The 60,948-nt window shown below is 36.7% G+C and overlaps 4 protein-coding genes across 5 annotated transcripts; 2 read left to right on the plus strand and 2 right to left on the minus strand.

Annotated features, from left to right (window-relative positions):
- Nucleotides 1-4,142: 4,142 nt before the first annotated feature.
- Nucleotides 4,143-6,000, plus strand: LOC115981556 (probable pectate lyase 5). Its single transcript, XM_031103774.1, has 4 exons — nucleotides 4,143-4,306; nucleotides 4,424-5,164; nucleotides 5,287-5,425; nucleotides 5,552-6,000. Exons 1-4 carry the CDS (start codon nucleotides 4,200-4,202, stop codon nucleotides 5,771-5,773), a joined length of 1,209 nt encoding a protein of 402 aa, XP_030959634.1. The 5' UTR covers nucleotides 4,143-4,199; the 3' UTR covers nucleotides 5,774-6,000.
- Nucleotides 6,001-19,317: 13,317 nt separating this feature from the next.
- Nucleotides 19,318-25,370, minus strand: LOC115982363 (T-complex protein 1 subunit epsilon). Its single transcript, XM_031104938.1, has 9 exons — nucleotides 25,038-25,370; nucleotides 23,535-23,853; nucleotides 22,207-22,555; nucleotides 21,730-21,862; nucleotides 21,539-21,591; nucleotides 20,632-20,734; nucleotides 20,048-20,214; nucleotides 19,859-19,972; nucleotides 19,318-19,710 (listed from the first exon to the last, which is right to left on the minus strand). Exons 1-9 carry the CDS (start codon nucleotides 25,234-25,236, stop codon nucleotides 19,540-19,542), a joined length of 1,608 nt encoding a protein of 535 aa, XP_030960798.1. The 5' UTR covers nucleotides 25,237-25,370; the 3' UTR covers nucleotides 19,318-19,539.
- Nucleotides 25,371-45,894: 20,524 nt separating this feature from the next.
- On the minus strand, nucleotides 45,895-48,724 carry LOC115982270. Of its 2 annotated transcripts, none has more exons than XM_031104821.1 (2): nucleotides 46,852-48,724; nucleotides 45,895-46,783 (listed from the first exon to the last, which is right to left on the minus strand). In XM_031104821.1, the coding sequence occupies exons 1-2, from the start codon at nucleotides 47,245-47,247 to the stop codon at nucleotides 46,208-46,210; spliced, it is 972 nt and encodes a 323-aa protein (XP_030960681.1). In that variant the 5' UTR covers nucleotides 47,248-48,724; the 3' UTR covers nucleotides 45,895-46,207. Both variants share the same exon structure in this region; 1 of them encodes a protein (XP_030960681.1).
- Nucleotides 48,725-50,598: 1,874 nt separating this feature from the next.
- LOC115979461 (probable pectate lyase 4) lies at nucleotides 50,599-52,249 on the plus strand. Its single transcript, XM_031101510.1, has 4 exons — nucleotides 50,599-51,060; nucleotides 51,329-51,684; nucleotides 51,809-51,944; nucleotides 52,037-52,249. The coding sequence occupies exons 1-4, from the start codon at nucleotides 50,599-50,601 to the stop codon at nucleotides 52,247-52,249; spliced, it is 1,167 nt and encodes a 388-aa protein (XP_030957370.1).
- The last annotated feature ends 8,699 nt before the right edge of the window (nucleotides 52,250-60,948 follow it).

The raw sequence follows: 60,948 nt of genomic DNA on the forward strand, positions 1-60,948 counted from the left end.
TAATAATATGGAATTTGAAATTTTCTGATTTACATCATATTTTTCAAATCTATCACTCTAGTATCTCCAAATAAACAAAACATTTTTTTTTTATATAAAAAAATGAATTGGCTTCATATCAATTATTAAGTCTTTTACTTCATATCAATTATAAAGTTTATTTCTTAAAGCATGAGTGGATTTGATGGGGACCACCAACGAAAAGAAGGGAATATTTTTCCATAAAACATGCAGCATATTTAGAATAAGCTAAAGCAAGTTCAAAGCACAAATAATTACCTTGCGTAGTAATCTTATCCACCTCTACTACACACTTAATAATGCACGAAAGTGGGTGTATGGTGTATATTACATCATGGGTTCCATGCCCATGTACTCTCCAAAAACCAATGGCTGAAAATCATCTTATATGGCATAACTTAACACCATAGGCATCAAACACGTCTTTTGTTTTTTTAAGGCTAATAAATGTTCTTTTCCAAAATTTCAAATATATATATATACTAAAAAGTTCCGACCAAACTTATTTAGTTATGTAACGCTTTTTTGAAATTCAAATTTAATTCCAAGCGAAACTTGAGTTTATTAATCTCAAATTCCAAATATTATGGTAAAAAAAGGTTATGTAACTAAAAAAAAAATTCAAAATAAACCAAATTCATATTTAATAAATTCAAATTTCAAAAAAGTTCTACATAACTAAATAAATTTAGACAAAAGCTTTTCAATAAAAATATAAAAAATTGCATTAGCAAAATACAACTATTTGGCCAAAAAAAAGCAATCAAACACTTTTGATCTTAGCCAAAAAGGTCGAGAAAGGAATGACATCAAACACACAATGATTAGTGGATGAGTCATTGGTAATTCCAATCACCTATCCTTTCTCTTCTTATCAGGCCCCACAGAACGACCCCACCACACAGTTGGATAAGTTGATCAACTAAGTATATCACTAACTAACGGCTCCAGATCCCCAGGTAAATGAACCTAAGGGTGTAGATTTAAAATCAAATTCTTGGGCCCCAGTGAGGAATATAATCAAGGGGAACAAAACTCACATGGGAGAACGTGACTCACTAGAAAAAGATTACCATGTCAGCAATTCTTCACTGTTCACGGATAGTACGGACGTCCATGTGTACTCTCCCTTTTTTTCTGTTTGCTCCCATGTGTACTCTTATCATTATCAATAAGCTCGTATTAAAAAAATTACACAAATTTTGCCATAATTGTAACTTTTAGAGTTATAGATAGTGGAAATGTAGATTCACGGAGATTCAATGTGGGTTTAGGATGAGCTAAGTTTTTAACTTATCTTCACTTTTAGTTTATTTTTACTATTATTTATAAGTCTTACTCTTATTGTATTTTTTTGTACTATTTAACAGTTCCACTGTATTATTCAATTAACTTTTACTTTTAATTAGTACTTTCAGTAAAATGTTTTCAGTTTCAACTAAATAAGTTATTTCCAAAAGAATGTCTTATTACTCACAACTAGTCATGTGTCAAGTTACAGTAAAAATTGTGTAAATTTTTTTTTAGTTCTAACTTTTTTTTTTCGAAAGGAAAAAGTTAAGAGAAAAATTACAAAAAAAAAAAAAAAAAAAAAAAAAAAAAAAGAGAGAGAGAAACAAACAAACAAAGAAACAAAAGAAAGAAAAAGAAATGGATACGAGCTTGACAAGTGGAAGCTAAAAGAAAGTAAAGAAATCAGCAAGATCCACGTCAGTGTATTTGTTTGCCGGCTTCAAATTCCCGTGCAGTGTTATCGATTGTAGCATGTGTTTTCTGCATGGCATTCATTCTTTATGAATTAATATATTATTGCGAATAATGTAAGAATCTGATTGTTTTTTAGTATGAAAAATGAATTCCAAACATAGAAAAGAGGTAGGATTTGGATCTTAAGAGATTAGCAATTTATTTTAATAAATTTGCACTTTGCCTCGTCAATAATATTATTGATCTTTTAAAGGCTATAAAAAATTTTATTGATCTAAAATCTGAAATAAATTTAACAAGCTTAACAATAAAATTTACCAATAACAAATTTAAGCCCAAACAACACCTTAAAACAAACCCACACAAGACACAAACAAAAAATAAAATAAAATAAAAAATTCCTAAGTCGATTCTAACTAGTCTAAGTGAACACCCACACACATCTGATAATACGCAAAACACCACAAAAAAAAAAAAAAAAAACTTAACTTTCTAAATGAGTACTTATTTGGAGTTTCAAAAAAAAAAAAAAAAAGTTGCTTATACTTTTGCCCCCTTACTCCAATTCCTAGCTCCATCTCTGAAAACAACCATCATGGACAAACATCGTTTTGATCTTGCAATTAAAACTAAATTGATGAAACAAGTTTATTAGTCTAATCAATTTGAAACATTACTAGAATATGGTGTAATTATACAATGTTATTGACTACCCATCTATAGTGGATTAGGGTTTGGCCCATTAACTCATGGGTCAGGTTTTTTGTCAAAATGATACAAAGTTTCACTTTGACAAATTCAACCTAAATCCAACAACTTTTATTATACAATATTATAAGAATACAATAATATTATATTCCCTTCTCTCATAGAAATGTAGGTTTTACCATTGAATTTTTTATGAAACTAATTATATTTATGTGAAGGAGAAAGTTTGTCATTATAATACTCAAAATATTTTATAGCATTTTTTAGAATACATAATTGGAATTTCATTTTGAAGTTGATTTTGTAATAATGTATTTTTTATGATTATAGTCAATTTAGTATTGTGAATGGGGCAATTTTTTTTATTTTTTGGTGCTAACAGTGAATGGGACAAATTTGTGTTTCTTAAATACTTACTACTTTTTGGAATGATCCAGAAAACAACTCAATGAACTTGTTTAAACAACATCTATGTGTATCTGTAATGATATTTGATGGTCCAACAAATCACATCAAGTAGTTCGTGATTCTTATTTATAACTAAAAAAAAAATTAAAAGATCAAAGTAATAAAAGATGGGATAATTGCTCATTATCAATGGTTAACTAGGGTTGGTGTTTCTATCCTTCACATGATATGAAAAGGATTGAAACATGGGGCAGAGAGCATGAACATTGAAGATATTCAAATAAATTAATCAGCTCCCCGATATAGATAAGAATCTATGGAAAATTTGATCCACCCCCCCCCCAAAAAAATCCCAATTTTAATTGAAAGCAAGATGAGATTTCTGCCACATTCAGAGGTATAGCTAGGCTGTGTGAAAACAATAACTCTGAAGGTATAAAACCTTATCACAAATACACCTCATTATTACAAGCTTTGAAAATTGAAAGAAGGGCAACAAACATAAATGAACAATTTTCAATGAATACATAACAAATTAAACCTTAGAACAAAATTGTGATTAAGGAGTATTTTTAGTTGCTTTCAATGTCCCCTCATTATGAGGGAAACTGCAACGGTTGAAAGTTGAAACCTTAGATTTGTCAATGAGAAGGAAAGATGGTTTAAATGTAGAAATAAATCTAAGGGAAAATGAAAGATGAAGCCAATACTTAACGAGTAACGACCATAACTAGATGCAACAAAAGCTTTGTGTGATGGAGAAAGAAATAGGGATTGTCAACATTTTCAGCTCAACACCGACACTAAAAATTCATCAACGAAGTGTCGGTGTGTATAGTTAAAATAGCTCAAAGAGTAAATAATGTCACAAATGAAATGTAAGTGCCTGTCTATGTCATCCTAAGACACTATAGTTAGCTCAATAGTAGTTTTTACCTATAGTACATATATAATAGTCCACTAATGACACTAGATTCCAGTAAATTTCAGGCAAGAAAAGCATAAAAGCTAGAAAGAAATTCTCAATTAGAGTTTGATTGAAGGCCAAACCTTTGGATTGGACACCCTTAAAAGTTAAAAACCATGAATCATGGAATTGGAATGGTGGCCCCAAACCTTTTGTTTAATCAGGCTGTGACAACCTCTTTATTTATTGTCTTTTGGGGTAAATGAAAATTTTATAAAGAATCACAAAAAGAAAAATAGATATAGTATTTTTAAAAAAAATTTTAAAAAAATATATTCACCCTCTTTATTCCCTATATAAGATTACAACTCTCTCAACTTCGTCACAACGGTTTGCTCTCTGCCCACTTTCTTCTCTTTGTGTATCTTTATTAAAATACACAATAGTAATGGGAATTCCACTCATTCTTTTGGTACTTTTGGCTCTTCTAGCTCCAACCTGCATATCCTCTTCAATAATCCAAAACCCTGAACTAGTAGTACAAGCAGTACACAAGTAGGACAATTAAACCTTTGATTAGTTAGTTGTACATAATAATGTATCATATAATATAATGTAATGTACTAATGTGTGACATTTTTTTTTTCTTTTTCTGGGTTGTTTTGGTTGCAGGAGCATCAATGCCTCTAGGAGGGATTTAGGCTATTTCTCTTGTGGTTCTGGGAATCCAATTGATGATTGCTGGAGGTGTGATCCGAATTGGGAAAAGAACCGGCAACGCCTAGCCGATTGTGCAATTGGGTTTGGTAAGCATGCCACTGGAGGCAGAGATGGTAAAATATATGTGGTCACAGACCCTAGTGATGATAATCCAGTGAACCCCAAGATAGGCACTCTTAGACATGCTGTGATTCAAAATGAACCACTATGGATCATTTTCAAACATGACATGGTGATCAAGCTAAAGGAAGAGCTTCTCATGAATTCATATAAGACAATTGATGGTCGTGGTGCAAATGTGCACATTGCTGGCGGTCCATGCATTACTATACAATATGCATCCAACATTATTATCCACGGCCTAAATATACATGACTGCAAGCAAGGTGGGAATGCTTATGTGAGGGACTCGCCTGATCATTATGGGTGGAGGACTATATCGGATGGTGATGGGGTTTCAATTTTTGGAGGAAGTCACATTTGGGTGGATCATTGTTCTTTAGCTAATTGTCATGATGGGCTGATTGATGCCATTCATGGATCCACAGCCATCACCATCTCTAACAATTACATGACCCACCATAACAAAGTCATGCTCTTGGGTCATAGTGACTCGTACACACAAGACAAATTCATGCAAGTCACTATAGCTTTCAATCATTTTGGAGAAGGGCTTGTGCAGAGGATGCCAAGGTATGATTAAAGTTCTCAAAATGAGCTTATTTTTTATTTTCTGATCAGGTCATTGAAATCTACAATAGGGCCATGGTTTTGATTCATATTGAATTTGCTCTCTGTTTAACCCATAATTGCAGATGTAGACATGGCTATTTCCATGTGGTGAACAATGACTACTCTCATTGGGAAATGTATGCAATTGGTGGCAGTGCAGCTCCTACTATTAATAGCCAAGGGAATAGATTCCTTGCTCCCAATGACAATTATAACAAGGAGGTAATGACTTTTTTTTCCAACCATACTGATGTAATGGTTTTTCCATTGTATTGTAGCTTACTTAATCATGCACCATTAGCTATGATATGAGTTTGTAGCACTCATACAAGAATGTGACATGACCAGATTACTAAACATGAAGATGCACCACAAAGCGAGTGGAAGAAATGGAATTGGAGGTCCGAAGGAGATTTGATGGTGAATGGTGCTTTCTTCACGCCTTCTGGGGCCGGAGTGTCTTCTAGCTACGCCAAGGCATCTAGCTTGAGTGCAAGACCATCTTCTCTTGTGAGTACTATCACAGCCGGAGCTGGTATACTTAAGTGCAAGAAGGACTCGCGTTGTTGATGAATGTCTCTTAATTGAGTTGAAGAGACTAAAGTTGGCTAGTAATAAAAGATGAAATGCTCAATGAGGGTAAAATGGTTAGATATGGAGGGAAAAGAACAATGCCAATGGTAATTACAAGGATTAAGATTCAAGATTGTGTATATTGACTTTTATATATATATATAGTACATTAAATTTGGAGGATTGCAATTAATCTAAGCCTCTTTTTATTTTCATGGATTGAATCTAAGCTTTTCCAATGAGACCCACTATTTGGTGATTCAAAGGAGTTTTGATGGGGGACATTGGGGTTGAAAAAACGAGAACTAAAGTGCAATGTAATGATGGTTCAATTAAATGAGTCCCTATACATAAAAAAAAACTCTCCCTCTCTCTCTCTATCTCTCCTTGGTCCCACATAGGCTTTCCCTCACATGGGATGACCAGTAGGATTAGGTTCAGCTACCGATGGATGTTTATTGGTGCTCAATTAATGGACATTTCTTTTGGGACTAGCTTAGCAGCTCTGCAAGAGCACCCACGCCTAAGTTTAGGTATACAATATTTTTCACAATGATGAATATGTTATTGTGAATGGTGTATTAAAATGCACAACTCTCTAAATATAAAGGTATTTTCTTACTGAAATCAAAATGAAAATGAGAGAGTGTGCCAAATAAATATCTGCTCTGGTGTTTATATACTATAACAGAGCAATTACAAAACCAAAGAAAGAAACTAACAATACAGACTAACTAACTCCACTAACAATATTTTAAGACTTGTCTAATAGGAAACTGACAGCTGTCCTTCTTTATAACCGATTTTGGTTTACAACTTCGCACGTGTTGGTTCCGTGTCTTCATTAAACAAAATGCAGCCGTTTCTTTTACTTCATCATTTTTTTTTTTGCAAAGTAATCCGGTGTCGTTTTCATCTGCTTGTTACTACCTTCATTAAAGTGAATGACATCATGATCGTTTGGGGTGGGCGTCTGCATTTTTTCAGTTTGCGTTTTTAGATTTTTTTTTTTTTCCCCTGCACATGAACAGTAACATCACATGGGTTCACTGTGCAGGGGACAAAAATCACTGTTCACACACTATTCATCACTGTAGCAGTACTATTCATATATTAAAAAATATTAAAAATGGGTCCCACGGCACTATTCACATATTTAAAAATTATTTTGCAACAGTATTTTCAGTTTTCAGTTTTCAGTTTCAACAACAATAAGTTCAATTCAAACAGACCCATCGACACCATTTGGTGTTTTAGCTTTCTTCTTACAAAACGATCCTGTTTCAGCTAATTGCTTTGCTTTCTTTTCTGATGCAGCTTCAACACTCTTCCTCAAGTCCTGAACCTCAGGTTTTGGGATTTGAACTAATGAACAAGTCTTTGAATGGAATGAAGATATCTATCAAGCCCAATTTTCTAGAAAGTCTAGTTAAAAGCCGAACTTCCAGCTCTTTCATGGAAAATAGGGTTGGCTGCAATATTTAATGCAGACTAGTTATCACAAAACAATGTAGCATGTTTGGGATATTGTATCTTCAAATCTTTGAGCAGCTGCAACACCCAAGTAATTTCACAAACCACACTACCCATGACCTTATATTAAACTTCAGCTGATGACCTAGAGACCAAGGTTTAACCTTGAAACCCGAACCAAATCATACGATCCGATCGGGAAAACCTCGAACCGCTCATTTTTGCGATTCTTTTAGCCTCAAGAACCTTTTTATGTGAAAAAAGCAGGGACTCATGTGAACTGCGGTCAGACCTCACGGTTCTGAGAACTGTGATCAGACCATTTCTCATGATTCCCTACTTCCCTTTGAATCTGAACCTAAAAATAAATAAAAATTAAAAAAAAATTAAAAAAAAATTTTAAATTCTGGAACCGTGATTAGATCGCTTGGCCGACATGCATTGGACTTTTTTCAGATCTGGAACCAAAAGATTTGTGAGGGAAAAAACAAACAAACAAACAAACTAAGAAGAAGAAGATGACAAAGTAGGGGTTGTGCGAAGTTGAAGCAGCAAGTTAGCAACCCAGAACAAATCGCCAGTCACAACCTTTGTCTTCTACTTCTATTTCTTCTTCTTTCTCCTTTTTCTCCTTCTTCTCTTTCTTCTTTCCATCTCCACTACTGTGGTTTATCACCTTCTCTCTGTTTGGGTTTGTTTTGAATTCTTTTTTATGTTTCCAAAGCCCCTTCATGTGACTTGGCATTGGTTCACGTGACTTGGCATTGGGAAAAAATCTAGACCCCCAACGTGTGACTAGGCATTGGGAAAGTAGAAAACTTTTGATTTTTGAAATTGGCAAAATATTTCAGCCATTAGATTTGTAGCTTTGAGCCCGTGATGTGACTATTAATGGATTGATAAGTAACAAATAAAATATTATAAGTACTTTTAGTTAATATTTACAATTTTTTTTTAAATGAAAAAATATAGTCTTACAAAATACTTCACAACTTTTTTGTCACAATTATAATTTAGCAAAGTTTGAATGGTAGAGAAAAAAAGTGAATCAACGGATACAATTAAGTATATAGTAATTATTTAATAATTATTTTAATTTAAAATTACTAGGTGTCCTTCTAATTCCTATATTATTACAATATTACTATCACGAGTTTAACTAATCAACATATAAATAAATAAATAAATATTATATCTATGTATGCTTAGGATATGATATTTCTTATATGTCCTATGAAAGTTATGATATAAAAAAAATATGTTTGAAAGATAGATTTCTATATTTAATTGGGTCATTTAATTTAATTTTTCTATTTATACTAATTTAATATATTTATTTATATTTAAATAATTATGAAATTAATTATGATGTCATCACGGTTCGACCTTGGTTCGACCTTAAAAACCTTGAACCTCTCCCTTTTACGGTTCAATGAACGGTCCGGGTCTGAAAACCTTGCTAGAGACAACACCTTGCTTCTCTGATCTTTAAGAAACCAAAGTTTCTCCCAAAAATACACCATAACCTATTAAAAACCTCCTAATGTCTAGACAACTAACACAGTCAGCATCATAGAAGAGCTTTATATGCAAATCTAAATTACTAGGAAAGAAAATTCCTTTTTTCTAGGTGAAACATTGATATAGTGAAGGACCCTATTAACAGCTAACATGTGAGGCTCTCTTGGTTTTGATTGGAATTGGCTAAGCCTATGTACTGCATATGTAATATCTGGTCTAGTCAACGTTAGATTCAAAAGCTGGGATGCATGAACATGGCAAAATGGCCGCTGCACTCGCGTCCAACGTGGCACGATGCGACAACACGCGAGCGACACCGCTGCTTGCGCATCAGTGCCGCGTCCAGTTTTTTTTTTTTTTTTTTTTTTTTTTTTTTCGTTTCCTGATACATGCCGACTCTGGCCGATTCTCACTAACTCGGCCAAATCGGTCCGTATCGAGCGAAACCGCCGAAACACACTAATTCAGGCCATACCAACGCCGACCGGCCGATTCAGGCCGAAATTCCAAAAAAAAAAAAAAAAAGGTGTAAAACTCACCGTTTGAACTTAATAACAAAACCCTAAATTATCTCAGTTCTCAAAACGCACCTTTCTTCAATCTTCTGCTCTCTCTCACTCTTTGTGCTTCGTCTCCCCTCTTGGCTCTCTACTCTTCGTGTCCCCTCTCTCACAGACGCATTCAATCACTCCCTAAGACACATTCTCACTCTCCTATTCTTTGCATGACTCTCGGTCTCAAGTTCACCTCACCTCACCAACCACTCTTAACTCAGGTATCAAACTAATTAAAGTTTTCAATCTCAAGCTCATTATACTCTCACATGCTCTGACTATTACTCATTCTGAATCTGTGATATGATTTTTTTAATATTTTTTTAAAATTTTTTATATAAGCTATAATGTTGTGACTTAGATTTGATTTTTTATTTAGTTAATAGTTATTATTTGTAGGTTAAATTGAATCTATTGAATTTGCAATGGATGAAGTTACTAGCACAGAAACTTCACCTTCATCTAATGAAGAAGTGCCAAATGATGAATATCCTCTTTGACAGTATGTGACTAAAGTAGAAAAACCACCTGGTTCTACTATTAAATCAGGTGGAAACACACACTTTAAGTGCAACTATTGTGGTGGAGTTTTTTGGGATCTTATTGTAGGGTTAAGGCTCATTTATTAAAAATTCCTAATAAAGGTATTAGAGCATGCCCTAAGGTGACACCGAGCCATAGGCTGGAAATGCAGCGAATGCATGATTAGATTGAGAATGATAAGTTAGAGAGAGAACAGAGAAGTCAAATTCCCTTCCTCCACCTCCCCCAAGCCATAGGCCTATACCTATTCCCTCATTTTGGAGATAGGAAGGGAGTGATAGTACAAATTCGGTTGATGGTAATAGGAGGAAGGTGACTGTGAATTTTCCTTTGGAGAGAGCATTCTAGAATAATGCTGGACATAAATTGGATAGTAGAATTGTTAGGATGTTTTACACCGGTGGGCTTCCATTTAACTTTGCAAGGAACCCATATTATCGTAGTTCCTAATCATATGCTGCTACCCATAGCATTCAGGGTTATGTTCCTCCTAGATACAATGCCTTGAGAACAACACTTTTGCAAAGAAAAAGAGCTCATGTTGAAAGACTTTTGAAACCAATTAAGGACTTTTGGCTTGAAAATGGTGTAAGTATAGTTTCTGATGGATGGTCAAATCCACAAAGGAGGCCTCTTATTAATATTATGGCTGTATCAGATGGGGGTCCAGTGTTTAGAAAGGCAATTGATGGGTCAGGTGAGTTCAAAGACAAACATTATATTGCTGGGGTGTTGAAGGATGCTATAAAAGATATTGGACATGAAAAAGTTGTCCAACTCATCACTGATAATGCTAGTGTGATGAAGTCTATAGGAGCTCTTATTGAAGGTAAGTATCCTAAAATATTTTGGACACCCTGTGTTGTCCACACTCTCAATCTAGTTTTGAAGAATATTTGTGCAGCAAAAAACACCAAAAAGAATGAAGTTACATATAAGGAATGTAGTTGGATTACATATATTTTTGATGATGCATCCTTCATACGTGTTTTTATCATGAACCATTCAATGAGGTTGGCAATGTTTAATGAATTTTTTCCATTAAAACTGCTCCAAATTGCTAATACTAAATTTGCTTCGGTTGTTGTAATACTAAAAGGTTGAAGTTGATAAAAAGATGCCTTCAAGCCATGGTTATTAGTGACCAATAGGCTTCTTATAGGGAGGATGATGTTGGAAAAGCTCAAAAGGTGAAAGATATGATTCTAAGTGATCATTGGTGGGATATTGTTGATTATATCATTGAATTCACAGCACTTATTTATGATATGCTATGAGTAGTCGACACAGATAAGCTTTGTCTTTATCTTGTGTATGAGATGTAGGATTCAATGATAGAGAATGTGAAGGCAAAAATATATCGGCACGAAAGCTTGTAAGATGATGAGTATAGCTCATTTCTGGGTGTGGTGTATGATATACTCATTAATTGATGGACTAAAAATTGTACACCACTATATTGCTTGGCTCATTCCTTAAATCCTAAGTAAGTACATTTATTTTTTATTTTCCTTTATTCCCCCTTCTAGTAAAACACATGTTTCATCTATATATTTTTTTTTAATCTTTAACTAGGTATTACTCCATTGAATGGCTTTCGGAGAATCCAAAACGCATCTCTCCACATTGAGATCATGAAATTTCTATGGAAAGGAGCAAGTGTTTGGATCGATACTTTGAAGATGAAAATGACTTAAGGGTGGTGAAAGTTGAGTTTGTTGCATTTTCAGAAGGAAGGTTTCCTTCACCAAATGCCTTGACAGATAGGTGGCCTTACAACCTTTGGTTTGGTGGCAATACCATGGCTTCTCATTTCCAACTTTTCAAACCCTTGCCCTTAAACTTCTTGGACAACCTTGTTCATCCTTATGTGCTGAGAGGAATTGGAGCACATACAAATTCGTTCATTCTTTAAAAAGAAACAAAATGGCTCCTACACGTGCTAAGGATTTGGTATATGTGCATTCTAATCTTCGACTCTTGTCAAGGCGCAATAAGGAGTACGTAAATATAGCAACAAAGGTGTGGGATATTGCAGGAGATTCTTGGAATGAGAGCGACATACATGGAGGAGCTGTAATTCTTGAGAATGCTGCCCTTACAATTGATGAGTTAGAGTTGGAGGTCATGGTTATTGGGAATGTTAGCACTAGTGTTACTACTAGTGAAAGTGAAGTTATTAATCTTGAAGATAATGATGGTTGTATTTGATTGTCTTGTTGATTATCTTTTATTTTGTTTTAGTTTCAAACTTGTGAGTTGTATTCTAATTTTCGAACATCATGGAATGTTTTAGTTTCAAACTTATGGGTTGTATTTAATTTATGAACATCATGTTTTAGTTATTATCTACTATTGCTCTTAAATTTGTATATGTTTATATAATGTGAAAAAGTGTGCTTAGCAATATATTAAAAATATTTTTTGAAATTTTTTAATCACCACACCCACACCCACACCCACACCCTACTTTTTCAAAAATTGCTGAGTCCCGCACCCAACTTCGAAAACGCACCCGTGCTTCATGGTTCAAAAGTCTCTCAATCAACCTTTTGTATTGAGTAAGATCAGCAAGAAGTTTTCCCTCATGCTACGACAACCTCAAGTTTTGCTCCATGGAAATCTTGACAAGCTTGGATCCTAGAAATCATGTATCATTTAAAATTTCCAAGGCATACTTCCATTGATTTAAACTGGTGTCTTCATCATTCTTTGCCACTTTAAGACCTAAGAAGTAGATCCAAGGTCCTTCAAACCAAACCTTTTATAAGCTTCTTCATATTGTTAACACAAGCAACATTGTTTCAAGTCAACAAGATATCATCCACATATACCAAGAGAATAGTGATTGAAGATCCTTGTGTGTGAGTAAAGTGTGAATAATCAGATTTCTATTGTATAGAACCCATCTCCAAATGGTTGTGGAAAACTTTTCAAACCATTTCCTAGATGCTTGTTTTAGAACATAAAAGCTTTTGTTCAATTTGCATACCAAGTTCTCCCCCTTCTTGTGAAAGCTAGGTGGTAAACACATATAAACTTCCTCATCCAAATCTCCATGTAAAAAGGCATTATTTACATCCATTCAATGCAAAAACCCCTTTCACAACAACTAGAGCCAAGACTATTCTAACTGAAACAAATTTGGCCACTTCCTTTTGTGTATAAACTTTGGCTATAAGTCTAGCCTTATAACTCTCTATTGTCCCATCTGAATTATACTTAATTCGATATACCCATTTGCAACCTATGAGAAATTTATTAGGAGGTAAAGATGTGAGTGTCCAACTGTTGTTTAACTCCAAAGTAACTATCTCTTTATCCATGGTTGCCCTCCAATCAGAAGATTTAACTGCTTGGTGAAAGAAACTAGGTTCTAGTGGAGTAGCAGTGACAACTATAACAAAGAAATGGAAAGCAATCCCTAGATGAGAATAGCTCAAACCATCTGATATGTCATATGGGAGACCAGAAGCAGATTTGAAACTAACTTAATTATAAGAATATTTTTTAAGATAGGCTGGAGGGTGATGAGGTCTAGAAGATTTTCTCCAGACAAGAAGAGTAAAAGGAAGAGGTGGTGAAGAAATAGGAATGGCTAGAGAAGGAATAAAGATAATAGAAGAGCTAGTTTCTACAATACAATCTAATTCTGCGTAGAATCTAATTATGCAATGGAAGTGGAAATTATAGGACCTGGTGAAAAAGAATCAGGTGAGCGAATGGTCGGTGAATCAAAGGTAGGAAAAGAATCAGGTATGTCAAAAACACAATGTGGGAAAACAAAAGTGTCAAAAGATATAGAGGGAGAAATATCAAGAACATAGGGATGATAAGATTTACCAAAAGGAAAGATATGCTCATAAAAGATTATATCTCTAGATACATGAATAGAGTTGGATTCAAGGTCTGAAACCTTATAATCTTTGATTCCATAGGGATAGCCTAGAAACACACATTTCTTGGCCCTTGGTTCAAACTTGTGTCTATTATGTGATAAGGTTAAAATGAAACACAAACAACCAAAACACCTTAAATGTGAATAAGATGGTGAATGATTGAAAATAAGTTCATATGAACTCTTATTACCTAAAGACTTAGAGGGAGTCCTATTGATGAGATACACAGTAGTGAGGATACAATCACCCCATAAGGATAATGGTACTTGAGATACAAATTTCAAAGCCATGGGGATATTGAGGTTGTGTTGATGCTTTCTCTCAACAATAGGATTTTGTTGAGGAGTATCAACACATGACAACTGATGTAAAATACCCATAACTTTAAAAATATCTTTTAAGAAAAATTATGTACCATTATCACTTCTTAGGCATTTAACTTTCATGTTAAATTGGGTTTCAAACATACGAGTAAATTGTGGAATCAAATCCTGAGTTTCAAATTTATGTTTAAGCAAGTATACCCAAGTACACTTAGAGTACTCATCCACAAGAATTAGAAAATATTTGAAACCTTCAATAGTAACAATTGAAAAGGGACCCCAGAGGTCACAATATACAAGTTCAAAAGGAGTCTTAGAAACATGAGTACTAGAAGAAAAAGAAAGTCTCTTCTATTATGAAAAATGACATACATCATAGCAATGTGGTTTACTTGAAAAAGCATAAGGTACAATTTTATTGAGTAAAACTAACTTGGAATAAGAAGGGTGTCCTAAACGACAATGCCACAATTCTGAAGATGATGAGTGATCAGAATGAGCAGCTAAAGCAGTGGGAGAAGATGAATCTTGCAATAGGTAAAGACCTATGCATTATTTACCCAGACCAATCGTGCTTCAATGAGCAGGGAATATGAGGCAACAAAAATAAGACTTGGTAAGTATACTAACAGAGATGAGGTTAAAGCTAAAAGACGGAACACATAAAACACTAGTCAAGGTTAAACTTGAAGATATTTGAACAATGCCTATGCATATCACTACAGCTTGTTCCCCATTTGGCAAATATACACAAGAATGAACAACAAAAGTGATGGTTATGAGTTGAGTCATAGAATGAATCATATGATTAGTGGCCTTAGTGTCAATGATTCAATCCTCAGATTAATAAGCATGCCTATAAACATGTGCAGAAAAAATTGAATGAGACAAATTTGGTGTAATCCAATAAGGATTACCTAAAACATTAGTAGGGAATTGAGATGGAATAGCTGAATTGGATGTCGGTTGAAGGGAAGAAGTAGAAATCATCACAAAAGCAGCTTAATGAGTAGGTTGTGTATCAGTACCTGAACCTAAAATCTCCTTAAAAGAAGGGAGGAATCAAAGCGATTGCTCACATTGAACTTGTAAGATGGGACATTGGGGCATAGCAACCTATGGTAATAAAGGAAAGGAATTCTATGGTGAAAAGGTCATCGCTTCAGATTGAGAACCACCATTTGAGAAAGAAGTCAGATTCTCAATAGCAAAGTCCAAATTTCTCAAATTTAATGATGGTAGGCCAGATGAGACTTGATTAGTTGTAGGCCTAATTCCTCCTCTTGGCATGTAACCTGGGGGATATTGATGTAATTTATAGCATTTATCTACTATATGGCCAGTGATCCACAGTAAGTGCAAATTGGCCTCTCCTTTTTAGAGTTTCCACCTTTCCCACGATGGTAACCTTGACCTTGACCTTGATCTTGATGGCCCTATCCTTGACCTTGATATCCCTTAGCATTGTAGCCAATGATAGCATACATAGCAGTAGCTTCAATTGGATAGACCACATTTACCCCATGATCTATACTTCTTCTCTTTTCTTCTTACAAAACCAAAGAACAAACCTTGTTGATAGGAGGAAGTGGCTTAGTCAACAAGATCTGACTAGTCACATTTCCATAGCTATTATTCAATCCCATAAGAAAGCGAAATACATGCTATTTTTGTTGAGCTTCCATTTGAGATTGCTCAACACCACAAGTACAAGTATTAAAAGGCTGATAGTTGGTACATTCATCCCAAAGAGTCTTGAATTTAGTGAAATAAGAACTCACCAAAAGTGATCCTTGTGAAAGACGAGAAATTTCTTTTTGAAGTTACAATCTTGGAAAATGTCCTTGAGAAAACCTATCTCAAAGATCAATCCACGAATCCCTAGTAATGTTGATGTACATCACACTTGCACCAATTTCTTTGTTGAGAGAATCGACCAACCATGATAGAACCATGGTATTGCATCTACACCAAGAATTAAACATAGGTAAAGATAGGTCTGGTATAGGAATCAAACCATTCACAAACCCAAATTTGTTCCTAGCACTTAAGGCTAAGAACACAAATCTAGCCCAACTTGGGTAATTTTCTGTACCAATTAATGGTTGTGACGCAAGTATAATCCTTGGATTTTTAGCTACAGGAAGAAAATAGGGATTGTTTGCGGACTTATCCGCAATTGATGTACTAAAAGAATGTACTATTTGTGAAGGAGTAATGGAAGCATAGTGAATGGATTGGTTGTATTAGTTGCAGAATCAGAAGCCATGATTAAGTTAGTGAAGCTCTGATACATATTAAAATGTAAAACTCTCTAAATAGAAAGATATTTTCTTATTGAATCAAAATTAAAATGAGCGAACATGACAAGTAAATATTTGCTTTGGTGTTTATATACTACAACAAAGCAGCTACAAAACCAAAGAAAGAAACTAACAAAACAGATTAACTAACTCCACCAATAATCCTAAGTAACTCCACTAATTAAATGTTTTAAGACTTGTCTAATAGGAAACTGACAACTGTCCTTTATAACAGATTTTATTTCATAACTTCACACGTGTTGGTTTTGTGTCTTCATTAAACAAAACGCAGCCATTTCTTTTGGCAACGCAATTCGGTGTCATTTTCATCTGCTTGTTACTGTCTTCGTTAAATTGAACCACACCGTTTGATGTTTTACACCGTTTTGAAAATTATTGTTTTTTAGCTTTCTTTTTACAAAACAATCATGTTTCAACCACTTGCTTTGCTTTCTTTTCTAATGTAGCTTTAACAGTACATAATAAAAGTGATGTTAGTTCAATAACAACGTACCACATCAACAATTATGAAAAAGTTATTAAAAAAATGTTATATCCATAACCATAACATTAGTTTTTGATAAGAATGTCCTCCAACTCATTATGTGGCCGTTAATAAAAGAGAAATACTATGAACCTATTAATAAAAAAGAAATGTTATGTTCACAGTATTTTCACAACAAATTCTAAGTAGCAGATTATTATTGGCCATTACTGATTGACCAAAAAGTAATTTCAATGGTAGGTTCAAATTATAACCAGTAACAACTTATCACATATAATTTGTTGTGAAAATATTGTAGACATAGCAGTTATCCTAATAAAACCATATGTTTATATTAAATCACATAACTTATTAAATTATTTAAACAAATTACATGACTGATTAAAGAGTCTATGACTAAAAGTGCATATGAATGATTTTTTTTTAAATCACCACATAATGAGTCCCTTCAAACTGATTTGAAAGTAAATTTATCACACTCAAATGAATATCCACTTATATTTTTAGTCACTATAACCTACTTAATAGTTAATTGTAGTGTGACATTTTTAAATGATCTAATAAATCAGAGTATGATTTTTGAATGGTTAAGTGGCATTAGCGTGAGAGTGTGAGACTATAGCAACCTTCCCATGATATAAAAGGATACAAACATGTGAAAAGGCAGAGTATATAAATATTGAACATTCAATCCCACTATTCCAGTATGATTTTTTTTTTTTTTTTTTTTTTGGGTAGATTCCAATACCAGTATATGATTTGATACCCATGGATATATAGGAAAAAAGAAAAATACACCTAAATTGTCTTATTTACCGTCAGAAATGGGAGGAAAACTTTGTCCATTTGGCTTTATATTCAACTATCACATAGCAAATGCACCTAACATTTAAGAGCTTGTCTCCGACAACTACAGTCGCCATAAATGATACCGCAAATCATCATAAACGCCAATGCCCCAACAGTACACCACTCCGTCCATAAATAGCAAATCTGAAATCTAGGGTCGGCAGGAAAAAGGACGAAGGAAAATACAATGACAGGAACGTTCTCATGGTACTGTCAGTCTGGCACTACTCACGAGCTCTCCATATTTTTAATCAATCTTGCATTTATCTTTGGAGGATTTTACTAATGTGTGTTTTAAGGGCACACTCTCATATTTTTATTATCAATCTTGCATTTATCTTTGAAATTTGTAACACTATAAAGAAATCATATACAAATATTTATATATTTACGACCATTGTAATCCTATGACATCTGTTCTATCGTAGTATCATGATTGAACTTTACCAATTAAATAAACCAAAACACAAAATTTATCATCCTTGATTAGTATGTATGGGTTGTGGTGTGTTTTGGACATCTTGGTGTAAAGTGTATATGCTTTTAAAACACACTTGTAGCATATTCACTTTCAAAAGATATCCCTTCTAGGGAGAGTCTATGTAATGATTTTCTCACATTAGGATATGTCTCATACTTGTAAGAAAAGCGTTACGTATGTCTGTTACCCCATATTTTTTTTTCTCCAAGAATGATGAGTATGTCTCATGCTTGTAAGAATCAAGTCATATAAGAGAAGCATTACATATATCCATTACACAATATCTTTTTTTCTCCCGGAATGATGAGGCATGGAATAACACACTTCAATTAACATCTGTCTCATCCATAGGGAACTCTTTGATCACGGGTCTCTAGTCTAGTTATTAAAAATGGCTTACCTACCTACATTCTCCCTCTCTCTCCTTTAGTACTACATATCGTACTAAACAAGATACTGCAAAATGCCTTCCATCAAGGAAATGACCGGAACCAATTTCATATCCTAATTCTTCATCATATGAGCTACGATCCCCGTGACCAAAAAAAAAAAAAACATACAAAACAAAATTCCAAGATCCATCCCAAAAGTGAAAAATGGAAGGGCCCAACAATAATAACCATGATAAGAAATGAACCAGGCAGAGCGAAGGACAAACTATTTCTCAGCAAGCAATTGGAGCCTTGTCTCTCTCTCAGTAGACATGCTTAGTTATTAACAGTGAGGACCCATAAATAACAGGTTCCTCATTCCCAATGTGTCCCCCAATCGTTTAGAGCAGATGGGTCATTGATGGCCTTTGATGTCAACGACGTGGGGCTCCTTGGATGATCACTGAACTCTCTCCACATGTAAGCCAAGAGAGGAACGCAAAAGTCGTGGCTAGAACTAGGGCAGGAAATAATACTAGAAGTACTACATTATTGATGGACGAGCCGAACAATCACTTCTTTCAAGCAGCATTTCCAGTGGGGCACTCCACGTGAGTTAGAATTCATCAGATGCGTGGGCACAACAGAGATGTGGGTTAAGATACGTAGGCAATGTTGCAACTAAAAATGTTTACCAAGCATTTTAAGATACCCTAAGATCACAGGGTAAATAGCCATCATTTTCATTTCAAAGGATAACAACAAAATCAACAACATATTAAACACGAGAAATCATACTACAATATCAATCAAAGGCACTCCAAAATTTATAAGCAACAGTGTTTCATATGGTCTCCGGAGTCACTCAATACACAAAATCAAGCTAACAAGATACTATGAGCTCAAGTGAAGCAGAACTATAGATCTTAGTCCCGGACATATCAATATTCAGAAGGTGAGATGACGTCGTCAATTTTCAAAATCATCTTGACAACTTGAGTTGCCAGCAGGAGCTGCTGCTGCTTCCCAATCAGAGTCTCAAACACATTTTGCTCACGCATGTCGTTAGTGCCAACATCATTGCAATCTATCCCACAGTAGGGATTGTTCTCCTGCATATTAAATCCCAAACAATGATTAGAAATCAATTCCTTTTTGCACGGGTATAAATAAAACACTTTTAACTTCTAATGCACAAGATAAGAGAGCAAATTAGAACCATCAGGCCAGAATGAAAAATAATAAACGTGTCATGTATACCTTGATTTGCTGCGACTTCACAGCAGATAGCGTTTCAATGGGTTGGAGGCCACTATTCTCTGCAAGTGCCATGGGTACAGCATCCAAAGCATCCGCAAATGCTCTGATGGCATACTGCAGATGAAAGGACAATATGTTCAGCAGTCTAAAAATTAATTGCAAGGATAAGTATCAAAGAAACAGTCCTACCTGCTCAACTCCTGGGTGTCTATCTGCAGCTGCCTCCACAGCAATTGAGCAAGAAATCTCAGCTGAGCCACCACCATACACAATTCTATTGTTGCGAATGAGATTCCTAGCAACACACAAGGCATCATGAATACTGCGCTTTGTCTCCTCTATCATCATTTTGTTACCTATCGCATCATCAAACACCAGAATTTGATATGAGATCATCAAATGCCTTGAAGTACATTCCTTTACAGTTTCCCTCAGCTTTATATTTCCAAAATATTCTCAAATAATTAATTCAGAAGTATCCTAACAAGTTGAACAAGTTAAAAGGCACCAATGAGCCCTGGCTCAAATGGCACTTCCTCCTCTCACAAGAGTAGGTGGAGGCTGAGATATTGGGTTCAAAACCCATCAGGTGCATGTGCAAATTACCCATAAAAAGATTTTTTTTTTTTTTTTTTAACTGATAATAAACTGATCGAAGCTATATTTTAGAGTGTTTATCTTTATATGGATAGAATCAGAGCATAATCAATTAAGAAAACATAATAAGTAAAACAATTATTGCAAAAGTCATAAGAACAGAAATATTGACATACCTCCACGAATAAATATGGTTACAGCCCTTGAGTTTGCACAATGTTCAATGTATAGCATCCGATCTTTTGTTGTACCAAACGCTTTTTCTCGAACCAAACCAGCCTTTAAATGCAAATCAAAGTTTCTTTTGTTATATAGAGACACTAAGTGAGAAGATTAACTTACATAAAATCAAGCAAAATGTAAGTGATATAAATTGCAAGTTGTGTTTGATAAGAAACACACTTTTCTGACAACAGTTACAATTTAGGAATAGTAGTGTTCAATATACAACATTCAATCTTTTGTAGTGCCAAACAATTTTTCTCAAACCAAACCAGCCATCTAAAAAATGCAAACCAAATTTTCTTGTATTATGGAGATGCAAAGTAAGAAGATTAACTTACATAAAGCATGAAAAATGCAAGAAACATAAATTGCAAGTTGTTTTTTAATAAGAAACACACTATAATTTAAGAATAATTTTAGTTGTGTTCAAATTTATTTAGGGCAAAACTTAGGTACAATTTCTTAGGTTGTAGTAGATTGGGTTCTCCATTTAAATTTTCACACATGGTTGCATTAACCAATACAGCACAAACAGTGTTACCTTTTCTTTTTTGATAGGTAAATTCAATGCGGCTATGTGTCCGAGTTTAATTGGGGAACCTAATGTACTGCACCTAAGAAACTATACCTTAAGTTTCACCCATTTATTTATACTGAATCGTCTCTCCAGAATTGTCACCATCTAACCTTAACTTTGTCTATGAACTTAGACTACGACATAAGTAAAACAATACAATCATGCCCATTAGTTATGCAAACAAAAAACTATTGTTATGCAAACAAAAAACTATCTTGCTGTACATTATATTATCAGAGCAAGAGCAGTAGTAGCAACACCAATAAAGAAGCAACAAGTACCTTTCCTAACTTTTCAGGAGTCAACTCTTGGAACCTTGGCACAATTCTTCCACCTACAAAAACATACCATCACTCCACTGAGACATACAGAAGGAAAAACAGTACAACTTTCGTAAAAAATTTCAAGTAATCTATCCAAAAAAAAAAAAAATACACGAAATCAAGACATGAAAAGCTAAAACAAGACAAACCCGTGGCTATTGCTATTAGTTCTAACTCCACACCACCAACCCATCTGACAGCAGGCAAGTTCCTGTGCATCAATAAATGATTCGCTTCATCATCAAAACCCCATTGGCAGATAACCAAGGTAGCACCAACATCCTGCAACTCAATAAATAACTATTCCGTTAAATCTAGAAGACATGGTGTCAAAAGACAAAGAAGAAACACTTTGATTGGTATATTATTAAACCTAAGTAAGCTCAGAAGTCAGCCTAAGGAATATAACAGAAAGTTTTAGGCAAAATGAATGAGGTTGCTAGAAAACAGCCACAGAAGAAAGACTATGCAGCTGAAAGTTATATACCCAAGAAGAGTAAACGTCAAAAAGAGAGTTTAACCAGCTAACATTACAAAGGTATAAGAAAGAAAACATAATTTCAGTCAAAAAAATATTTATAACAGTAATGGTAAAGATTCTATTAAACAGTATAGCGCTATCCCACCTTGCATTGTTGAACCATATCATCAAAATACTTGTGTTCTTGCTGCCGTAAATTCTGGAACTTTTCTACCGTATCAATGTCAACCTTATGTTTAGTCTTTGGCTTTGGTGGCTCAAAGGGGCAAGTCAAGATAGCAATTTTTGCATCTTCTATTTGCTTTGGCATCTGTGGATGGCTCATATCCTTGTCAACCAAAATTCCGTAGATTAGCTCAGTATCCTCCAACTTCCCCCCTACTTTCCCCTCAACTTTTATCAAATCTAAGTTAACATCCTTCCTCTCTAAATCAGCCACAGCAAGAACTGCTTTGACAGCAATCTCAGCCAAATTGCGCTTGCATCGATTGACACTGCAATATAACAAAGAAGGTTTAATATGCACAGTACATATCACAGGAAAGATACACTTCTTCAAAGGTTTCATTAAATAGATCATTACTCTCCCTTGAATGCCAAAGTGTCAGAAAGCTTTTTTTTAGATAGGTAGAAAGCTTTTTTTTTTTCAAATAAATAAATTTTTTTTTAAATGTTTCCACAATCTAGAATGATAAGAGCTGGAAGAGCTCTTTCAATTGCTTTCATAGTCAACTAGGCACCCACAAAGTTTCACTTAGCATCCTTCCATAAATAATAACAGAAGATAAACACAACCAAGTGTAGGTCTGGAACACTTTGGGAATTACAGAACATACCAGAGTCCAGACTGCATTTATACAACTACTTACAATACTTTAAAGGCAACGACTAGGTAAATTTGACTAGGCAACCACATTCTGGACTTCAGCTCAAGCTCATGGCCTTGTGCCCATTCAATCATGAATTAATGATTACTATAAAAATTACAGTCCTGAGTGGCACAATTTGCAGGCAACTGTAGAAGAATAATATAGTGAATTACAATAAATATAATTCACACACCACTACACCAGCGGCAGAACCACAAGATATGACAACACTCAATGACATCATAGATAATAGCAATGCTTTTATCACATTTTGATTGGAAAACAATGAACCAGAGTCAAAATGACTCACAATATGCACATATGATTAATATAAAAATAAAAAATAAAAAACAAACAAAAAAAGAAACCTGAAAATACGTGATATTGTTTACATTTCACCATCAATAATTTTTACCTAACGGGCAAATGCCAACAATATAATGAAAATTTAGCTCAATATCCATTTACACATGCCACCACAGTGACATGAACTATCAAATAGCCAAATTGTGATGAACTTACTCTAGTGATAACAATAAAGAGTGGAAATGAACCACAATAGAGAGAGAGAGAGAGAGAGAGAGAGAGAGAAAAGGGAACTTACATCTTCGAGGATAAAGTAGTCATGCAGGTTTGAACCAAAGGCTCAAAATTTGAAACTCCATAATCAAACTTCTGAGCTATCTTCTCCATATGCTCAAAAGCTATCCTAGAAGCCATTTCATAACCCTCTGCAATCCGAATGGGATGAATACCACGTTCTAAAAGCAGCTCAGCCTGCTCTAAAAGTGCACCGGCCATGACAACAACTCCAGTGGTGCCATCACCAATCTCATAATCCTGACTCCGAGATAACTCAACCATCAGCTTTGCAATTTGATTGTCAACATCCATCTGCTCCAAGATTGTTGCACCATCGTTGGCTAACAACATGAAAAATAAAAAGGTAAGAGACACTCAAAAACCAAAGGATCAACACAATTTTTTTTTTTAAATAAAAAATAAAAGCAAAAGGTGCTAACAATGTAGGACTACTCAAACAGAATATTTTTAGATTAAAAAAATTTCATTTCTACATCATTAAGTGTAACACAATAAAAAACCAAAAAAATATGAAACACCCATTTCACAACGCCTAGGATCCAGACCTTTTTTTCTCTCAATTCGATTACTAAACCCGATTTAGTAACTCTAGAGAGTACACTCTCAGCAATCTCATAAGTGGATTAATAAAGACTTTATAACTGTCTTCATTCAACAATTAATTTCTTTATTGTCCACAATTTTTATTTTTCTTTTTTCATTTCTACATCATTAAGTGCAACACAATAAATAAAAATAAAAAAGCAACCACTACGAAATACCCATTTCACAAATCACAATGCCTATGATCCTGCTCTTTTTTTTCTCTAAATTTGATTAAAGAACCCCATTTAGTAACTCTAGAGAGTACACTCTCAGCAATCTCATCAGTGGATTAATAAACACTTTATAACTGTCTTCATTCAACAATTACATTTACAAAGTTTATTTCTTTATTATCCACAATTTTTCATTTTTTTTCATTTCTACATCATTAAGTGCAACACAATAAATAAATAAATAAAATAAAAATAAAAAAAAGGAAACCATTACGAAATACCCATTTCACAAATCACAATGCCTATGATCCTGCTCTTTTTTTCTCTCAAGTCCATTATTAAACCCCATTTAGCAACTCTAAAGAGTACACTCTCAGCAGTCTCATAATTGGATTAATAAACATTTTATAGCATTCTTCATTCAACAATTACATTTACAATGTTTGAAGAAGTGTTACTCAAATAGAATATTAAACGAACTACTCAAACCCACAACGCTCAAACCCTGTTGCATCAAAAATGAAATCCCTTCCTCCACAATTGCTTCAAAGTTCACAACACGCACACACTTGCTCCAAATTATTTACTACTTCTAACTACTACACACAGCACACAGATCCACACAGATCAACCAAAAAAAAACTAATATCCAATCAAAACTTCAAAAAAAAGCCCTAATTTACCAAAATCAAAAACAAAAAACCACAAAGAAAGTTCATTTCAGAGAAAAAAAAAAAGAGACGTACTGATGGTGACGTCACCGTCGGGGCTCTGGAGCATCTTGTCCATGCCTTTGGGACCGAGCGAGGTTTTGAGGATGCGAGCGATGGCTTTTCCAGCGGAAATGTTGGCCTTCTGAGCTTCGAGTCCTCTCAGCCTCGTCTTCTGCTCTTGCTCTTTGATGATTATGAATGGCCTCCCGAACTCGTCGAAAGCGAGCGCCATTTTTTGTTTCACTTCACGGTTGTACCAGATCTCTCAACCAAAAATGCAAAGCAAAAGAGTGAAAGAGAGCGTGTAGAAGCTCTGAGAAGAATCAAGGGGTTTTTGGAAAAGCCCTAACCCTCTCTTTTTGTCACTTCACAGTGATGCCAAAAGCTCCTTATATTAGGGTTTGGATTTGGGCCGGGTGGTTTATTTATTTCGGCCCATGAAGGGCCCGCCATTTAACAATACCATCAGAATTTTTTTTTTCTTTTTTCTTTTTTGGGTCAATTAATCTATGGTTAAGTTAGTAGGATTCTAACCCGACAAGTACAGTGCGCAAAGTAACATTGCAAAGGCATAATGATAGTAGGGTTGGGATATCCCCGCCCTCCGAACCGGCCGTGATGGTCCTAGGGCTAAGCATGGACCCAACCCACCTAACTCGAAAGATCTTGGATGGGTCTGATGGATGCTTAGGTCGAGCTCAAGTCAAATAATCGGGTTTATTTTGGTTCTCAGGTTAGGGTCGGGTCAACCCAACCCAACCGATTAATATTTTTTTTTTTAAACCTTACTTACTCTGATCAATAAATTCACAGCCACAGTTGGTTGGATTCATTTTCGGATTTTCAACTTTGAATATAAAACTCATAAAATTCTTACATGAACAATTAAAAAGAGAACAATTTACTAAGTTTTGTTGCCATGCTTACCTTAGTTATGGCTTTTGTAAGCTTTCTAAGCCTTGTTGAAAGCTTCTCATACTCTTACTATTTTTTTAACGTTGTATTTCTGTGGGTTTTACTCAATAATAATATTCAATCTTTTCTCTTCCAAAAAGAAAAAGAAAAAGAAGAGAACAATTTGAAATAGAAATAAGTGAAATTTAAAAAATATTAATTAATTATAGTAGAAATTAGAAACCAAAGCTACAAATTTGGTTGAAAATGCATTAAAACGAAAATTTCCTTTATCACAAATAGGAAATTAAACTAAATAAATTTGTTTAAATGGAAAGAAATTAATGTATTTAAGGATATATGATAATTGCTTCAATGTATAAAGCATTGTAATTAGTCAAAAAAGGGTAAAAAAGGCAGGGGCAAGTTAAGGAGTAATATTTCTCATTTATTTTTATTTTTTTGATGAGAAACTCTGCTTCATAATATTAATAAAAGGGAAGAAAAAAATTCAGTTACAAATAGAAACATCAGAGGCAATAGCAGCTTTTAAGAAACTGGGGGTTTCCTCAACCCAAGCCTCAAAGTCAGAAACAAACTTAGTGTGCTACGCTAACAAATATGCAGGCTTGTTGCCCGCCTTTCTAATGTGAGAGAAACAAAAACTACGAAAAAACTAAAGATGGAAAAGGATGCCCTCAAGGACATTTGCCACAGCAGTGGAACTAATGAGCTGCATTTCTGACTTGTAAAGAATCACCCTCAAACACAATATCATGAATCCCCATAGCTCTAACAAAGAGCATCGTAGCTTCCATCGCCTTTGCTTCAACCTCAAGAGGTCCCAAAGGAGCATAGATCCTCTGGCTCAAAGCTCCAATAACACTACCCTTATCATCCTGAAGAACCACGCCTATACTAGTAGAGGAATGATCCTTGAAAACAGCCTCTTCCACATTTGCTTTGAAGATGCCTGACACAGGGGGAGTCCATTGAGGAGGGATAGGAATTTTCGATGGGGTGGGGCGGTCTTGGAGAGCTTGGTAAGCTATAACAAATTGATTGGCTTCAAAGATCAAATTTTCTACAGTTTTTAGGGCCTCACCATGTCTAACTCCATTTCTATTCCTCCACAAATTCCACGCAATAGCCATGAAATGAGTAAGGTTAACATCTGCTGGTCCCAATTCATCACACAACTTCCATAAACAGTCCATAAACAAAGAGTCCCTATCCACCACCAATCCACATGCTTCCCAAACTACTGAAGAAAAATCACAGTGAAGTAATACATGGCTAGTTGTCTCGCTGCACCTGTCACATTGCTCACATGTATCAAAATTAATCACCTGTCGTCGACACAAATTGGATTTTGTAGGGAGGATATTCTAACAAGATCTCCAAACAAAATTTTTTATTTTAATTGGCATCTCAGCACCCCAAATGGTCTTCCAAAGCTGCCTCTATCCATTAGCTCCTGAAGTTCCTTCATGATCAGCCTTTGACATAGCCTGAGCTAACCAGTAGGCACTTTTCACTGTTAATTGTCCATTAGGTGTACCAGCCCAAACCATTTTGTCCTTAGGCATATGAATACTTAGTGGGATGCTTAGGATGGTTTCTGCCTCAAAATTTATGACAGCTCTCTGACCAAATCAACTGTCCAAGTGCCACGATCTACATCAATGAGGATATCAGCGGTTTGATCTAATGGCATCAAGGTCCTGGGAGAAATTACTCGAAAGGTGGATGGAGTAAGTGTTGGGAAATTTAGACCCCAGTTGATAGAATTAACAAGTTTTAAGCCCAAGTTTTTAATTAGATTAATTATGAATAAACCTTGTTAAAACAAACAAACATCAACATCATGTCAAAATTATGCAGCGGAAAAATAAACAAGACAAAATATAATGATCTGGGAAAACCAATGAAATAAACTAGTTTTACAGCAAAAAACCTGGGGGAAAACTTTCCCGAAAAGCAATTCACTATAGTAAAGAGAAATTTCAGATCTAATACAAAACCTTTGTCCCTAGACTCTACAATATCCGTAGATGAACTCACAGCAGAAACCTTCTATCACTTCAGAACCTCTGAACTCTTCAATATATGAACGCTACCCTTTTTGATGCACGGATCTCAGTACATGACTAACACACTAATAGAAGAAGATGTTGGCTGTAAAGTTCTTCACTTCATCAACAATGAAGATCAAAAAGCACTTGGTTACAAAACCCTAAGGCACAAAAGACACAATAGCTTCTTTCAGAGAGAATAAGGTATCGGTCACATTTTGCATTCGTTCTCCTTGTATTCTCTTATGTGACAGCCTCTAAAATAAGTCTTATATAGGTCTAGGTTGTGAGAAAAGAAACCTTACACATACATGTCATCATGGGCCGAAAATCAGATCTAAAAATCTGAATTCCCATAACCTCGATCGATCGGGAGGTGTTGAGGAGGTGTCGAGCTTTAAACTTCGATAGATACAGTTATCGAGAAGCTATTGAGGAGCTATCAAGGAGACAGGAGATTTCTCAATCGATCCACCTAGTTATCGAAAGGTGTCGAGATTGCGATAACAATCATCTGAAGAGCTCGATAGATAGCCTAGTTGTCGAGAGGTGTTGAGCAGCTATCGAGCTTTAAAAAATCAGCACTTCTTCACTTGTTTCTTGGACAGATTTGCATGACTTCAATACTAGACTTGAACTCTTATTCCTTGAAGTATTAAATACATCCTAGATCTACCCAATTACAAAGAAAGTACGTTTTGTCAAAAGATTTGCCAATTACACAAAATATGTCATTAACAATCTCCTCCTTTGGCAATCTGTGACAAAACCACAACAAACAAATGAACATATGAGAGAAGTCATAAATCACTCAACTCATATTCACTTGTTGAATAAAATAAAATCTATCCTAACACAAACTCTTGAAAATTTTTGCAAGAAGAGAGCTTATGGCAAATAGACTTTGACAACTTGTATTTCTGAAACACTTGAAACAAAACTCATCAAGACATCTTTGTGTAAAACAGAAATAATAGATTGCATACAAGTAATAAGAAGTATGCACATAAAGAGAGAAAAGAAACAACACATGTAAGGATAGGTGAAGAAGACATTCATCATCAAAGATAAGCACAATGTATGTCAATAATGGTCACAAGACCCAATGTACAAGAAGAAGGAGGTTAGCACTCCCTCTAACAAGATGAAACACAACTCCTCCTTACAAGGAATGTATTTCTCCCCCTAACATGTGGAATCTTAAAAAGAAACCACATATTCTCCACAATTTCTCCTCCTTTTTGTCATGATTGACAGAGGGTACAAGAAACTAGAATGCTTCACCCGAAAAACATAATGATGATCAAGGATGATCAGGGGGGTACAAATAATCCATATAAATGCATGAATGTAATGAAACAAAATGCTATGAATGACAAGATAATAGAAAGATGCAAAACATATGAAAGACAAATCTCTCAACAAAAAAAATGTCATGCTCATGGATCCCAAACACACACACACACAATAAACAAGTCTAACTAATTTTATATTTCAAAAACAAGTCAGGACAGTTTAGTGAGCATACATTAACACATGTAAAACCTTGTGATGGCCAAATCACATTGTACCTGCACATGTATCAAGAGTAGCAAAGAATATTGTGTGTTGTGTGTGAAAAACATGTTATGACGATTTTTGATTGCATAAGTGTATACATGTTATGACGATTTGAAATATGAAAAAATCACTTTAACTCACACACAATCATAACTGCTTGATGGGAATTATCACCTTCGATGTACATCCTATAACTCCCACATCTCCTAAAATACACGCTTGCAATCATATTTAAAGCATTTTTAATCTTTTTACTTTTTATTTTCTTTACATATTTTTCTTTTAAGCAAATCATGCATGGGCATATAAGAGATAGAAAAGAAAATACCCAATGATGATAAGCATTTGACATTCCAATTTTGCTATGCCAACGCACACAAATGTCATTGATACTGCACTTTTACTATGCCAAAGCATATAAGTGTCATATTATGAGCAACAGTGGTGAGATTGTTATTTATACCTTTCTCTTAGGATTTTTTAGTCCTACCCATCAAAAAAAGTGATAAAAGTGTTAAGTACAAGAGATAACTTAATCTTACTCGTCACAAACAAGAGCCATAAAACGCACTTGCTTAGTTATGCATAGAGATACTCATCTAAGTTATAAGAGATACGAAATTTAGAAAACTTTATTTCAATGGTCATCTAGGTACACAAGTACCAATGTACACAAACACACTATTTTTGTATTTTTCTAATTTTTCAAATTTTTTTTTTTTAAAAACTAAACCTTCAAACAAAAACAGACAAACAACATGTAAGAATGAAAGAAACATATGCATGAAGGCATGATAAAAAGGTGCAAATGCATGAAAGCATGATTTCAAAAGCAGATAAGAAATCAAACAAAGAGAGTCCTACTTTAGATAGATAGAATTAAATCAAAGGATAAACAGAAAAGAAAATTAAGTCCTAGGCTCCTTTCTTACCCACACAAACACGAGTCTTTGGCCGTGAGGATGAAAAGGTACGTGTCCTAGTATGTCTACTAAAGAATATAGAAAAATTAGAATTCTCCTAAAATTGAGTTAAAAAGTTCAAAGCTTTTAATAACTCTCCAAACAAAGGTGTAGGTCATTGAGAGGAAACCTGTGATCGTTTGGACAATTACTTATGAGGATACAACTTAAAGCAATTAGGACGAATGTGTCCAGAAACACCATAATGGTGACAAACATAAGGTCTAACAAAGGATTTAAAATTAGACAAATCAGTTTTGAATTTCATACCTTTATCACCTTTCTCAGATTAGGACACAAAGATAGTCCTTGATCTAGAAGCCATGGAAGATGAGGAGCCGGAGGAAACAGCATATCCTAAGCCAGTCTTGTCAGAACTAGGCTTTTGAGCACTCAATACCTCATCAAGTTTTGTATTAGACATCCTCTCTATTTGAGTTCTAGCTTGACTAAGCTCAACTTCAAGATTCTTGACCTTCTTTTCTAATGAGGTGTTCTCCACAACAAGAGTCTCAAGTAACCTTGTAGTCTCATCTAGTTTGACTAACAAATCAACCTTTTCAGTTTTTACCTCATTAAGCTCTTTTCTACAATGATGAGAAATCTTTTCAAATTTTATGAATTCAGTGCATAGCTTATCATAGGCTTTTTGAAGGGTCAAGAAGATTCCTCATTGTCACTAGCACTCTCCACAATCACCTTATCGGTTGAGACAGTAAAGGCCATAACGTGACTACATTCACCCACATACTCATCAAAAGAGTCATTCTCAGTATCACTCCAGGCAGCAACCAACCCTTTACCTTTTGACTCCTTGGTCTTTTCCTTCATAAGGTAGTTTGGGCACTTTATCCTCATATGACCGAAACCTTTGCACTCATGGCATTGGATGAGGGGTTTCTCATTCTTGCCCTTCCTAAAAGATTTAGATTTCCTAGGAGGTTTACCCTTATCCTTTTTCCTAAACTGAAGAAGCTTGATAATCTCACTAGTTATGAAGGTTAGATCCTCATCATCATCATCATCTTCATCTTCATCTTCAGAGTCCTCAATCTCTTCCTCTATACCCTTAAGAGACAAGTTTTTACTCTTTCCACCTTTTCCCATTGAGTCTAATCCCATCTTATAGGTTTGAAGGTTCCTTACAAGCTCAGTCAAAGGAATTTGATCGATGTCCTTTACTTCTTCAATGGTAGTAATCTTAGCATGGAATCTTTCAGGAAGAGACCCAAGGATTTTCCTAACAATTTTGGATTCCGCAATAAATTTTCCAAGATTGAAGGCAGAATTCACAATATCCATGATTTTAGCATAAAACTCATCAAATATCTCATCCTCCTCCATCCTTATTTCTTCAAAACTACTAGTGAGTCTTTGAAACTTCACACTCTTTACTGCCTTGGTACCTTCATAGGTGGTCTCAAGAATAGTCCATGCTTCCTTGGCAACTTCTATGGATGATATTCTCATAAATTCCTTATTGATCACCCCACAAAACAAGGCATTCAAGGCCCTACTATTGAAATTTGCCGCTATGATTGTTGCATCATCCCAATCCACCGATGCTTCCTTTGACTTAATCCAGCGAACTTCAACAGCTTGCCATACTTGTTCACCTAGAGCCTACAAAAAAACTTTCATACGAACTTTCCAATACACATAATTAGTTCCATCAAATAAAGAAGGAATCAAAAGAGATTGTCCACGATCCGTGACAACAGGGATCAAGGATCACACTCAGGAAATTAATCCAATCAGAGTGTACTTACTTTGATACCACTTGTTGGGAAATTTAGACCCCAGTTAATAGAATTAACAAGTTTTAAACTCAAGTTATTAATTAGATTAATTATGAATAAACCTTGTTAAAACAAACAAACATCAACATCATGTAAAAATCATGCAGCGGAAAAATAAACAAGAAAATCAAGAAGCACTTGGTTACAAAACCCTTAGGCGCAAAAGACGCAGTAGCTTCTTTCAGAAAGAATAAGGCATCGATCACCTTTTGCATTCATTCTCTTTGTATTCTCTTATGTGACGGCCTCTAAAATACGTCTTATATAAGTCTAGGGTTGTGAGAAAAGAAACCCTACACATATATGTCATCATGGGCCGAAAATCAAATCTGAAAATCTGAATTCCCGTAATCTCGATCAATCGGGAGGTGTCAAGCTTTAAACTTTGACAGATACAGCTATTGAGAAGCTATTGAGGAGACAGAAGATTTCTCGATCAATCTACCTAGCTATTGAGAGGTGTCGAGATTGCAATAACAATCAACTAAAGAGCTCAATAGATAGCCTAGCTGTCGAGAGGTGTCGTGCAGCTGTCAAGAGGTGTCGAGAAGCTATTAAGTTTTAAAAAAATCAATACTTCTTCACTTGTTTCTTGGATAGATTTGCATGACTTCAATACTAGACTTGAACTCTTATTCTTTAAAGTATTAAATACATCCTAGATCTACCCAATTATAAGTAAAGTGCGTTTTGTCAAAAGATTTGCCAATTACACAAAATATGTCCTTAACAGTAAGAATCCACTTATCCTTCCAAATTTGAATACTTTTGCCATCACTAACTTGCCAACACATCTCTTGATTAACAATGGGCTGTCTGCTAAAATACTACGCCAGACATATAAAGGATTTCTACCTTTCTGAGCATTCACAAAATCAGTCTCCGAGAAGTATTTGCTTTTAAAAACCTTATAAAATAGAGAATTTGACCCTTGTTGCAACCGTCAACCTTGCTTTGCTAAAAGGGCAAGGTTAAATGATCTCAAATCTCTAAAACCCATACCACCACTAGCTTTTGGCATACATAATTTTTCCCAACTTATCCAAGCCATTTTATGCTTTTCATTTTTATGCCCCCACCAAAATTTACCCACCATACTATTTAATTCATCACAAAGGGACTTTGGAAGAAGAAAACAACTCATAGTGTGAGTTGGGATTGCTTGAACAACAGCTTTGATCAAAACCTCCTTTCCCGCCATGGACAAGAAATTTTCTTTCCAACCCGACAACTTACTAGCCACTCTTTTCTTAAGTTATTCAAATGTGTTTCACTTATTTCTTCCCACCAAGGATGGCAAACCCAAGTATTTCTCATGTTGGTGGATGATATCAGCCCCAAAGCTGTGCTTTACATATTCTTGGATCTCTTTAGGTGTGTTCAAACTAAAAAATAATGAGGTTTTTTGCATGTTCACCTGCTGTCCTGTTGCTTTTTCATACATCATTAGCAATCTTCGGATTTCTTCACAATCAGCAATCGTAGCATTACAAAAGAGTAAGCTATCATCAGCAAAGAAGAGATGAGTGATGTGTGGACTCCGCTTGTAAACCTATAGACCCTGAAAAGTGCCCATACTTGCTGCTTTATGTATTAGAGCTGAAAGACTTTTTGCACACAAAAGAAACAAATAAGGAGAGAGAGAGTCCCCTTGACGTAAGCCCCTAAACGGGGTAATACTCCCATGAGGAACACCATTAATGCGAATAGAGTATTTGACAGAGGTAACATAATTCATAACCATAGTAATCCATTTAGGATGAAAGCCCATCTTTCTCATAATTTGTTCTAAACAACCATTCGACCCTATCAAAAGTCTTGCTCATATCAAGTTTTAAAGCCATAGACCCTGTTTTCCCACTCTTCTTCTAGCTGATAGTATTCATAATCTTAAAAGCAACAAGCACATTGTCAATAATCAACCTTTCAGATAGGAAAGCGCTTTAATTTTTAGTGATAAGAGAAGGTAAAAGAGTCTTAAACCTATTAGCAAGAACCTTGGAGGCTAGTTTATAAACAACATTAGATAGACTAATGGGTCTATATTTTGAGACCTTTGTGGGGCTCTTTAACTTAGAAATAAGAACAATATTGGTTTCAGGGAAATTTAGAGGGGTAGTACCATTATTTAAAAAATCAGCACGCAAGAAAGTACGATATCTCTTACAACAAGCCAAAAATGCTGACAAAAAAGAGGGGGCATACCATCCGGTCCCGGGGATTTTTGCAGATACATTTGGTCAAAAGCTTTTTTAACCTTAGTAGCTGTAAAAACTTTGGTGAGCATTTGGTTCATATGAAGGGTCACACCAGTATGAATTGCATCAAGGAACTTCGAACTGATAATGGGCTGGAACGTGGTGAAGAGTTTTTGATAATACCCTATGATAATTTCTGCAATCTTATACTCATTCTCATGCCAAGTATCATTCTCATCCATGACACCTAAAATAATGTTACGGTGTTTTCTATTTGTGGCCTTCTCATGGAAAAATCTTGTATTTTTATCTCCCTCTTTTAACCAAGGGTTACAAGACCTTTGTTTCCACATTCTCTCCTCCATATCCAACAAACGATTGACCTCTACCCTCTATTGACATACCTCCAAAGTGTTCGACATCCCAACTGATCTTACCTCTAGAGTCTGAAGCAATTCTTGCGCCTTAGCTAGTTTTTTCCCTACATGGCTAAACTTCTGCCTATTCCATTTTGTTAGAGCTTCTCTACATCTGTCCATACAAGAGGAGAAAGTGTTTCCTCTGCTTGTAAGTTCTCCTTCAGCCCAAGACTCCTTCATAAAATCACCATATTTTCCATCCTTGAGCCACATGGCTTCGAAATGAAAAAGCTTTGTAGTTTTTCTCTGTCTCACCCTGGGATTCATCCTCAACATCAAGCAACAATGATCTGAAGCCGAGGAAGCCAAATGATAAAGTCTAGCACCGGGGAACCAACTCAGCCACTCCATTGTTGCAAAACCACGGTCAATTCTTTCTCGTATCCATCCTAAATCCTGTCGATACATACTCCAAGTAAACCAAGAGCCTACGTAACCTATGTCATTTAAACCACAAGAATTGACACAGTTCCAAAAATTATCAATTTGCCTAAATGGCCTGTCCATTCCACCTTTCTTCTCTATAACACTGAGGACCTTGTTAAAATTTCCCACACATAACCAAGGGAGATTACTTGTTGTAGCAAGCAAGCTGAGATAGGCGTGCCCAAGACTCTGGCCTCCCACGGGTATCAAGATTACCATAGAATCCTATCAATCTCCAAACCCCAATGGAACCTCCAAAATCGATGAAGGCATTAATATGCCAGCAAGAAACCGTTTGTACATCCACTTTGACATTTGGCTTCCATAGAAGAGCAAGACCATCACTCTTCCCATCACTAGGAACAACCATGCCCTGAGTCAATCCTAAGGAGTGTTTTATATTAGACATCCGTTTCATGGCCTTCTGAGGGAGTTTGGTTTCCATAAGAAAAACCAACCTTAGAGCTTCAACTTGCACTATCTTCTTTAGTGCATTAAATGTACATGGGTTCTCAAGCTCCCGATAGTTCCAGCTTAATGTATTCATTGTTTCCGGTAGGGTTGCTTAGCAACCTCTGTCGATCCAAACTGTTCCTCAAATACCTTTCCTAAGGACACTACATCCTCCAATTTTGACTTCTTTACAAGCACCATAACTTCCTCCCTTGTATCCTCAAGTGCCTCCATTTTCCGTTTTGAATCTTCATTTTGATCTCCCATAACCACTTCCTCAGAGACTAGCGATTTTTCCAAACGTTTCCAAGTCCCCTAAAGTCCTTTTTAACACCTTCACCTTTGGCAAATTTACAATTCTTTTTCTTCGTCCCACAGACGTTCCTTTTCTTGAGTTTGGAGTTTTACTTATCACATCCCCAGGGCCCAAAACAAAAGCAGGAGTGGCCTTATCCGCCTTAGACAGAGACCCATATTGAGCTGGCCCACTTGATAGGGTGACTATAGGCCCATTTGACTTTGAAACAACAACATTGGAATGTATAGCTAAGGAATCCGAAAACTCCTCCACAAATTGGGGTTCCTTCAATACTGTTCCTTCCAGTGTCGTATCAATCTCCCTTACCTAAGCCTTAAAATCTATGGGAATTGAAGTTTTTTTAATTGAAGGGAACTCCAGAGCCATGGACCATATTGCTGCTCTTCTCTACTCAAAGAACCATTACTTTGAATCCACAGGCGACAATCCTTCTCGTCATGGTCAAGTTTACCACACCAATAAAAATAAATTGGGAGACGCTCATACTGGAAGGATACCCATCGTCTGTCTGATCCACCCAACCGAACCATTCTACCCTGACACTATGGTTTGGTAATGTCCATGTGAACCCTTACACGAATGCAAGTACCCTATACTCGGCCACCCTCAGGGGCGTCAACAAAAATAACCTCACCCAAAGTGCTGCCAATGTGCTCCCTATTGTCCTTTGTCATATGGCTATTGGGAAGGTTGGAAATCTGTACCTAGAAGTAAGCCTTATCACACTTTACCAAATTGATGCATTCATTCTCTCCCAGCTTATGAAGGGCCAGAAGATATTTGTCAAAGGACCATGGGCTGTGAAGAAGGACTCTATTCATGTCTACCTCATCAGTGAAAACAATAAGGGCTCGATTATTCCCTAAATCTCGAAACTCAAAGTCTTCGTCAACCTTCCACACACCTCGGAAGGTTCGTGCCACTGCCTCAAGATTGATCTTTTGTTTCATAAAGAATTTTGCTACAACTGCAAAGGAGCCATCAATTACATCATTCGTAAGAGCACACTCTTCCCCCTCTATATCCGTCAAAGTGAGTTTTTCCCATTGCTTTGTAACCTCGTCCATGGAACTAGAGTGTAAGAAGGAGAGTAGAAGTAAAGAGCGAAAAGGAGAAAAGAATAGAGTTTCACCAGAGCAGGCTGGTGTTCTAAAATAATTATTCCTAATATTTTTTTTCTTAATTTAGAATGTTTCATAAATTATTTGCCAATCATAACCATCTTTTGGAATTTTCCTAATGCAAGCCTTTTGAAAATTAAAGTTACCTTTTGAGTCTTGTCTTCCTCAATTAAATCTTGATTCCAAATTTGAATCCTATTTAAAATTTGGCCATTCATTATGTGTCACAAAAATTAAATTAATCAAATAATAGTAAATTGAAAAAGGAAATCGTGCTGTGATTCAGCCTTGCATAATCTATAGCTTATGACCTCCAAAATAGTCCCATAATTTCTTAGAAAAACACAGTTGCATTCTTAAAAGTATACGAATTGAAACATAAATATCCATTGAACTAGTACTTTGCAAATTTGTCTTATTTTTGGATATTATCATTATGACTGTTCAAATGTAGAATCAAGTGGAAGAATCTTCAACCGACCTAACCACCACATTTAAAATTATGAGAGAGAAACCAGACCTAATACCCAATAAACTGACCCGACCTGAGACCCAAATTTTTAGGTTGGGTCGGGCTCTTCCCTAGTAAACCCAATTTTTATTGGGTCAGGTTATAGGTGGCCTGAAACTGACCTGACTCAACCCGATCTCAGTCCTAAATTAACCCAAGGTCGAGGGGGTATGCTAAGGTTAACTGCAAACCACGCAATCCCAATTAAGTCAATTTTACGATATTTTTAACCAACTTATATCCCACTTGGTTACAAGCTCATGTTATAGTAAGCTTGGTTGGTATAATTAGGTTTGACTTACTTCCAATACTTTTTTTAAAGGAACCTCATTTTATTTTAATGAGAGACTGTCACATCACTCACTAACTAAATAAAAGGTAGAAATTAAAATTTATTATCACTTACCATTGTATATTAAAATAAAATGACATACTAAGTTAAAAAAGTATTAGAGGTAAGCCAAATCTGGTATAATTTTATTGTTGAACTCATAAAATCATATTTATTCATTTTTTAAATAGATAGATTAGATTTTAGTTGAAGTCATCAAGTCATTGGTAGGCCCCAAATTTCGTTTTGTCTTGGATATGAGCTCAGTTTTCTATCTGATTTATCAAATTGAGATACATAATTTCTGCTCAGCCTTCCATGTGGCCTTACCATGGTGAGGAAAAACCTTACAATGGTTTCAAATTGTTATATAAAGCACAATTTGGACTCATCCATGTGCTGTTAGACAACAAACTGGTAGGATTAGAGATTTAGATATTAATTTCTATTTAAATTGTGATACATTCAAGATTTACCCTGGTAGGATTAGAGATTTACATGTTAAAAAAATTGTATAAATTGTAATATAGAGACAAGATATGACTAAAATATACTAAGTTTGATGATTATTTTATTTATTTTTTTTTTTTTCCATTTGGGGGTATCTTGCTTATAGAACTTTCAACATTCTGAAAATTTTTAAGATCTTTTGAATTCTAAAACAGAATTAATTTGAGAATATTTATGCTATATTCAAATTTCGAATAGTTAGTTTATTGGACTGTTTGTGTTCATCATCATGAACATGAACATGAAGTGTTTTTTTTTTTTTTTTTGGTTGAAGCAAATATTATGTGACAACTTAGTTCATTCTTATTTTTTTATGTTTCGCTTGAGTTGCTTTGAAATACATGTCTCTACACTCTACGGAAAACAAATGCATACATTTTTAAAACAATCTATTAATTAAAATTATATGTTTTTTATATTTTAATTTGATTAACTACTACAGCTCACTAACAAGGCAGGCATTAGGGGGAAAAATTAATTTTTACATACTCTATAATTTGTTGTGTAATTTGTTAATGAATGTGATGAGAACTTAATGAATGTATATTTATTATTTTTAAAAAATCTTTTAGAAAGAAAAAGGATCCCTAAAACATTTAAAACTTGCAACTTTCACTCGGTCAAAAAGACAATCTTGTTCTTCTTTCTTTTTTCATTTTTCTTTTTTTGTGTTTTTATTATCTTTTGTGATGAGGATAAAAGGAGAGCTTAAACCACACGGACATAAAGCCGACGGATTAATACTTTTTCTTTGGGCGTAGTAGACGGTGCTTATGCTGACGGTCATAGGATCAGCTGACTCCGTGGTTGACGGCTCAAATGCTGACGGTATAACAAAGGTGACGGAGGAAAATTGAGGCTGACGGACTGGGCACAAGTTTACTTGCTTCCCACGCTAGATAATATTTAAAGGATCCCCATAAGGAAAAGATCCCGTAAAATACGCTCAAAAGGACTCCTATAAGGAAAGGACTTCTACTCCAAGGTAAAGAGGTCAACCTTCTACTAGTATAAAAGCCCAAGCATCCTCACAAACTAAGGTACGCATAATTTACCCTCTCTAGCACTCTAGAGCAGTGAGAATAGTTCTAACTTGACCTTCGGAGGGTGTTTGGCCGGTACCACACCGGTACTCTCTGCTAGGTTCTTCCTTTTCGTTGTGCAGGTGCCGTTTGATCGTACGAGGAACGTGTGACTCACTGGTGATACTATTTTCGGCTTCATCAGTTGGCGCCGTCTGTGGGAAACGTAGCACGTTCTCGCTTCCTAGACAAAAGAGTTACATGGTACTCACTCGCTCAATGGCGACTACCAACGACGCTCAAGAAGAAGAAGCCCCTACGACTGCTCTTGAAAGACAGGTGAGGACACTCGCCGCTGCCGTAGAGCGCCTCACCAAACAAAATCACGACCTAGAAGAGCAACTGAGACAGAAGAATGCAGCCCCCAACAACCAAGGAGCAGATCAAGAGGGAACTAGCGCCGACAGGAGAAATCAGGAAGGCCCCCAGGCCAGCAACGCCCCGAGCAAACCAGAACGGCAGAACACGAGCATCCCCTCCCTCGCAGAGATTGCTCCGCCACTTGTTATCGCGGAGATGCAGGCCATGAAGGAACAAATGGAGGTTATGATGAATGCTCTCAAGGGACGAGTATCAAGCGACCTGGACGACCTTGTCAACCGAACTGACTCGCCGTTCACCGCCACCGTCAACTCCTACCCTTTACCAAGCAAATTCCGCATGCCACAGATAGACAGTTATGACGGGGTCAAGGACCCGCTGGACCACCTGGAGACCTTCAAGACCCTAATGCACCTTCAAGGAGTAGCGGACGCCATCATGTGTAGGGCCTTCCCTACAACACTGAAGGGCGCAGCGAGAATTTGGTTCAGCCGACTGGCACCAAACTCCATCGGCACCTTCAAAGAGCTCAGTGCTCAGTTTACCGCACACTTCATTGGAGGCCATCGATACAAGAAGTCTACAGCATGCTTGATGAGCATGAAACAGCGAGAAGATGAAACTTTAAGGGCTTACATCTCCCGCTTCAACAAAGAGGCACTCTCAGTCGACGAAGCCGACGATAAGATCCTTGTTGCGGCATTCACGAATGGCTTGAAGAAGGGAAAGTTTTTGTTTTCCCTATACAAAAACGACCCTAAGACCATGTCGGAAGTTCTTTACCGCGCCACGAAGTATATGAACGCTGAAGATGCCCTATTAGCTCGGGAAGAGAAGCCCAGGAAAAGAGAACGACAGGAAGACAATCGGCAGGACCAAGGCCGCAAGAAGACAAGAACAGGAGACCGGAGGGAAGAAAGACGCCCTAGACCAATGGGGGGAAGGTTCACGAGCTTCACTCCGCTAACAGCCCCGGTGGATCAAGTCCTTATGCAAATCAAGGACGAAGAGGCTCTGACGTTCCCAGGAAAACTGAAGAGCGACCCCAACAAACGTTCCAGGGATAAGTATTGCCGTTTCCACCGCGACCACGGCCACGACACGGCTGATTGCTATGACCTCAAGCAGCAGATTGAGGCCCTTATCAGACAAGGAAAGCTGCAGAGATTCGTTAGCAAGGAGAGAGCGGATCCCCCCGCACAAGACCAGCACCCCCGACGGGACAATGAGCGACCGAGGCCTCCGATCGGGGATATCAGGATGATCGTAGGAGGAACGGCTGCCGCCGGGTCATCCAAGAAAGCCCGCAAGACCTATCTTCGGATGGTACAAAATGTTCAGCTGACGGGAGTCGTGCCGAAGATAGCACGGAGAGAAGGTCCCATAATCGGATTCTCAGAGGAAGACGCGCGACGCCTTCACCATCCACATGACGATGCGCTCGTCGTCAGCCTGCGTGTGGGGGACTACAACATGCACCGGGTGCTGGTCGACAATGGCAGTTCAGCGGATATTCTATACTATACAGCGTTCCAGCAGATGAGGATCGACAGAGAGCGGTTGATCCCAACCAACGCCCCGCTTGTTGGCTTCGGCGGGAGCCGGGTATTCCCATTAGGCGCAGTCACATTATCCGTCATTGTAGGCGATTACCCTCAACAAATAGCCAGGGACGTGACATTCTTGGTGGTCGATTGCTCATCAGCCTACAACGCTATCCTCGGGCGACCCACGCTCAACTCATGGAAGGCAGTAACTTCCACCTATCACCTAATGATCAAGTTCCCGACTGATTACGGAGTAGGCGAACTGCGCGGGAGTCAGATGGCCGCACGCGAATGCTACATAGCCATGATGGAAATGGAGGATCAGGTTCAGGCTTTAAGCATAGAAGAGCGCCGGACGGTAACAGAGCCGGTCGAGAAGTTGGAAGAGATACCCCTTGACAATTCCGATCCTAGTCGAACGACCAAAATTGGAACGCTCGCTAACACCACGATCCGTCAGGAGCTCATAACCTTCCTCAGACGCAATCAGGACGTATTCGCGTGGGATCATGAAGATATGCCGGGAATAGATCCTTCAGTCATGGTGCATAGGTTGAACGTATCGCCCGCCTTTCCACCTATCAGACAGAAGAAGAGAGTGTTTGCCCCCGAGCGAGACCGAGCCATAGCAGAAGAAGTCAGAAAGTTACGGGAAGCAAGTTTTATTAGAGAAGTATACTATCCCGACTGGTTAGCAAATGTGGTGATGGTCAAGAAGGCGAGCGGGAAATGGCGGATGTGCGTGGACTTCACCGATCTCAATAAGGCCTGCCCCAAGGATAGCTACCCCCTCCCGAGGGTCGATATCCTAGTAGACTCCACGGCTCAACACCAGCTGCTGAGCTTTATGGACGCCTTCTCGGGGTACAACCAAATCCGAATGCATGAAGCCGACCAAGAGAAAACGTCGTTCGTAACCAGCCAAGGCCTCTTCTGTTACAAGGTGATGCCCTTCGGCCTAAAAAACGCAGGCGCAACGTACCAGAGACTCATGAACAAAATGTTCGCGCAGCAGATTGGGAGGAATGTCCAAGTCTATGTGGACGACATGTTGGTGAAAAGCCGAAGGGAGGAAGATCATCTAGGAGATCTCAAAGAAACGTTCGACACACTTCGCTCCTACAATATGAAGCTCAATCCAGGAAAGTGTGCCTTTGGAGTAACGGCAGGAAAATTCTTAGGATTCATGGTGTCTCAGAGGGGCATTGAAGCAAATCCGGACAAGATCCAGGCCATCCTGGATATGGCACCACCAAGAAACGTGAAGGAGGTACAAAGCCTCAACGGAAAGATAGCGGCACTAAACAGGTTCGTGTCAAGGGCTACGGACAAGTGTTTACCCTTCTTCCGAACATTGAAGAAATCCTTCGAGTGGACTGACGAATGCCAGCAAGCGTTCGAAGAACTGAAGGCTTACCTTTCCTCCCCACCATTACTAAGCCCGTCGCAGCCAGGAGAGGAGCTTTTTCTCTATCTAGCCGTCTCCCCCGCGGCGGTTAGCGCAGCCTTGATCAGAGAAGAAGAGAAAGTGCAAAAGCCCGTGTACTACGCAAGCCGAGCGCTTCATGGGGCCGAAGAAAGATACCCGCCCATGGAAAAACTTGCCTTTGCATTGGTTACGGCAGCCCGCAAACTCAAGCCGTACTTCCAGGCCCATACGGTGAACGTCCTGACTGACAAGCCTTTAAGGCGAGCAATGAGCAGTCCCGAGGCCGCGGGACGATTGGCATTATGGGCCATAGAACTGAGCGAATTTGATATTCAATACCGCCCACGGACTGCCATCAAAGGACAGGTCGTCGCCGACTTTATAGCTGAGTTCACTCATGATGAAGACAAGGGGGCAGCAGAGTCCCCTCAATGGAGCATATATACGGACGGGTCATCTAACAGACAAGCCGCAGGGGCCGGCATTGTGCTATTATCGCCCGAAGGAGACACCATTGAATGTATGGTCCGTCTTGATTTCCCTGCCACTAACAATGAATCAGAGTATGAGGCTCTGATAGCAGGGCTCGACCTCGCCAAAGCGGCAGGAGCCGCGAGGGTAGTCATCTACTGCGATTCACAGGTCATCACTAACCAAATAAATGGAGACTATGAGTGCAAGGGCGAAAAGATGAAGAAGTACCTTGGTGAAGTAAAGGCGAGAGTGGATGACCTAGAAGCTAAAGTTGTCCAAATTCCTAGAGAAGAAAACGAGCGAGCCGACCGCCTCGCGAAAGCCGCCTCAGCAGAACAAATGGTCATCCCTGGTAATGTACTCTCCTTCATACAGCTTTCTCCGCTAATAAACCTCAGCAACATGCAGGAAATATGCTCCGACAGAAGCTGGGCGACGCCGTTAATTTCATACTTGAAAAACGGGGTCTTACCAGACGAGAAAGAAGCCGCAAGGAGACTCAAGGTCCAGGCAGCAAGGTTCGTCCTGATAAAAGACGTCCTTTACAAAAGAGGTTTCTCCCGACCATATTTAAGATGCTTGGATATGGAAGAAGCTGACTACGTCATGAGAGAGGTACATGAAGGAATCTGCGGAAATCACTCAGGGTCCAGATCGTTGATACACAAGCTTGTGCGGGCAGGGTACTATTGGCCCACCATGCAGAAGGACGCCGAAGCCTACGTCAGGGCCTGCGACAAGTGCCAAAGGTTCAGCAACATTATTAGGCAACCAACCGAAGAGCTGACCCCAATGACGGCCCCATGGCCGTTCGCACAATGGGGCTTAGATATTATGGGACCCTTCCCTACAGCAGCACGACAGCTAAAGTTCCTGGTGGTAGGCATCGACTATTTCACAAAATGGGTAGAAGCTGAAGCTTTGGCCACAATCACGGAGAAAAACGTACGAAACTTTGTTTGGAGATGCATCATATGCAGATTTGGAATTCCTAGAGTCTTCGTCTCGGACAACGGACGGCAATTCGACAACGACCCCTTTCGAGATTTCTGCTCGCAACTAGGAATAAAGAACCACTATTCCTCCCCCGCCCACCCTCAAGCTAATGGCCAAGTTGAAGTAACGAACCGATCCTTGCTCAAGATTATCAAGACTCGGCTCGAGGGGGCAAAGGGTATATGGCCCGATGAATTGCCAAGCATATTATGGGCTTACAGGACGACAGCAAGGACACCCACAGGAGAAACACCATTCCGACTAACGTATGGAGGCGAAGCGGTCATTCCAGCAGAAGTTGGGCTCACAAGCTACAGGGTGCACAACCACGATGAAAACAAAAATGACGAGGCTATGCGGCTACAGTTGGACCTAATAGACGAAATCAGGGCAATAGCAGAACAAAGGCTCGCTCGGTACCAGGACCGTATGGCTAAACACTACAACTCTCGGGTTCGACACAGGGACTTCCAGGTTGGAGACCTTGTTCTTAGAAAGGTCATGGGCGCCGCTAGGGACCCTACCCAAGGGAAACTCGGCCCCAATTGGGAAGGACCCTACAGAGTTACGTCGTGGCAAAGGAAAGGCACATACCATCTAGAGACATTGGAAGGAAAGAAACTGCCGCACCCGTGGAACACCGAGCACCTACGAAGATACTACCAGTAGGAGCGACAGCACGAAGTTCAATTTTTTATTTTACATTCCAGCAAGACTTTAGTCTCACTCCTCAGAACTATCATTTACTTTAATCTTTTGCAACAATTCTTCTTTTTTAGCCCAAGGGGCTTGGTTTTTATTACTTTTATTTGAATGCATGGCAATAAGAGGAGTTTTTCGGAAATTACTAAAGTGTATTTTGTTTCTACGGTCTACTAACATACGGACCAAAAAGATGTCAAGGACATCAAAGCTAAGGCCGACGGTCCAGGAAATCTAAAAAGTCGACGGTCCCAAAGATGAAACAATCATCGTATGAACAAGGTCCTAAAAAACAAAGGACTAGTGAAGGTGTTAAATACACCAGGGCTTAAAAAGCTGACGGACCAAAAAGATGTCAAGGACATCAAGGCTAAGGCAGCCGGTCCGGGAAATCTAAAAAGCCGACGGTCCCAAGGATGAAACAATCATCGTATGGACAAGGTCCTAAAAAACAAAGGACTAGTGAAGGTGTTAAATACACCAGGGCTTAAAAAGCTGACGGACCAAAAAGGATGTCAAGGACATCAAGGCTAAGGCCGACGGTCCGGGAAATCTAAAAAGCCGACGGTCCAAAAGACGAAACAATCATCATATGGACGAGGTCCTAAAAAACAAAGGACTAATGAAGGTGATTAGATACACCAAAGGCTTAAAAAGCTGACGGGCCAAAAAGGATGTCAAAGACATCAAGGCTAAGGGACTAACGGAGGCTAAAAAGCTGACGATCAAATAGATGAAAATATTATCGTATGGACCAAGTCCTAGAACTAACGGACCTATAATACAGACGGTCCAATAGATGACGGTCTAACGAAAAAGTAAGACCCTACTTACAAACGTGGTTCTCAAACCAACAAAGCCCGTTCAAATGACAAAAAAAAAGGGGCTAAAAAATCGAAAGGTAACAATCTCGTCAAATAAATGGGACCATAAGAAATTAGAATCAACATACGTGTTCGAAGCAACGGATTCCAAGTGCCATAAAAAGGGGAAGATAGAGTTACAAGTAAAAAGCCCAATAAACGGAAGGGCATTTAAAAACATTGTTCAAAAATTACAATAGAAAAGCCAGGGTTAAGTGGCAGGAACATCCTTGGAGACCCTGTCAGCTTTATCCTTGGCAATTTGCGCCGCATCTGAAGACTCGGCAGGGATAGTGACGGCTGGCTGAGCCAAAATAACTCCGGCATCATTAAGCAAAGAGTCCAAACTAAGGGGTCCGTCACCTTTGTCAGCAACAGTTTCACGAGCAGGAGTCATCGGCACGGAGGCATCCATGGTAATTCCGGATAGATCCAACTCTGGATAAGCTGACGCTACCTGCTTCAGACAATCGTCGAAACCTGTGCCGTAATAATCAGCGCAGGAATCAATAAATGACTGGGTTGTCTTGAATTTTTGGACCGCGTCAGTCCCAGCCGTCTCTACTTGTGCACGTAAGGATGAAACCTCCTCCTCAAGCTTCTTCTGCTGACCCTCAGCCTCCCCCAACTTCTCCTTTACATCCTTCAGCTCTGAGTTTAAGAGACGGACGGCCTCCTTATATTGCGCTTGCTGATCCATCAGATTGGCGTTATGCCTCCTAACCCGAGAAACGACGCCTTCTTTGGCCACGCACCGGTCTTGAAGTGCTTTTACACGAACCAAGGCCTGAAGGAAGTAAAACCGTCAGCCATAAAGCAAGGCAAACATTAAATTAATCAAAGTAAAAAGCATACCCGTGCTATGTCAAAGAAAGCTGACGCCCCCAGGTCTTCCGTCCCTAGCTGAGCACAAGGGTCCAGATCCGTCTGTTTTATGAGGGATTCTACCCCCTCAACAGCATAATCCTTGTGGGTCAGCAAGCAACGGGGTCCCTCAATGACGGGACCGGAAGAGGTCATCACTCCTTTCCCAGCACCGTGACCAGACTTGGGAGGCGACTTCGTGGAAGGCACATCCCCAGCACTGACAGCTACCTTCTTAGAAGGGGGATCGTCCTTTCCGTCAGCCTTCCTCTTAACTGAACTCTTCAAAGAGGAATGAGGGGTTGACGCTCCTTCTTTTCCCTTAGCTTTCTCCTCCTCCTTCTTACGGGCTGCAGCGGCCCTCACCCTTTGCTTCGCAGCTTCCATCTCTACACAAAATAAATTGACGGATCAGTAATAGCCGACGAAAGAAATAAACCGACGGGTCATGTAAGGCTTCGACTTACGTTTACGAGAAAATTCTTCCAACTTCCGAGCTTCAACCGTCGGCTCTGGACCCCCACAATACAAATGGAGAGTGTCTAGGGTGATTAAGTCCCTACACTTCCGTTGCTCAAGCGGTATGCCAAGTATCCGACGGATAAATTCCCTTTGTTCGTCAGATATCTCCGGGCGAGCGCTAGCTGAAATAAAAGGGAATAGACGGTGTTAAAGGAGACGGACTCAAGAAAACTCCCTGATAAATGAAAAGAGACGGTAAGAAGAAGGACAAGGGGGCAACCTGACTCCCTAATATAGGCCCAAGTGTTATCAAAATAACCGCCAGGCAGTGTATCCCACTCACCTGGACGGCACACCCAATCCGTCCCTTTAACAAAGAAAAATCTATTCTTCCAATTTCTATTGGAGTCTGGCATATCAAACACTAATCTTAAGCTCTTCTCACGTGGAGCAAAATGGTAGGTCCCCTTGGCAGATACTTTATGCTGGGGTCTGTAGCAATAAAAGAACTCGTCTAGCGAAAGCTGACGGTTCCCCCCACTCAAGCGACCCCAAAGGATCTCAGCACCAATAAAAATCCTCCAGGCATTCGGAGCAATTTGGCTGACGGACAATCCCAAGAAATCCGCTAGCTGACGGTGTAAAGCCGTCAGTGGTAATCTAAGGCCAGCAGCAAACATGGCATCGTACATCCCCACATCAGCAGTCCTCCCTGTATAACACTTCTCATTTTTTCTAGGGAGACGGATAGGAATGTGGTCTGGGATTTGGAAACGGGTACGCAACTCGTTAAAAACTCTGTTGCTCATCTTTGGAAGGAATTTATTGACGGCCCACTCCTCCGGGAGGATGAAGGGACGGTTACCTCCAGAACTCCCTGAAGTTCCATCACAGGACTCGTCGTCACCTTCATCCTCATTTCCGTCACTACTAACCTCGTTACCCTCGTCCCTACTCCCGTCACTATCCGACTCCTCGTCGCCTTCATCCCCGTTCCCGTCAACACAAATTTCCTCGTCTCTCCTCTCGACCTCAACCTCACTTAACACTTTATCCCTAACTTCCTCAACTTGGCCTTCTACATCAATACTAAGGGACTGGGCTGACGTTTCCTTTCCTGACGATTCAGAAAAGCCGTCGGACTCTTGACCTGAGCCAAAGAATTCGTCGTAGCCCGCTCCATCGCGGACTGACGACTGATCACTCGACGCGTCACTCGACATCTGACTACCTACAAGTGACGGATATGCTCTAAGTTCCTAGACTGACTTTGTTTTTTCAGACAAAAATAAAAAAGGGAGAAAAAAGCGAAGAGAAGGAAAGAAGAACTTACAGGTGAAGCAGATCTTGAATGGATGGAACGACCTTGAAAGTGACGGTGTTGATAACAGCTGACGGATCAAATTGGAGGTAAGGGTGACGGATTCTCTCTTGAAAAACCAGTGAGGTTGAAATGATGAAATGAGTCAAGGGGCGTGGTATTTATACAGGAGAGAAAACGCACGGAAGACGAGGCGACGCCCGCACCCAGAAACGAGGCCAACGACTGAATGCCACGTGACCTTGCATTTAATAGCTCGAAGATCGAGGAGTCGTTCATATTTGATTTTTCTCTAATCATCTTCTAACTCCACATGCTGACGGTCTTACTCGTCGAACATGTAGAGTAGGGGGCAACTGATGAGGATAAAAGGAGAGCTTAAACCACACGGACATAAAGCCGACGGATTAATACTTTTTCTTTGGGCGTAGTAGACGGTGCTTATGCTGACGGTCATAGGATCAACTGACTCCGTGGTTGACGGCTCAAATGCTGACGGTATAACAAAGGTGACGGAGGAAAATTGAGGCTGACAGACCGGGCACAAGTTTACTTGCTTCCCACGCTAGATAATATTTAAAGGATCCCCATAAGGAAAAGATCCCGTAAAATACGCTCAAAAGGACTCCTATAAGGAAAGGACTTCTACTCCAAGGTAAAGAGGTCAACCTTCTACTAGTATAAAAGCCCAAGCATCCTCATAAACTGAGGTACGCATAATTTACCCTCTCTAACACTCTAGAGCAGTGAGAATAGTTCTAACTTGACCTTCGGAGGGTGTTTGGCCGGTACCACACCGGTACTCTCTGCTAGGTTCTTCCTTTTCGTTGTGCAGGTGCCGTTTGATCGTACGAGGAACGTGTGACTCACTGGTGATACTATTTTCGGCTTCATCATTTTGAATCAAGGATGAATTTAACTTTGCCATTAATAGGCAAAATTGAAGTTGACTTAGAAGCAGCTTGATGAAATTTTTGAAGCTGTATCATCTGTCAATGAAGGTAGAACCTATGACATAAATTAACAACGCTCTAAAAGTCAAAGTAAGTTTGTGACAATTTTTTGTCAACTTTTGGAGCTTTTTTATATTTTATTTTACAGTTAGAAAGTTCCATGGATTTTCTTATATATTATAAAATTAAAATTAATTTTATAATGTACTAGAAATAGTTATGATAGATTCTAAAAAAAAAACCTATGATAATTATAAAACTTTTATTCTAGGACAAACGACTATACCAATTGAACCAACTAGAACCCACTTAATACCTTCAATTCAAAAGATAGTTGTGTGTTAGATTATGTGAATCACATGCTGTAATTTTTTTTATGAGTAAATTAATAATTAAAAAAATGCATTTCTATAATAACAAAAAATCTAGTGGTATAACTTTTTTTCACAACTTTTTGTTTTTTTTACAATGGTGAAGTCATTTACAATGATTGATGTATAATAATGGCAATATCCATGATAAACACATGTATTAGTCTAATTATAATTTTAACTAACCAACTTAAAATTGTGAAAATTTTTGTCTCTACCCAATTCTCACGTATGGTTCACATCCATTGTATCTCCTAGCACAAAAACCCCTACTTAAGAGAAGCCAATTGTAGCTACTATCTTTATACGAGGAAGTTTCAAATTTTACGTGTTCCTTATCCCAGCAATGACACAAACACTCGCTTGCTCTGTCATTTTGGCTGATACACAAATGTAGCTAGCTAATCTATTTCAAATTGGGGTGAGGAAGCAAAACCAATACCTATTAATAGCTTCTTTTGTGTCCTACACTCCTAAGCATCCACTTTAAAACCACCTAAACAAACTCATATACAATACTAACCACTCCACCTATATATATCCCTCTCCACTCCAAGTATTTGCAGATCAGAACAACTTGCCTTTTTTTCTATTTGAGTTTGCATTTTTGAGTTGGTACATTCATATGAATATGGCTTTGAAAGGTGTTAACATTGCCATTCTTTGGCACTTTGCTTTGGCTCTTGTCATTGTCATGCTCTCCACTCCTAATGTTAGTCTTGCTAAGAAAACAAAAATCATTGGCTTGAAAATGAATGCAATTGATCATTGTTGGAGATGGAACCCTGATTGGCGAAGGAATAGACAACAACTTGCCACATGTTCAGTGGGTTATGCTGGGAAGATGGCCAACAATATTGGAAGGGGCCTCACACAATATGTAGTCACTGATCCTAGTGACAACCCAATAAATCCTAAACCAGGGACCTTAAGATATGGAACAACCATGATCAAAGGGAAAAAATGGATCACATTCCTTAGAAGCATGCGCATTAGACTTCAAAAACCACTTCTCATTAGTAGTTTCACAACCATTGATGGTCGAGGTGCTAATGTTCACATTGCTGGTAATGCATGTTTGATGATCTATAAGGTATGTAATTTTCACTTCATTTTTTTTCTTTTTTTTGGTAAAAATTTTCACAATTGCATAGGTAACATGTTATGATTATTGATTAGCACACTAAAAATTTTATCATAGATAATTTCACAAAAAAGTGATGTTGTCCTAGTGACTAGTCACAATATGACAACTTAATAAGCTGTGAAATAAATTGTCATAGTTTTCCCCCTAAAATTGTTAATTACATTTAGCATTTTTAAGCTAGCCAAGTACTAAAATGTACCTTATATATCAACAGCAAAGCAACATAATCATTCATGGTCTTCGTGTCCACCATTGCCGGTCTCAACCACCTAGCACAGTAATGGGTCCAGACTCAAAGATAATTTCACTAGGTCAAGTTGATGGAGATGCAATTAGATTGGTTACTGCATCGAAGGTCTGGCTTGACCATAATACACTTTATGAAAGTGAGGATGGTCTACTTGATGTCACTCGAGGTTCTACAGATATCACCATCTCTAACAACTGGTTCAAAAATCAGGACAAGGTCATACTCCTTGGACATGATGATGGGTTCTTACGTGACAAGAACATGAAGGTCACGGTCATGTACAACCATTTTGGACCTAATTGCAATCAAAGGATGCCAAGGTACGTAATTGATCCTCCACATTCAAAGAATTCTAGACATAAACTAGTCGATCATATATTTATGAAGCCACAACCATATAATATATTAAATCAACTATCATATGCACACAAATAAACTTTGCAGAATTCGGTTCGGATATGCACATGTGGTGAACAACCTTTACCAGGGATGGATGCAATATGCTATAGGGGGAAGCATGAATCCTAGTGTCAAGAGTCAAGCCAACTTGTTCATTGCACCAAAATTAGGGAACAAAGAGGTAAAATTTCATTGCTTCCATTATCATTTGAGTAACAAAAATGCATATACCCATACTAACACAAACACAATGCATAACATTAATATTAACAGGTGACGTGGAGAAATGGTGAAAAAGGGACATGGAAATTCTACTCTGTGAATGATGTATTTGAAAATGGAGCTAGATTCATTGAAACGGGTGCTGGTGGGGTAAAGCCAAACTATAACCATGAACAAGTTTTTCAAGTTGCAGATGCAAGAACAGTGAGGTCATTGACAAAATCAGCAGGTGCTTTACGATGCTCCCCACGATCTAGATGCTGAGGCAAAAGTTTGAAGAGAAAAATGGAGCATCAACTTGATGGAGGCTGAATATAGAAAATATAAAATAAGTAAAACTTATAAGAGTACATAGTTTTAGCACTATTGGTCTTGAATGCCGTTGTTGACTTAGCATGCCAATGGTTTTCCTTCTTTTGTATTTTTTTGCTCCCATCAATGATCAATTGTTATGTAGTTCCCATTAAAAAAAAAAAAAAATGTTGTGCGGTTTTAAGACATAATATACTAATTATTTGAATATTTAGTGGACATTTTCCTTGTGAGGACTTTTTTTTTTAATTTTTTTTAATTCATATAATGACACCAAAAAAAAATATTATATACTTGGAAGTTATCTACCAGGTAAGACCTCCAAAAAAATAGTGTCACTTGAGCGGTTAGGTATGCACAATTGCTTTTTTTAACTAAAGAAAAAAACAATAAGAAAAAAACAATAGTGTTGCTGGAGCTATTGGGTATGCACATTTGTTTTCTTAAATAAAGAAAAAAAAAATGTCCCTTGAGCTGTTGGGTATTCAAATTCTAAAAAAATTGAGTGGAGTTTATGGCGTAAGATGTTCCTTTGTATTAGAACCTCAACTCTTCTCTCCTGCATATATTTATTTTTTTTTTAAATAAAAAATAAATCTATGACATGGTTAAAATGAGAACCAATTAACATTTGTGGAGCCATTAGTTAAAAGAAAAACTTGTCCAAAAATAAGACTACTTGAAACAGATTTGATCTAGCAGGACTAAAAAATGTACAGCCTAAAAACAATGATACATAGAACAATGAAAAAAAAATCAAATTTCCTTCCTCAAATATATTGAAGAAACCAATGATGAAAAAAAAAATTTGAAGGGACTAAGGAGGAAGATTTTACGAGATCAATGGAAAATAAGACGTTATTATTGCTTTTGTCTTCATTTCAACTCTGTAGTATGTACTTTCCTTAAAAAATGAAATGGCATGGGACAACTTTCTTTACCTTTATACATGAATGCCTCTTCTTCAAAGTGTCCAACCTATTTCCTACTGTTTAACTTTGAACTTAGTATTCGTAAGTTGTAACTTTTGAACTTTGAACTTTGTTTATATATTTGTAATTTTGTACTTTCATTTTTATTAGTAATTTCACTAATTTGTGTCAAAAATTACTTTTTTCAATTTTTTTAATACATATTATGAATTATAATTATAGGTATATAACATATAGGATCTCAATTCTGATAACTTTAGTTAATATAACGTAACATATAGGAATACTACCAAAATGCTTAAGCTTATGGGTTTAGGGTCAATTATATTATATTAATTAGCTTATAACCCCATGCATATATATGGATATACTTAAAATATACACATTAAAATGCATAGTATAATACTTACGTATATAATTTAAATATTATTGATAGTCATTATTATATTTTCTTTTTTAACTTTTTAAAAAGTCTTGTAAGAATGTTATTAGGTAGAAAATGTAAATTATCTATTTTTAAAATATTTTTATGTTTATTAATTCTAGACTCTTTGGGTTTTGTACACAATAACTCACTTGAATGGAGATTTATGATATAGTGCCACATTTGATTCAAAAATTAAGAAATAAAACCCTCTCTAAAAATAAATAATTTAGGACACATGACACAAAATTGGACTTTAATTGTAAAATCTAATTGGATTTTCTCTAAACTTTACCTATTAATATATATATATATATATATATGACCTCTAAATTTGAATTGTTTTTAGTTATACAAAAAAAAAAAGGCTCTTAAAAATAAAATCATTCAAACTCTCTCTTCCTCTAATTTTATATGTAGTATTAGATATATGATTATGTTTTTTATAATTTATTTATATTGGATTCCTTGTTTTCTACACTAAATTAACTCATTTGGCACAAAAATTAATTAATTTTTTATTAGATGGGACATGTATATCTATATAGATGAATTATAAACTTGAATTGTTTTTAGTTTCATTAAAAAAAAAAGACTCATAAATATAAAATCATTCAAAAATTATGTTTTTTATGATTTACTTATATTAGACTCCTCATTTTTTACATTAAATTAACTCATTTGGCACAAATTTTTTTTTTAAAAAAAAACTTAGATTAAATGGGACATATGTCACAAAATCAAACTCTAATTAAAATTCAATTTTTACATTGAATTAACTCATTTGGCACAAAATTTTAAAAACTTAGATTAGATAAGACACATGGCGCAAAATTATACTCTAATTGAATTTCAATTTGAAATCTAATTGAATTTTCTCTCTGTTTTACCTATTATTATATACTAGTATGTAACTCCATGCAAACGCATGGATGCATTTAAAATTAAATAAAATTTTATTATAAAAATATAAATAATTAGACAAATTAATTTTTTTTCAAAGCATGTAACACATGCATTCATGCATATATATAGATACATTTAAAATTAATCACAATTTTTATCATAAAATATAGATAATTAGTCAAATTATTTTTTTAAAGTAAACGTAATTAATCAAATATTAAAATTCTTACCTAAATGTAATACTACTTATGATAAAAAAAATTTCTAATTTTTAATAAGAAAGAACGTGTGGTGATTTTGATTTTATTTATCTTTTGAGAAACATGTGGTGATTTTTATTGAATATATGTGATTTTTTTTTTTTTAATAAAAATTATAGTTCTTTGATATTAAATTCTTAGTATTTTGCACTTATTAAGTCACTTGACACAAAGATTAAAAACTTAAGTAGACACATGGCACAAGCTTAAGTGGATAATCATGGTATAGTTCCCAAATAAATTTAGATACATGGCACACAAGTGGATTATAATTTCAAATTCTAATTCAATTTTCTCTAAAATTTACCTATTAATATATATATATATATAGATGACTTATAAATTTGAATTTTTTTTAGTTATATGATTGTGTTTTTTATGGTTTATTATATTGGACTCCTCATTTTCTACACTAAATTAACTAATTTGACACAAAAATTTAAAATTTAGATTAGATGGTACACGTGGCACAAAATTAAACTCTAATTGAAATTCAATTTTTACATTAAATTAATTCATTTGGTACAAAATTCTAAAATTTAGATTAGATGAGATACGTAGCGCAAAATTAGACATTAATTGAATTCCAATTTGAAATTTAATTGGATTTTCTCTTTACTTTACCTATTATTATTATTATTATTATTATTATTATTATTATTATTATTACTATATAGATTACTTTCTCCTATCATTATTTAATATGGGACTTCATTCATACATATATAACAACAATCTCCCCTTCACATATGAGGAAAATTATTGTGTACTCCCAGAGCACCATAAATGCGTATTTTCTCCTCTTACATGAATGGTGGGTCCCATTAATTAAATTCATGGTGGGACTCACCACTCATGTGAGAGTGGAGAGTACGTATTTATGATACTCCGGGAGTACCTAATAATTTTCCCATATATGAGTCCCCATCTCTTTGTGTGCCACGAACAAGTCCTACTAGCTCCCCCTTACCTATAAGTTCTTCCTTCACTAACGCATTATCCATGAGCTTCTTGTACACCATCCATGAAAACCACGTATTAGACACATACATCCACGCCCATGAGAGCCTCATGACACACCATTATTTAGCACCATTAGCAATACTCCTTTATTGGGCCTCTTTCTAGGATCATATGTGTGGGCTTTATGGACTTGCCTTGTGTGATGCACACTTATGTGAGCTCTAAGTAGTACATGAACCTCTCACCATGGTCTCTGCTCCAATTACAAAAGGGACCCATCTCCACTCCACTTGGAGCAAATGAGACTAACTTGTCACCTCGCTACTTTGCCACACACCACCATGGGTTATGATACTACTTGTTAGAGATATAGCAAATTGGAGAGGCTCCCATTAAAGTAGTTAATCTAACATATACGCTCTATTTGTTTCGTTGGAAAACCTTTTGTAAAGATAGTTTTCCACATTTTTCAATGTTTGGTAGCACACAAAAAAATGGTCAATGGAAAACTATCTTTAGTTAACGAAAAACACTAATAAAAATAAGGCTTATTTTCTAGCTATAGGTTGTTTTCCAAAAAAAAAAAAAAATTGGAAAACAATCTCTCTCTCACACATTGCATCTCCTATAAATATTATCTTTATTTGTAACCGCAGGAAACATAATTTTTTGACGCCTTCTCTCTCTCATGGTAAGCTCTCTCACTTTTTCTCTCTTCCATTTTCTTTTCTCTCCTCAGTCCTCGCACCCTTACTATCACTAACTCTAATCTCTCCTCTTCCCATAGATCTTTCTCTCTCTCTAGCTATATCTCTTTTCTTCATGTTTCTCTTCCCTTCTATAACACAATTTTCTAATTAGATTTTTTTCCCCCTCACTGGTCGGTCAATAGCTCCTACTTGCAAAGGAGAACAGATTTGCAGTAGTAATTATTTCATTCCTCACTACCAAAATTCCAATTCATTGCTTTGAGTTTCAAGCTTGATTTTATTTTTTCTTTAAGAAATTTTTGGTTTGATGGATTCCCAGTAGAAGTTACTTATTTTTCGCACATAAAAGTGCAAAAAATAAAAAATAAAAAAGAAGAATGAATGAAGTAAAGGCGAAAATTTTAAACATAGTGCCTATATGGCTCTAAATTGCTTTTACATTGGACAATATTTATAGTAAATTAATAATATTGTTATATAATGAATTATAATTGTTTAGGGGAATTGCATTTGTTAGTAAATACATTATGTAGTGATGATATATTATACATAATTTGGAGTAATATTGAAAACTTGTGGTTAACCATAGTAGACAATTTTTTTTTTTGAAAGAGTTTCAGCCTATGGCGTCCGCTCCTGATAATAGCTCTTTATCATTAAATCAAAACACCAATCAGTTTTTGATATAAGCGGGGATTGAACCCCAGATTTCTTATACAACCATCAGAGACTTTACCAGTTGAGCTAACTGGAACCCACAACCATAGTAGACAATTAGTATACTAGCAAAAAGAGTAAACAATTAAAAGTTATTGTTATTTGTAATTATTGAAGATGTACTCTCTTGTCAATTATATATGTGTGTGTATACATGTTGTAAATTATAAAAGAAATATAAATTAAAAAGTTGCATATCAAACACTAAAAACATTCCCAAGCTCATTTTCAAGGTCATTACCAAACACTAAAAAATGAGATAGTTTTCTAGAAAATATTCTTTGAAAAATAAATAATTTTTCAGAAAACGTTAATGTTGAAACACAAAGCGATAGAGATACCATTTAATCCAAAATGCTTAATTGGGCCTAAACTCATAGGTTTAAAACCTTTTGGGCTAAATAGTATTCATTTATGTTATATTTATTAATACTCAATTGAAGACTCCTTAAGATATTATATCCCCTTAACAATAATATTATCCGATTCTCCCATTAAAAAAGAACTTAAGTTCAAATCATATCTTTATTATCAAAAATTATCAAATAAATAATTGAACAGATTATATTCTAAATATTTAGAGTTCATTAATTCTTAGTTCTCTCCCTTTTGCCGAACTTTGGGGTTGATTCAATGGGAAAATCATCGTGAAACCAAACGACTTGATAAAATTGGAAAAAATTTGATAGCATCACTGGAAGTCTAACTAGAACAGTATAGAACGAGTGGACGAAAAAATATAGATTTAAAAGACTATTAACAAACCACAAAATCTAGTGAACCAAAAATCACCAAATCCCCCTCCTCCTACAAAGACTTAAAAACAACCGAATTTAGCTAAAAATACCACAAAACTTTAACTGAAATTAGCAATTGACAAACAAATTGCCCAACACACACCCAATTTAATCTCATGGCTTTCCTCACACTCCGCACCAAACCCAAATAAACCATTCACCAAAACTTTCCCTTCACAAAACCCAACTCCTATATCAACCCTTTACCTCTCACCCTTCTTAAACCTGCAGTGATTCTCTATATTCAAACCCTTTAGAGAACTGCTGCATAAAAAAAAACAAAAAAAAATGGCACGTCAAGCTGCTATTCTTCTCCTCCTCTTCGCCATTGTCGGGCTAGCAGTCACCAAGGTTGAGGTCCTGGCTGCTGACGCCCCCGTCCCCGTGTCCGGCCCCACCTCGGATAACGGGGTCATTGCCGCGGGCCCTCCCAACGACGACATTGGAAACACCGGTGACTTATCGCCTACAAGTGGTGAGGGATCAGCATCTTCACCTACAGGTGGTGGTGGTGGTGCTGTGGCTGCACCAGTTGGTGGGCCTGTCTCTGATGGAGTTTTCCCTCCTTCTCCAGGTATTGCTGAAGCTCCTGGACCCAGTGCTAGCGGTGCCAATGCCCTCAAGGCCTTTGGTGTTGCTGCTGCTTTGGCCGCTGCTGGTGCTGTTGGATTCTTCTCCTTCTAAAGGGAAAAAAAAAGTTTGCATGCATGCATGCATAACCATTGATGGTAGACTTATACGTAATTCTAATTGATTAATTGATATTGTTATCTGATCCATGTTTCTAATTGTAATTTTTTATTTTTATGTGCCATGTGAAATGAATTCCAAATTACTAAAGAAAAATAGTAGTGTGGAATTCATAGCATGCCATTTTTGATAGTATTTGGAAAATTGTGCTAGGCCTGGTTTTATATATATACACAAAATTTATACATTTGTTTTTTTTTCTTTTTTTCTTGTTTCTCATTTTTAATCTTTGAGTTTTAATCTATGAAACTTGAAGATTATATAGAAATGCAAAGCATACATACATACATACATACATATGTATGTATATATATCGTTTGCGTTTAGTCAATAATCTTATGATTATGAACCAACCTGTATAATAATTTTGGCCATTTTATGAGTTTGATTCTTATTTCTTTGTTTGGGAGGGGGGGGGGGGGTTGAATTCGGGATTGATTAAATTAGTGATTAGCATTTTTTTTTTAAAAAAAGGAGATGTGAACTATATATTTTTCTTTGGAGAAATTAATGTTGGTATTTTTTTTTTTTTTTGGAGAAAGAATGTTAGTATTTAATATAATTGTTTACAAGATAATAAATCTTAGAAACTAACATGTTAATTTTTTTTCTCAAAAAAAAAAAAAAAAACATGTCAATTTTATTCATACATACAAAATAAAGATGTGTGGTGCCAATCACATTAATTATTTTTTATGAGTGCTTATAACTATCGTTAGCATGGCATGGGTGTAACAATGTTTGTCAATTGTCACTAATTGTAGGATTTGTAAGAACATCATTCACATCTACTTTTGTAAATTTTAGCCAAATTTTGAGAAAAAAAAAAAAAACAAAACCAATCACCCAAAAATGACCATTAAATTATCTACGTATTTTGGATTAAACTTGTTGAGTCGCGGATTCATTGGCCCAGTCCAACGTCCAAGTCTCAGGCCAGCTTGATTGCCAAATTAATTGACCTATACTAAGTGAGTTGTTAGGATTGTTTGGTAGTGTATTTTAAACAACAGTTTTTAGTGTTTAAATAACATTATACGTATTTTCATATACTTTTTCACCCATACGTATTTTCAAAAAATACAAACAACATTACTAAAACAACATTACCAAATGACAGTTTCTCAACAAAAGAAAAAAGAAAAAGAAAAGTGAGTTGTTTTACAATTTTTGGCCTTTATAGTGGCGATATTTACAGGCGAGGGAAGTTGATCTATTTCAATCTGAGGTGACCCTCCAAGCTTATTTTTTTTAATTCAAAAGTTGCATTTGAATCTGTATTGGATGGCCAGGAACTCAAGGACTTGGCCCAAGACCAAAGACTTGAGGAGAGTGAGGAGTGGGAGGATCTCATGGTTTCAAAATTATTGAGGGAAAGGCACTTATGAAGGCAACTATTGACTTAATTGTAAGGACTAAACATTGCGATCGATGTGAAAATTATCTTTGATAATGCCAATTAAAATTGTGTAACGAAAACATTTTATAGACAACATTATACTTAACAAAGGCAAGGCAATATATCGTATAATCATATTGACGTATCAATAATCATCTTTAGCCTATAAAAAAATAATAATAATCATCTTTAGGAAAACCTTTCTAGCCAACAAATTTCGTGCATGCAGAAAATGAAAGTGACTTTTTTTTTTTTTTTTTACCCTTTTTCTTTTCATATACAAGGACAATTAAATCCAATATGACACATAAAACGAAAGCAATTGCTCTTTTCATATATGATGACAATTAATCCAATAGAAGGCTTTATCTATTATAGTGCAATGTTTTCATAACCTTATGAAACAACTTAATAAGATCAAGATGCCTCATGAAACTTTCTCAAAAAAAAAAGATGTCTCATGAAACATGGCATAAACCTAATATTTGTGGGCTCATTTAGTACTTGGCAATAGATCCTCTAAACTACTAAGCTATTTTATTGCATATTCATTACAAGAAATAATGAGTAAATGTCCCTTCTTAAAAGGTCAAGAAATACTATTCTAGCTAAAAGTGTCCACAAATCCGTCTAGCTAGCCCAACCCGCTCAACCCAATTCAAAAGTTAAAAGAGTGCTTTTAAATAGACTGTGATGTTGGCATCGGATACAACATCCCAATCCGAAAGTTAACAATAGTTCGCATTTGGGTCATAGTGGGTTGGTTGGTTCTAATGGCAGGTGGTTTGATGGG

This window comes from Quercus lobata, chromosome 3 (genome assembly GCF_001633185.2).
Source record: "Quercus lobata isolate SW786 chromosome 3, ValleyOak3.0 Primary Assembly, whole genome shotgun sequence".
Classification (NCBI taxonomy): domain Eukaryota; kingdom Viridiplantae; phylum Streptophyta; class Magnoliopsida; order Fagales; family Fagaceae; genus Quercus; species Quercus lobata.

Excerpts from the sequence above, each read along its gene's own strand:
- LOC115981556 (XM_031103774.1), top strand. The coding sequence starts at position 4,200 with ATGGGAATTCCACTCATTCTTTTGGTACTTTTGGCTCTTCTAGCTCCA. Across the intron at positions 5,165-5,286 it reads CTTGTGCAGAGGATGCCAAG|ATGTAGACATGGCTATTTCC; the intron begins GTATGATTAAAG and ends CCATAATTGCAG. Across the intron at positions 5,426-5,551 it reads ATGACAATTATAACAAGGAG|ATTACTAAACATGAAGATGC; the intron begins GTAATGACTTTT and ends TGACATGACCAG.
- LOC115982363 (XM_031104938.1), bottom strand. The coding sequence starts at position 25,236 with ATGGCGCTCGCTTTCGACGAGTTCGGGAGGCCATTCATAATCATCAAA. Across the intron at positions 23,854-25,037 it reads CGACGGTGACGTCACCATCA|CCAACGATGGTGCAACAATC; the intron begins GTACGTCTCTTT and ends TCATGTTGTTAG. Across the intron at positions 21,592-21,729 it reads ACTAATAGCAATAGCCACGG|GTGGAAGAATTGTGCCAAGG; the intron begins GTTTGTCTTGTT and ends ATGTTTTTGTAG.
- LOC115982270 (XM_031104821.1), bottom strand. The coding sequence starts at position 47,247 with ATGGAAGCTGCGAAGCAAAGGGTGAGGGCCGCTGCAGCCCGTAAGAAG. Across the intron at positions 46,784-46,851 it reads CTTTCTTTGACATAGCACGG|GCCTTGGTTCGTGTAAAAGC; the intron begins GTATGCTTTTTA and ends TACTTCCTTCAG.
- LOC115979461 (XM_031101510.1), top strand. The coding sequence starts at position 50,599 with ATGGCTTTGAAAGGTGTTAACATTGCCATTCTTTGGCACTTTGCTTTG. Across the intron at positions 51,061-51,328 it reads CATGTTTGATGATCTATAAG|CAAAGCAACATAATCATTCA; the intron begins GTATGTAATTTT and ends ATATATCAACAG. Across the intron at positions 51,685-51,808 it reads TGCAATCAAAGGATGCCAAG|AATTCGGTTCGGATATGCAC; the intron begins GTACGTAATTGA and ends TAAACTTTGCAG.